We start from the raw sequence: 54392 nt of genomic DNA, 5'->3' as shown, positions 1-54392 counted from the left end.
TTTGATTATAAGAACTCTTTTGATAAATTTTCTATTTTATAAAAAATTATAAAAATAATAATATATCATACATATATAAAAATATATTTAATATACAACGTGTCCCCAACGTGTCGAAAATCTCTATATTTTAGAAATGACGTGTCGGAGTGTCGTGTTGTGTCGTGTCCCATGTCCCGTATCGGTGTCGGTGCTACTTAGGTAATCGCTTTGATCGGAATTCTCGTTGAAGGCATTTAAGTGATCATCACTTAAGTTACTCGGTGAAAACACAACTTTTGACACTCTTAGTGTACTTCTCCAGATGTAAATTTGATATAAATTGAACCACTATAAAATATGCTTGCAATATCTTATTCAGTCTACTAATTTCAATATATATATATGATAGAAGTATTTGCATTAGATATTGTCAAATTGTTCGTGTCGCTCATTAGCCGGTCCACTGGTCACTAGCAACCCTAGAAAATTTATACTATTATCAAACGAATTTTTTGTTTCAAAAACAGAAATTTTGTGTCATTATCGGACACATTTATTTGATCAGAAACTCGTTTAGAAACTAAAATCTAACTAGTTCAAAAACTAAAATCTACTTCTGGTTAGAAATCGATTCGAAAAACAATTCATGACCTTACCTATTCATGTCAAAGAAAAACACGGGACAACACCTTGAAAAATAAGAAACAATGGCATTTTTTAATCAAAATACATTCAGTGGATTGAATAAGAGAAAAGATTATGACTGTCATTAGTGATTAACATCCTATTTTGGACCACAAAAAAAAAAAAAAAAATTACAATCGATTAAAAATTATTGTGAAGTCCACTCCTTCAAGAATTTGTAACCCACACACAATATATTACGTACTCTCACAGTCGCTCAAAGATTGTTATGCTAGCAAAGACCATTGAATAATCAAATAGAGAGTAATCAAATTTGAGCAAAACATTTAAGCAAACATGTTCCGGAAACAGATTCGTGGCAGCAAGTGTAGGACAAGCAACAGGGCTTTCAACTACTTCTGCTCTGCGTAGAACTTATGAAGTGTAACAATGAGTACAGGAATGAACGAATGAATGAATTAATCCAATACGCAATCCTAATATAACCGTGTAAACCCCTAAACAGAAAATACTTAAGGATCAAATCTGCAGAATGGTTCTTTAGCTTGACTTATATATTTGTAAAAATCTGATCTGAGAAGAAAACCTATTGGAACCCTTCTTGCCATCCTCTCTGACGAGCCCTGAGTTCCCACATAGCAGTTACTCTTCTCTGTTCTTCTAATATTCCTTCAGCTCTTTCCCTTGCTTCTTCACAGGTCTCCATCCCAGAACTGCACTTGTCTGCCTCCTTTTGGTATTGAGATGCCATTTTCTTGGCCTCTAACAGCATTATATCGGCACGCTGCTGGTTCTCCAGGGATTGAGCTTCCCTCAGCCTCAGTTCCTCCATTAGCAAGTTCGTGAAGCTCTTTTCCATTTCTTCGGTCACCTCTGGGTCATGCTTTACACAATCTACAACCATTGCATGTAACCAAGGAATTAAATGGCCTTAGCCGATGTTATGCTTTGATTAGCTTAGAATATAGCTCCTGTTACATGAAGGCAGGTCCTAACCAGCATTGTTTTGAAAGAACAAAATCAAATTCATACGACTGATACATATCAGGTAGTTTTGGCTAAGTGATCGCCACATCTAATCATCCTGTTACAGTGCTATATAGCGAATTGTGAGTGATGTCAAAGTTCACAGATCAGAAAGTATAGAGGCCATATTTAATAATTGTAGGCAATGGTGACTTCCTCCACAGTTCTCCCAAAAGAGCAGCTTCTCAGTGACCCTACACCCAATGAGAACTATATAAATGATGCCTAGCAAAGATGCACTTGTCTAGCCTGGTTGGCTATATAATCTCCTGCATTATGCAGTGTTCAAAGTATGAGTTTATGCTTCATAAGTCGCCTAAACTGAGCGAGTCAACGTTTTTAGGCCAAGAAGAAGAAGAAGAAGTACACCAAACATCCAATGTGGCAGAACCATAACATTTCAAATTTAATTTGAAAAAGATTATCCTAATGTTGTACGCAAACTTATCAAGTGTTTTCAGTTCAACTCTGTTGCAGATAAAATTTTAAGACTCTACATGTCAGTCAGTTATCGTGCCTACACTTATCCCATTTTCTTTCTTCTAATAGCTTGCTATGCTTGGTAAGATAATGTGCAGTGAAAAGGTGAGGTAGAGAAATTCACATTTAGTCATGTTCCATACCATCTCACATTCTGCGTCATCCCAAACATAGCATGAAAAAATAGCTCAGCAGTAACGTGTATACAGCTGTGTCATACAACAATTTTTCAAGAATAGCTCAAAAAAAAAATATTTGGCATGTGTAAGCAGCATCCACAGATTCTCGGTGGTTAAGGCCTCTATCATAAAACCTTGATAGTCCAGTCACATCTTCAGCATGGCATGCCTGATCCTTTACATTGTCACAAAATAAGGAAGACCAAGTTTCTAATCAAACAGCAGACCGTACATGTCAGAGGTCAACGCTATGTTGAGGACCATTATCTTGAAAAAAAAATTAGTTACAAAGCAATAGTGAATAAGAATTACTCAAAATCATATTGAACAAAGAACCTAGTTTTTTTGGCAAAATATAGACAACAAGTTAGCAAGGAGAGACAACCCCATAAAACTCAACATGCCACGACTCTTGAAGGGGTAGTGGGTGGGTTATAAGCTCACTCTATAAAAGGAACTCCAACCAAGGAATACAGCTAATTCATCTGTCAGCATGAAGCATACGCAACCCTCCAGTTAGTCACTCCACCAATGACAGACCAGCCAAAAAATTAAGTCAGCAAACTACTTCCAAAGATGGCTAGAATTATCCGAGTGATGAATACTAACCTGTGAAGGTGTTGTTGATCAATTCTGCAACAGAACAGATAAACATAGCACAGGAAGGTCAGATAACATTGTCCAAACAGCTCAAAAGAGAAAAAAAAACAGTCCAACCAATTCGACAATAGACATAAGAATGCAATGGAACTTTCAAAAGTATAAAAATGAAATATGTTTTACTCGCTCTGGGCGAGACAAGAAAGCTGCAGATCACTGGTGCCACGACTTAGAAAACACCCCAATCAGAAAATATAACCAGCACTGTTTGGACCAAGCTATCTTTTAAGCATCTCCATGACTTCACGTAGAGAGGCTAAAAGGCCCCACCTTTATAAAGTTTTGAGGCAATATTGTCACTTGAGTATCACATATACCATCCCTTTCCCCTTTTAATTAGACCTCCACCAGCTATAGAAATCTAAGCTCGATGCACAAAAATCACATGAAAAGCTTGCAAAGGCGTAACCAATCTCCTTTATCCTTCAGTTTCCATGATAAAAATACACAACTTGCTGACATAATAGGCAAAGCTAAACACAATCACGTTCAATCCATTGTAAAGGTAAAATCTTCTAACACCACCACATCGTAAATTGCCAGATCATTTTGGACCCAAAAAAAAAAAAAAAAATTGCTAGATCATTGCTAACACCACCACATCAGCTCCATCCATTACGCGGAACATCAATGAGGTCATCCGAGGTGAGCGATGGATCGACATCGCACAAAAAAAGAAAGCCAGCCAGTGATCAACAGAAACCAAAAGACAACAGGAGGGAACCAACGGAACCGGGGAAGCGAAAAATACCGTCGCCGATAGAGAGGAGCGGCTGAGAAGAGCAATCGCAGCGGCAGGGAGGGCAGGAGACGGAGGAGCCGTGGCGGCGGACGGAGGCCAGGGCCTCGGTCACGTGCCAATGCAGTGGGGGACCGACTATGTAACACAATATGCATACCGCCATCACCGCGATGGCCCACTTCATCGCTCTCTGCTGTCGCCGATTCATATCTCTCTCTCTCTCTCTCTCTCTCTCTCTCTCTCGGGATATATGTGGGGTATGATTTGAGTTGGGGCGGCGGCGGCGGCGGCGTGTGATGAGTGATCGATTGTTCTCAGGAACAGCGAAGAAGAAGGAGGAGGAGAGAGGCGCGTGACGGTGGTTGTTTCCCTCCTAAATGCAAGGACTGTTCCAAAGAGCGAGTCTACTAGCATTGATTGAGGTGCATAATTTATTATTTTTTCTTTTTTTCAATTTTGAATTCAATAAGAGATAAAAATCTATGTATAATTTCTCTTTATTTATTTTCTAATATTTAATAAGAGATAGAAACTACTCGATGACAAATTCTTAAGCTAAAAACTTATTGGTCAAATGTGCCCACGTGGCAAAACTGGGACATATATCGTGCCATATGGCAAATATAGAGGCAAAGCGAGTGAGGTGCCACGTGGCGAGCATCAGAACGGATACTTTCTCAGTTTCGCCTTTATCTATACATGACAAATTGAATACCCAACAATTTTTTTAGAAGTTTAAGTGCTTAGAGATAACAACTATGGAATCGAAGAAACTATATGGCAAGGTTAAATATTGCAGTAATAAGTGTATTTACAGTGCTAAAGCTACTCACATAACACAATCCAGTTTTAAAATTTGATCAATTTGTGCAATGAAGTTCCTTATTTGTTCCGTCCAACTTGAATGATGGAAAATGCAGGTGTTATCATTACATTAATAAAGAGTGCCACGCTGACCAAATCGACATTGTTTTCCTCCTAATTTTAATGAAAATTAGATTAAGGGGTGTTTGTTTGATTAAAAGTGTTCTTCGGGAATTCGTTTTTAGAATTGTCACCCGTTTGGTTCGCCCAAAATAACAAGTCAACCATGAACACTTTTCAATCAACGAAACTATTCATGGATAAAATCAGAAAAGTGAATCCTCAATCTAAAAAGGTGAAAATACTTTCTGAAATTATTTCTCTCGATTTTTTCAATATTTCAATCTTAATATTTTTATATTTTTATATTTTTTTTCCCTCGGCCAGCCGCTAGGCCTCGAGGATGGTTGGGGCTAGTAGCCAGCCACGGGCATGGGCCGCAAAGTCTCGACTTCGAGCTCGCCCAACGAGGTAGAAGAAAAAAGAAAAAGAAAATAAATTTTTAAAAAAATTAAAAAAAAAATTTAAATTTTTTCATAAGTTAAAGTCATGATATTGCAATTATTTTTCAAATAATAACCAAACACCAAAAAACGTTTTAGGTCATGTATTACCAAAGGAAAACGACTGTTTTCCTAGAAAATAATTTCTCGAAAATCATTTTCCTTTTTCATGGAGTTTTCATGAAATAAATGCACCCCAAAAGTAAAAAAAAAAAAAGCCTTAAAATCTAAAAAAAGAAAAGATGTTATGGATCGAACTCAAGGCTACGTTTGGTTGTCCGGATAAAAGTGACGAGTTTTATCCTATGTTTGGTAGCCGTCTATGACAAGATAAAATTGGATATGGAGGAGATATACCGGATAAAAAAACATAGTGTGGAGTAGGATAGATATGAATAGGATTTTTTTTTGTCCAACTATTTTTCAAGAAACCCTACCTCTCCTTTTCCTTCTCCTTCATTCACACGCACGACTCCCTTGAAACACGAACATTGTCACCTACGAGCATCTTCTCTCCCTTGCTCAACGATTGCTTTCGGTCCGCCATCGGACTTCTTCGATTGGGGCAAGCTCCGTCATTGAAGGGTCTTTCCTCCGTAGGTGAGTTGATGGTGCGTGTTACGGCTGGGTCGCGTCATCTTGAGGTTTGTTTTTGTCTGTGATGGTTCGCGGAGAAGGATCGTGCTTGATGATCTCCGCGATCGCTTATGTCTCCTTGCATGTTTTGGGCCAATATCTTGCTTGTTTACTGCGGTTTCAAAATTTTTACATTTTGGAACTGGGTGGAACCTGAAGAAGCTTTTCTGTGTGTGGTTGTTTGATTGATGACACGAGTTGCAATCGGATGGGCATCGTGTTGTGCGTGCCGTTTGCCATTTTGATTCAATCCGTAATGGTCGTAGTGATATTGGATTTGCTCTGTACAGAGTCGATTATCATGACTATAGACATTCATGCAAGTGTGCTCAGAAATTCATTGGCCACGGAACAGCCCGTGGGGCAGTGCAAGATCAGGCCAGCCCTTTTTCTTTAGTTGTTCATGAAACACTCAGGCGAATGTCTTTCTCGTATCAAGTCATACCACATCCAGCTTAGCTCGGGCATCCTTTCTATCGAGCGATAGCAGACTACATTAGGCACTACAACCGGTTTCGGCCTACTATGGCCTCATTAGAAGAGCGGCATCAGCTCCCGATCAATTTGTACACGGGAGGCCGCCTTCAGAACTCTTAAGGGATGTATTCTATCTAATCCTAGAACTCCTAGCAAAAACCGTCATGACACCACTCCCACGGACCCAGTCGACTCTTACCTTATGCATCGCTCATTCACTATGTTAGACACCAACAAGCATCACTTCAAGGTTTACAAGTGTGAAAGGACTTGACGACACCGGTCGTTCAATCCCCGACATCATAAGAGGGACACAAAGCTATCGACTCGTGCCAATATCCCCCATTCATTTCCGCAACGCCCTCGTTGCAGGTTACGTCGCTTCCTTGCGCCTTTTCCTACCATCAACTCCAATGGAGACGTGCGCTCGCCCAAAAGAACTATTTTTCCTCAATATCGGTAGCTTCTTTTTTTCTTTTCTTTTGTTTTGATGGGTGTTCGAGTTTTCTTTGGTCACTCGTGCGGTACAATGTAGCATTTTTGGCCAACTGCCTTTCCCTGGCAGCACCGTTTTATAGTCACCATCGCTTTCAAAGGGTGGTACTTCAGCCAACTCACTAACCTGGCAATTCCTTTCTTTGTCCCCGATAAGCACTTTCTTTTCTCTTTTGTATTGGCTAACCAATGGAGGGTTTTTCCTTGTTCAAAAAAGGTAGAGGACCCATCTTGAGATTTGCTGAATTGATTCGGGTATGTTTCCCATTTCGGTGAGGAACTAGTTTCTTCCTGTGCCCCCATTGGCATCCCAGAAGCAAGTCGAGAGCCGCATAAAGTCTGAGCCTTTTCTTTTTTCTTTTGTTTTAGCTATGGCGATTCACTCTCCGCACTCGTGGGATCGGGTAGACCACAAGTTTCTTCCGATTCACACATTAACTGGAGGGATTCCTGCTCCGATACCATTTGTCACGAGCTTAGAGATTCCTTGGCCGTGAAACAACCCGTGGGGCGCTTGGCGAGTCGTGTAAGACTAGGCCAGCCCTTTTTCTTTAATTGTTCATGGAACACTCAAGCGAATGCCTTTCTCGTATCGAGTCAAACCACGCCCAGCTTAGTTCGGACATTCTTTGCATCGAGTAATAGCAGACTGCATTAGGCACTATAACTGGTTTCGACCTGTCGTGGCTTCATCAGGAGAACAACATCAACTCCCGATCGGTTTGTACACGGAAGGCCAACCCCGTCTTCAGAGCTCCTAAGGGAGGCATCCTATCTAATCCTATAACTTCTAACACAAACCGTCCCGACACCACTCTCATAGACCCAATTGACTCTTACCATTTGCATCGCTCATTCATTATGTTAGACACTATGTTAGACACTAGCAAGCATCACTTAAAGGTTTACAAGTGTGGAAGAACCCGACGACACCAGTCGTTCGATTCCCCGCATCATAAGAGGGACACGAAATTCCCGGCCCGTGTCACAAGGTTCTAGGTTGCGTGGGCCTTCGGAGGAACAGTGTGGTGTGTTCGATGTTTGCTTATTTTCATAATATTGAAGCATGCGAGTATGGAGCCACACTACTAAGTATTCAAGTATCGTTACTTACTGCTTTAAGATGTCAAGTTTTGTACTCTTCGATGCTGAAAATGGTGATCAGAGTTTGCTTCTGTTTCTGTAATTGAGGGTATTATTCAGAGATCTTATTAACAATGCAGATATAGTCGAAGAGCATTCCACCAAACTAGTCCACAAAGAGGAAACAGCAAAATTGGTCCAAACTACAAGAAGATCTGGGTTAGAAGCTAGATAGCTAACTCAATGAAAACATCATCAAATGAGTTTCGAATTATGTGGTTGCATCATTATATCCGACAAACATGATATTTAATTTCTACCAAACAATTGATGGATTAGGATATAAAATATCTGACTTCAAATCTGCAGTTTACCAAATAGTAGATAGGATATGACAATATCCTATGATGTCGTATTTTATCATATCTAATTTTATCCCAACTAGAAATTCGAACGATCAAAAAGTTAAAGAGTGGCATCACCGCCCACCTGTAATTTTTTTTTATTTTCATCACTTCTCCCTATTCTTTTAATTTGTTATCCTTTTTCTATTAATCATTTCACTTTTTCTTTTTTAAATTGTGAAGCTATTTTTTATGGAGAGCCTAGTTGGCACCACAAAAGCCACGTGTACTCCCAAAACAATAAAAACATATGTGCATGGTCAGCATTTTCTATTAAATGTTGGAAAATGGATAAACTATATTCTGCTGATTATCCACAAAAGCAACCTGGACCGCTTGAACCAGGAATTGCCCGAACTGGACCGAACCAATTGGTTCTGGACAGTTTCTCCGATTCCACAAAAGTAAAACCAGTGATTTTCGATCTAGTTGCTGTTCCAATAAGGACGACCGCAGTGAATGTTATCCTTATTTTTTAAATGTAAATCTAACAATCCAACGCAAGCCTCACACATCCTCTTTCGGTCTTTTCATGTTCACCTCACGAGTCACATTCACGCCTCTCTTTCTCTCTCCTCTCTGCCCTCTCCTCTAATCAGCAAACCCTAATCGCCTCTCGCCTCTCAGGCGCTTGACGCTCTTTCCCTCTCGCCCGACACCTCTGAGCTCTCATGCCTCGTGGAAACCCCGGTCGGACGCCTTCTTGCCCGATGCCTCGCGCCTCTCAGGCGCTTGATGCGCTTTCCCTCTCACCCAACGCCTGTCATCCTCATTGCGTCAAAGGCCCTCATGCGAAACCATCTTTGCAATACACTTTCTGGTTCAATTGATCTGGACAGGTTTCTTTGGGGAAAAATGATCTTCAAAATCATGAGAAATAATCTCCATGCAGGTATGTTTACATTCAATGTGTTTGACTCGTTTGAAAAAGAGGAATTATTGTGAATACGCCGGTTCTATTGGACGCTCCAGGAGCCGGACTGGTTCGGTCCTTTTGGTCCAATTCCCGATTCCTAAGTATGACAGGACCGAACCGGAAATCTATCGCTCCTACTGATAGATAGTTGACGAGTTCAAGTGGAGCTCCCTTGCATTCTTCAATACTTATTCATTTTCTTGACTGCATTTCTTGAGACAATATAACGTTGGGATAATAAATTGAAAGTACTAAAATTTATAACCGAAATTGCAAGATGATAAAGTATAGTTGAGAACGCTTTCTCTAATGTCTTCTCTCTTTTTTCAAGTTTAAACTCCATAACAGATTAAATCATTATATAATTTCTCTTTGTTTATTTTATGAAAGTTAAATTCAATAAAATATAGAAACTAACAAATGACAAATCATTAAGGTAAATATTTATTAGTTGAATGTGCCCCACATGGCGAAACTATGCCGTATGTCATGTTATGTGCAAATATTATTGGATTATATAAATATTAAAGCATGCCTTCTTCACTTACCAAAAAAAAAAAAAAATCATGCCTTCTTCTATTAGCTTAAGCTTCCTAGGATTTTACGTAGACCTCTCTGAGATAAATAATCTTTTCTGTGCAATTCCAAATGGAAAGTAAGTCTTCGTATTTTAATGGTGAAATGAAATACTTGAAATTCAACAAACCCCTTATTTTCTTCTTTTTCTTCTTGTGAAAAAATTGAAATGGATGAATTTTTTTCCATGTCAATATCAAGACGGAACATCCTCTTAGTTTCACCTTAAAATCTTTCAAATATAGAGTCAAAGTGAAGTGCCACATGTCAATATCAAGATGGAACATCCTCTTAGTTTCAGCTTTGACAATATATAATCAATTATATCCATAGCATGTTTCTTTAGAAGTTTCGGTGCTTAGAGTGTGTGGAAACCGAAGCCCTAAATCTTAATAACAATTATGTAGTTGACGAGATGATATAGCAAGGGTTAAAATCACATAGATAAGTGTATTGAAAGTTATAAAACTTATCACAGAAATACAATTCAGTATAAAATTATCAATTTGTGTAAGCAAGTCCTTAAATTTATCCAATTTATACGATCAAATATTTTGTTAGCTCCATTAATCTGAGTGAAGACAACACGTACTTCGCACTTGAGGATCATCGACCCCTAGTGATGGTTGCTAGCCCTTGCCGGCGAAGGCAATTCCCCCCAAACCTGCCGAAGAATCCCTTCTTCTTCTTTTTATTTTTGCATTTTTATTTTAATCCTTTTTTTCCTTTTTCTTTAATTTTTTATGCCCTTTTTATTTTATTTTTAATTTTTCAATCTTGTTTTATGTGAAGCCTAGTTGACATTACATCCACGCCACGCATAATATCGAAATTATTACAAATGCTCAGCAATTTTTCGTTAGCCAAATTGAAGAAAACTAATGGAAGGATTCGATCACACCAGTTTGATTTGTTTTAAATCTCAACTGCACGAGTCAAAAGAATTAGGACTAAGTTCAAGTTGCACTTCTATAACAATTCCTTGAACTTCCAATACACTTATTCTCGAGATTATTTTTCTCAAAAAATGAAGTAACGTAGTGGAAAGTATCGAAAAAACACAAGGGAGCTTCACTCGAACTTTGTTAACTACTTGAAAACACTTGATAGATCGCGATTACATTCAAATGGAAGATGTATTGTGCCAATGGATAAATAACTTAATCCGAGAATATACTTATCCTTTGTCCTAAGTCTTCCAAAATAATGTCGAATCAATAAGTTATTTATCCCAAACGGCCTTGCAGACATGTAACCACCAAATCCATCGATGTACTTAATTATCACAGTTCTCCAATGTCAAGAACCACTAAAAAATTACAATCTTTTGTTTGTAGGTGAGGAAAATTGTCCAAACAGTCCTAAACTTCTGAACATTTTCAATTGTGTCAATTTAGTTCCAAATTTTTTAAAGTTTTGTCAGTTTAGTTCTAAACTTTTTTGAAATTTTTTGCTAATTTAGTCCCAAGCATATATTGGCAGAAATGACTACGTTCATAAATTATCAAAAGGTTCATGACTAAATCGGTAAATTGTACTAAATTGGCACAGTTAAAAAGTTCATGACTAAATTGGTAAATGGTCAAAAGATTTAGGACTATAATGACACAATTAAAAGGTTTAGCATTGAATAGGCCGCCGTATGATAGGTTTGTGACTTTTTAGATAATCATCCGGTGAATTCTTCAATTTTGCAAGTCAAGAATCTCATAGCTCGTGCACCCACGTTCATGTCAAGATCCCAAAATCCAAAACTTTCTCCCCAGTCAACTTCCCCCCAAGAAAAACCTCAGCCTCTCCAACGTGTGAACCACCTAGATTTCTAATCTCCTATGGCATATAAGAACTCCCATTTCTCTTGGTTATTTTCAGGTTTCGTTCCATCACATCAAAATCCTAATGGCCTACCTATCTTCATTCTTAGTCCTCTCATGCCTCCTAACACTCCCCCTTCCGACTATACAAGCCTACTACTCAAGCACTCCGCATTACCCTGGCAAGAAGTCGATGAACGTCATCGACTCGTGCTGGCGGTCGAACACTAATTGGGCAGCAGACAGGCGGGCCCTTGCCGATTGCGCCGTCGGGTACGGTAGCTACGCGATCGGGGGGAAGTATGGGTCCATCTACGTGGTCACCAGCCCGCTGGACGACCCCGTGAATCCAAAGCCGGGGACGCTCCGGTGCGGCGCGATCCAAGATAAGCCGCTTTGGATCACCTTTGCCAAGGACATGAGGATCGCTCTCAAGAACGAGCTGATGGTGAACAGCTACAAAACCATTGATGGTAGGGGGGCAAAAGTGGAGATAGCGAACGGGCCGTGCATCACGGTGCAGTACGTGAGCCATGTGATCATACATGGGATCAGCATCCACGATTGCAAGCCCGGGAAACCGGGCCTCGTGAGGGACTCGCTGGCGCACGTCGGCCACCGGCAAGGCTCTGACGGCGATGCCGTCACTATCTTCGCATCTTCGCACATCTGGGTTGATCACTGCTTACTAGCAAGTTGCACCGACGGCCTCGTCGACGTGACCCATGCTTCCACAGCGGTCACTGTCTCGAACAACTATTTCCAGCATCACGATAAGGTATAGGCATCAATTCCAGTACAGTAGGCATGAAACTTCCCAATCTTCATGCAACTAACATGATCAGCCCTCGCTAAATTTGCAATCATATACATAATAACCGCAGGTGATGTTGTTCGGACACAATGACAAGTACACGGCCGATAAGGTTATGAGGGTGACGGTTGTCTTTAACCGCTTCGGTCCGGGTCTAATCGAGAGGATGCCAAGGTAGGAGGCAACTTTCATATAATTTATAAAGATAGATTTGTAGATATAGATAGAATTGCATACAGACATATACATTATGAACAAGACAGATTTATGACATGATTATGAAAAACATTTGATGTTGCAGGGTTAGATTTGGGTATGCCCATGTAGCCAACAACCAGTACGATGAGTGGCGGATGTATGCTATCGGTGGCAGCGCCAATCCCACCATTTTCAGCGAGGGCAACTATTTCCTGGCCTCCAAGAATCCTGTTTCCAAGCAGGTGGGTCTAGGATGACATCTCATTCATCAATTTCCAGTTTTGATCAGGAAAAAATTTCATTCAAATTTCGCATTTGTTTGTTTGCAAAAATTGATAAAAAAAAAATTACCAAAAAAGTTTTAAATCTGTTGCAATTATGCCAATTCAGTCTTGAACTTTATTTTATCCAATTAAGTCCTAAACATTTTTCATTTGTAACAATTCGGTCTATCCGGCCAATTTTGGCCGGCCAATGCTAACGTGATAATTTTTAATTTTTTAAAATTCTCATTTTTTTGTTTATTTTTTTTTCTTTTCTTTCTCTCTTTTTTTCCCATCGCCAATGCTAGAGGAAGAAGGAGAAGAAAAAAAATTAAATACATATAATAATTTTTGGAAATTTGTTATAAATTCCCACATTAGCGCCGGCCTGCCAAAGTTGACCGGATAGACTGAATTGATACAAATGTAAAATGTTTAGGATTCAATTGGTAAAAAAAATTTCAATGCTAAATTGACGCAATTAGAATAGATTTAAAACTTTTTCGGTAATATTTCCTAAAATTGAGCGTCTCCTTCTTAACATTGATTGTACAAGACGATTGGAACTATACTAATTTCATGGGATTCGACATATGATGACACAGGTGACCAAGAGAGAGACCACGAGCGGCAATTGGAAGAGTTGGAAATGGAGGTCGTCGAGAGACGTGTTCGAGAACGGCGCGTACTTCGTGCAATCCGGCTACGGGTCTTGTGCCCCGCTTTACTCCGGAGCTCAGTCCTTCGCGGTGGCCGATGGTTCAAAAGTTCCCGCGCTGACTTCCGATGCTGGCCCTCTCCCGTGCACACTAGGCAAAGCATGTTGAGAGTTTTCTTGACCTAATTTGTGCCTCGTTGTTATGGTCCATTGACATGTGTTTTGGTCCTTGGCTTTGTGTCTCTTTTGGATTCCCAAGTGCCGTCTAAAAGGCTTCTTGGGAGAGATCGATTGTGCAATCAATACTTGATTTTATGCATTGGGGGTTACTAATTGTGATGTGCATTTCTGGCGACGGACCACGTTGATTGTAGAGAGAGGAAATTGTCACGACAAGACTTCCCATGTTCAACTTAGGATGGGACTTACCATGTTCTGATGATGCTTTTTTCATTGGCGAAATAACAGAGAAAGACGATGGAAAGTAGTTGGGTGCTTCCGAAGTGGACACCAACCCGACTTTCATAAACGGGGTTGTTCCTATCGAAACGGACGCTTTATGAACTGGCTGCGAGGATAAGCTGAGTGGTTTATAATCCCGTTTCATGGTTTTTAAGGTTGGTGGCGCTCTGGTCAGAGACTACCTCTCGAACCACCACGAACCGATTATCTGAAAACTCAAAAAGCGAGCACGGTGAGCCCCTCGGGCAGTCCCTGGGGCATTCTCCGACCCTCCAATCAAAGCACAACCTTGATGATGACGAACTTGTAATGCAAGTTCTTAATAACCATAAGCATAAATGACAATAAGCTTGAGCCCGTCTCTATTTTCAGATGCCAAGTCTTGTATTTGATGTCTGAAAACCCTGGTTTGCTTCTGGTTACGGGACACAAGATGGGTGTCTGTCTATTCCCCGGAGTTCGTTGGGTTCCAAACGAGTTTTGTATCCTATTTAATGGGTTAATCCAAAAGAAGAGAAAACTTTAGCGGGTTTGCACATCTTCTTCTTTGATTGGGCCATAATATTGGGTTGCGGCCCACTAATTAATGGGCTCAAACTAAGGATAATTCAATAAATGAATATTGAGCTCCGTTTGTTTTTGTGGAAAACAAATAACTTAAAAGAATTTCTACAAAATTATGGCTTGTTTTGCTTGACATAATTAGTCAGTAAAAAATATTTTCAATATCGATTATAATTTATGTCTAACCATTTTTCTAGAATTAATATATTCTCCATTTGTAAGTGATATAAGCGATCGTTTTTACGAAAATATTTTCTAGATCATTCAATATCCGTGAAACAAACGCACTATCTAATCTAGGTGTTTCTTCTTTTTTGCGTGCAACGATTGGAAAAGGTTCGAAATGGGAGACCGAAAGGCTTTTCACACAACAATAGCAAGAACAATCCGAACATTAACCTTTATGGAAAATCCTTATTTTCATTCTTCATACATGTTTATGTATGAATAATATATCACATATCAAACCCTTTTAAGACCCTATATTTCAACTTTGAGAGATTAGCCAAGTTAATTGAGACTGAAGACTAATCCGCATTTGTAGAAGCACGATCTTATTTCCGAGATTCATTATAGAACACTTTCACTATGCCATCTTGAGAGCTCTATGGACTCAATAATTCCCTTATAGCGGTGGCCACTGGCAAGAGATTGCCGCGATATAGAGGACCCTTCCCGACAACAAATCTGGGCTGGCTTCTAGTAGATCCGGAGTTGGTTAAGGTATTGCTACGGGCCAAGTCATTTGGGTGTTTCTATCCATTTTCTTTCTAGTTTATTTCCTAATTAGGAAACCCACACTCATGTTAATCCTCATAAACTAATTGCGAGTAACCCCAAGCTTTTCACTAAACCAATTAGAGATTACGTTCCTAATCACGCAAGCACAGCAAATACAAAAAGGAAACAAGAGGAACAACACCCTGAAAAGGCATAGGATACGGAGGATCAGGACTTAAAACGTGAATCGCGCGCGTCTTTTGTCGCCGAGGATTCGTCGCAAAACGACACGGTTTTGGACCTGACGTATTACATGTCGCGAGCAAAACGACGTTGATAGGTTGCGGGTCCCATGTCGATGCGACAGGAGGGAGCGTCGCGTGGCGAGGTGACCAAAGTGTCGCGGTTCGGAGAGGAATGAAGTGCACGCCTTTGCGTGCTTTGCTGACACGGGAGCCCTCCGTCGCAAGTTGCAAGAGCCAACCAAATACGACAGGAGTTTTTGCGTCGTTTTCCAGCACTGGAGGTCGCGAAGGGGACTTGGATTCCTTCACCCAAACAAAAGGACAGATTCTCCGGACATAAATCGCATGATTTTGTTAATTGATGTCGCCGTAATTATCCTAACGTACGACCTAAGCTTTAGATTAGATGAATAAGAAACACATAAGACACGTATCTTGAGATTAGGGGTTGGGCATTCGATTTGTATTTTCCATGTCATATCGTCGTGTTGTGTCGGACCAAGTTCTAATTTAAGATATGTTGATAAATCGTGTGATAAACACGGTTATGACATATTTATTGAATAAGTTATTTACCACTTCTAAGTTAAAAACAACACTTTTACGTAGGCACGTGACAGTGGAAATCAATCAAAATGAAAATCAAATCTCCATCCTTTCAATTTAGAATTTTTTTTTTTTGTCAGAGTAATGTTTAATTTGTTTCCACATAAATACAAAAGAGAAATGACGAGCCCTAACTGCAAACCAAAACAAACCACGGACAAGTTCAGAACAAAACAAGTTCCAAATAATCATCAACATAAGATTAGAGATCACATGCTCAAAGATCGGATATGTGATTTCTTCATGCCAAAATCAACGATCGATTACCGAATCGTCTTTAGCATTGAGCACACGAAACAAAAAAAAAAAAAATGACCCCATAAATAGCAGCATGAAAAAATGGTAATTAGTAAATAGGCAGGGGAGAGAGCTATCCCGGATCCGACGGTTAAAGCCGTGCCCATCACCGGATCGCGCGGCCAATATCAGAAGATGAAGGTGACGCCTCCGATCAACGGCCAAGATCAAACCAAGTCCATTTCGTCATGGAATAACGGAGCGAAAGAGGGGTTTGGTCTTTAGTAGGACTAGCACTCAAGGGGGAGAGCCAAAAGCAAAGCACTCCCCATCCTTCACCATGCGCATTGCCATGCAAAGAACAAAAAGCTTTTGCAAATATGTATCTTTTAACTTCAAAAGATACATATTTGGCTCTCCAGCCCAAAAAAAAAAAAAAAAAATTCAAAAGATTTTGGGCCATATTAACGGGAAAAACTACTAAAAAAGTCATAAATCTATTATAATTGTGATAATTTAGTCTTAGTTTTTTTTTTTTCAATTGAGTCCTGAATTTTTTACAATTGTGCCAATCCAGCCCATTTAAATGGCAAGCTCTAACGTGGCAACTTTGTAATAATATTTAATACCTTTTTAGTAATTTTTCTATCTTTTTTTTTATTTTTTTTGAGGTTAGGGCCTATAGGGGGCCAAATAAAAATAATTTGAATTTTAAAGGTATTAAAATATTATTAAAAAAATTTCACGTTATGATGGCCGGCCTAATGAGATGAATTGGCATAATTGCAAAAGGCTTGGCATAATTACAGTAGCTTTAGGACTTTTTTGATAATTTCACCCTTATTAACAAGTGTCCCGAAGTGTTTATTAACCGTTACGTTTCCGCTTCCAATACACTACAACAAAACTTTTGACTTCCAAATCAGACAAAAGGGCTTTTAGAAGAGGATGGATTGAGGATGGGTGTCACGATTACTTCCTTTGGGCAATGCTGCAATTAATCACGTATCGGTTCACAGAATGTCTAATAATTTAAGGCGTGTCTACTCTATCCATCACCGATAAAACAAGATCTAAGTTTGACGTGCTTATCCTAGACCTGTCGACATGTCATAACACAAGAAATCTTTCCAGACGATATAGCGCTAATGCCGAACCTGCAAAGCTGGCGAGAGATTCGCTAATGACATGATATGGATTTGAGACCACCATAGAAGACATGCGCGTCATATGTCACAATAAAAAATAACCAGTTTTGCTCTATAATATCATTATAGTTTCACTTTATATTAGGAGGCCAATTGAATGGAGATCTATACGCTTATATATGTTGTTGCTAGGCCAAATGATACGTTACTATGCCGCCTTTTGCCATTTATCTTTTCTTAGAGGTCGAGCCTTCGGCGAGGGCTCGTCCTTCACGGCCTGGGTGAGGTTGGCAACCCTCCTCGGCCAAAATGAAAAAGAATAATACGGTGGTCATGCCACGTCGACTAGCCAACGTCATATCGGCGATTTCCGGCCAAAATTGGTTGGATGGACTACATTAACAAGTTGCCAAAAAAATTTAGGAACTCATTGATACAATTGAAATATTTAAGACTGAATTAGTACAAGTGCGATATGTTCAGAGCTTTTTTGGTACTTTTCCCTTTAATAACTTAGATATTTTTAGGGGAAAAAATGGCTACATATTAAGTTTTAGATGATTTACCAAAATGAAAATCAAGTCTCCTTCCTTTCAATTTAGGGCATTGCAAGATAAATTTTCTGACCCCATAAATATCACTATGAAAAGATAGTCTGTTTTTTTTTTTTTTTTGGTCGAAACACCATGAAAAGATAGTTAGGGCGCGCATGACAACACTTTTGGAATAGAATTTCTGCTCTAGAAACACTTACGGAGCAGAAATCCGTTTGGTTACATAACTTCATTTTTCTTCTTGTAGAATATTTTTTTTTTAACTCTAGAAGTAGTTTTGAAGCCATTTAAAAAAGTACAAAAAAATTATTTCTTTCAAGAAGTTGATTTTTAGAGCAGACGTGTTGTCATGCGTGCCCTTAGTAATCAGCAAATAGCAGTATGTATATATGGTAGGTGGAAAATTTATGTGTAGTCACTTTTCATGAAATAAAGCTCCACAAAATTCCTGCAGAAATATGGGTGTATCAAGATGCTTTTGCATGCCTACGAGCTTCTTCTTGACTCCTTTTAGAGTCACGAAAACAGGCAGGGGAGAGCTATCCCGGATCGGACGGTTAAAGCCGCACCAGTTACCTGATCGCGCGGCGGATATCAGAAGATGAGAAGGTAACGCCCCCGATCGACGGCTAAGATCGAATTGTGGCCAAGTGCTTTTCATCCTCGGATAAAGCAGCGCCAAAAGATCATGCGCATTGTAATGCAAAAGAAAGGGCCTTCGTGCCGACGTGATCCGTGCGCACATCCAATGGGAATGGAAACGGTGATGCATGGCATTGCCACTTTTGAAGCTTCGACTACTCTGTTATCTTTTAAATTCAAAAGATTAGGGTTTTGTTGATAAACTTATTACATTTACGTCAATTCCGTCCTAAATATTTCAATTGCGCCGATCTAGTCCTAAACCTTTTGAAAATTTGTTGATAGTGTCCAGCAGTAAATTTTGATCTGAAATCACCGGCGTGGCCTTGTGCTGTCCTACGTGACACGACGGGCGCCGACGTGGACAATTTTTTAAAAATATTTTCTTAATTTTTCTTTTTTCCTTTTTTAGTTATCCTTTTTCATTTTTTTTTTCATTTATCAAAATAAAATTGGGCTAAAAATTATCTTAAATCTTGAGGATTTAATAAAGTTCTCATTTGTTATATCATACTTTTCAATTAATGTGCTCATAACTCTCATCATTTCTAACAAAAGTTTCTACTCCGACACATATCGCAACAATGTTTTTTTTTTTTTAAATTAAGGTGGAATAGTGAGTTTGAATTGCGTTTCATTGAAGTGGTCTTCTATCATGGGTTGATTTTTCCTTTTCAATTTGAAAAGTGAAAAAAATTATAACATTAATTTATTCATGTGAAATCTGAATGGTATATGGTGGCCTGGCGTGACTTTTACGAATTGTGATTAAAACTTTTCCTTTTCTCTTTTCATTTCAAGTTGGAAAGTATGTGGCGATATTCTTTTTTCTCATGATAGTTTTCTAGCCAAATAATAATCCCGGCTAATGAACAAGATAAAAGATTTTGATATAACAGAAAACGGGAAAAGTGTTCAAAAAGTCCTAAACCTATTGTATTGGTGCCAATTCAGTCATAAACCTTTTTTTGGGTGCCAATTCAGTCCTAAATATTTTACATTTGTGTCAACTCAGTCCTAAACCTTTTTTTGGTGCCAATTGGGTCTTATACCTTTTGGATTTGTGCCAATTTAGTCCTAAGAATTTTCGCATCTAAAAAAATATTTAACATTGTCCACGTCGGTGTCAGCTGTGCCACATAGGACAATCAATGTCCACATTAGCGATTTCCGATCAAAATTGATCGAATTGACTCAATTGTTACTAGTGCAAAAAATTTAGGACTAAATTGGCACAAATCCAAACGGTTTAGAACTCAATTGGCACCAATAAAAAGTTTAGGATTTAATTGGCATCAATGCAAAAGGTTTAGGATTTAATTAGCATGAAAAAAAAAAAAGATTTAGGACTAAATTGGCAACAATGCAATAGGTTTAAGACTTTTGTGACACTTATCCCAATAGAAAACCTATCCCTCATTTGAACTTTGTCTTTAATCATAACTACATCTTTTCCTTTTGAATTGTGCATATTACTCTTTTCACTTTTGTCATGGCAAGAAAGTCATATTATATCTACTTTACAGTATTTTAATTATACCTTATCATATCTCATCATGTCAATAGGCATGCAATCCTGTTAGTAAAAGAATGGGTGAGTGGGGATATTAGTATCATAGGTGCGAGGTTCAACTCTCATGCTTTGTGGTGATACGTGGTATTTTATGCTAAAGATTTACTACATTCATTTGTAATATGGTTTTTGTATATCACACACAATGTAAAACAAACCTTAAATAATAAAAGATAATTTTTTCGTCATAAATTGTTTGTCATATATGGATAAATAATTTTATTGTCAACTCGATATATCAAGATTGCCAGTATTATAAATGATCACAAGAACAAATTGTATGTGGTTGATTTATTTAAACTTTCTTTTGATGAAAGATAAAAATGTCAAAAGACAATATATGAATTTGCTATTGGTTGGACAAATGATTTGATTTTGTAAAGTAAAACGGGAGTTTGAACGTACGTTTAGAGCGTTCCGTGGCGACATTCTGGTATCAAAGTTAAGAAAAGTGCCTGAGCTGGGCCCGGTGGGCTTTGAGATCGTGACAGGTAGTTTCTCTTTCTCTCTCCCCCGCTCTCTCACGTTAAAAATCCCTCCTTTCTTCGTTCTTCTGTCACCCTTCTCCTCTCTCTGTCTCTCTCGCACTGATCGGTTTCGCAATTCTGGTGAGTGATGCTTCGTCTCTGTCGACGATCCTCTTGAGTTCCTTCTGATGTTTACGGATGATCGTGGGCTCGACAACGGCTGTTTTTGTAGTTTCGGATGCTCTCGATGAGCTTTCTAAGTTTGGCGTTTTTGTTAACTGCTGATTTTTTTTTTTGTTGGTCTCCTCGGCGTGTTAGGGTGATTGAGCTGTTTAGGCTTTGGTTATGCAGCTCATGTTATTTCTCTTTTTGCGTTTTTTTGGGTACGGTTCGATTGCTCGGGACGAGGTTTTTGCGTGGGAATTTGGGTTTTAGCTGTAGCCTCCTTGTGCTGTTTCTTGAGGAGTAATTTGATTATCTCGTTGTTCATTTTCGATGACAAGAAAGGCTTCTACTTTGATAAGTTGATCGCACCGTTTGATTATCTTCTCCATGCATAAGTCTTTTGTTGAAGAGAAACTTCTGCTTGGTTTTGTGTTCATGATGACGTTATCTGCATTCACTTTATTCCGCTTTAGTTGTGATCTTCTTGTTTTCTAATGATACTGTGGGTGAAAACTTCAGAGAAGCATGAGACCAATGTCATTCTCGGCATCAATGTAAATTTTGTGTATGATCATGTTTGAGTGAAGGGTATGCTTCACAGGCATAGTGCACATATTTCTGCAAGAAATCATGCTCATTTGCAGTTTCACTGTTGACTTGGATTGTTGTTTTCTGTATTACCAATGATTTTTCCAACAATGTGTTAAATAACCCTTGATTGCATTCCGCTAGGTCGTCATGAGAACCGATTTCAAGGCAGTTGTATCTTTTCTGGTCATTTCATGGCTATTGTCCTCCTTGGTTTCCTCTGCATCGGTGGATGGGCTACTCAGGATGGGACTTAAGAAGTTCAAACCAGATCCAAACAACAGGGTGGCTTCGAGACTTGAATCCCAGGGTGGTGGGTCTCTTAGGTCGTCCATTAGGCCATATCATCTGAATGGTCGGCGAGGAGATGCTCAGCAACCGGATATAGTTGCTTTGAAGAATTACTTGGATGCTCAGTACTATGGAGAGATTGGTATTGGCACTCCCCCTCAGAAGTTCACCGTGATATTTGACACAGGCAGTGCCAACTTGTGGGTTCCTTCATCGAAATGCTATTTATCGGTGAGGATCTTACTGTTAGCTGGAAATTTTTGGCCATTGGACAAATGAAGCCTGATTGTCATGGTGTTTTTGTCACAGGTGGCTTGTTTTTTCCATTCCAAGTACCAATCCATCCGGTCAAGCACATACAAGAGGAATGGTCTGTCTACATTGCTCAAATGCAGCAATTCTCTTCTCATGCAATTATACTTTTTCCTTTGAACATATAGTTATTGATATCAGCTTTACATAAGCGTCACACCTTTTCTTTTTCGCTAGTCAAGCAAATGAAGTTCCTCCTCAAAATTTCTTTTGTTGGCACTTTGATTCTCCTTATTCAGGTAAACCTGCTTCTATTCAATATGGTACTGGAGCCATTTCTGGTTTCTTCAGCAATGACAACGTCCAAGTCGGCGACTTAGTTGTTAAGGATCAGGTACATTAATGTTTGTTTAGAACTCTTTTGAAACAGTTAATGCTTGTTATAACTTGTTTGAATTGATAGCACAATTGAAGTATCTTTTGCTCAAGAATTTTGATTTTCTAGGAATTTATTGAGGCCACCAGAGAGCCTAGTCTCACATTCATGGTGGCTAAGTTTGATGGGATAGTTGGTCTGGGATTTCAAGAGATCTCAGTTGGAGATGCTGTTCCTCTGTGGTATGGCTAGCCCTCTGCAAATTTGTCCTGCTCTGAAGCTGGTAGTACATCATACTTGGTTAAGATCAGAGGTTGCAAATTTGCAGGTACAATATGATGAAACAAGGGCTTGTTAAGGAACCAGTATTTTCATTTTGGCTCAACAGCAATCCTGAGGAGGAAGAAGGAGGCGAACTTGTGTTTGGTGGGGTGGATCCGAAACACTTCAAGGGCAAGCACATTTACGTTCCCGTGACAAAGAAGGGATATTGGCAGGTTGGTTCCCAAAAATTGCCCTTTAGTGTGCCTCATTATGCATAATCTTTAGTTTTTTTTTTTTTCCTCGTTTAATCCTTGCTATTTTCGTTTACAGTTTGCTATGGGAGATGTTCTTATTGGTGACAAACCAACTGGTACATCCTCTTGAATCTTAATTTGAGTTGGAATGAGGCAGAAGTGTACAATTTATGATAACTTGTTCTTGCTATTCTTGTTCTTGAAAATGACATGCAACCGCATGTAATGGACGGTCATCAAGGTTGTCCATGGAGGTTGCTGACCAGTCATATGTGAGAGAGAGAGAGAGAGAGAGAGAGAGAGAATGAATGTGAACACAAGAGGAATGAGGGAGAGCTGAGCATTAACAGAGGGGGAGGTAGGTCGATGGTGGCAGGAAATGGTGGTTCGCAGTCCAGTTGGTGATGGGGAGGTGGGTCGACGGCAGCCATGGCGGCAGCAGATGCGGGTGGGTGGTGGAGCCTGCAGGCTACGAATTGTGGGGACTTGGACGCTTAGGATTTCTAAAGAGGGGCAACTTGGTCTTTTGGGCTATGCAGTTTTGTCTTAGGGTGGAAGTGATATTATGAAAAGTAGTGGTGGGAAAGTAGTGATGGGGTGAAATGTGAGGATGGTTTTTGATATTTTCCAATGATCATTTTTTTTATGGTGCTTTTTATTTGACTCAAGCATACTGCTGCAGGATACTGTGCTGGTGGATGTGCTGCAATTGCTGATTCTGGGACATCTTTGCTGGCTGGTCCTTCGGTATGTGCCAATGATCATTTCATACTCTCTGGTGATTATTCAAATATATGTAAGATAATGTTCCTGCACAAATGTTTCATATGTAGCTTTACTTGTTTGGTCCTATACGTGGATCTCTAGGAGTTCATTTATGATAGGAAAGTGAGATTTAGGACACTGTAGTTTCTGGACAAACGCACTGTCATGTATCTATGTATGACATCTCTCTCTCTCTCTCTCTCTCTCTCTCTCTCTCTCTCAGACTGTGATTGCTATGATAAATCATGCTATTGGAGCCTCTGGCGTTGCTAGTCAAGAGTGCAAGGCGGTTGTTGCACAGTATGGGCAGAAAATTATGGATTTGCTTTTGGCAGAGGTAATTATTTGTTCTTAACAATTTGAATAATAACATTAAGAAGAAATGACATGTTTTGCAATTCAGCTTTGCAGTGCCACGTATTGTGCAAGATACTCTGTTGTCAATCTTTTTTAAGCAATTGTTTGGCTTTCTACAATGTTCTAATGTTGAGGCCTTTGTATTGCATGTGACAGGCTTCACCAAAGAAGATCTGCTCTCAGGTTGGGCTGTGCACTTTTGACGGGAATCGTGGAGTTAGGTCAGGCTCTAACTCTCAAATCTTTTCTGGCGTTTTTGATTTTCAGAAATGGTGTTGTTAGACCTCTAATGCTTTTCCCATACCGTGTTGCTATTTTCATTGGTTTTACTTTCAAAATGTTACTTGCAGCATGGGTATCGAGAGTGTGGTTGAAAGCGAGGGCAGGTCCTCTGGCGTTATGCGTGATGCAATGTGCTCAGCATGTGAGATGGCAGTTGTTTGGATGCAAAGTCAGCTGCAACAGAATCAGACACAGGAGCATGTCCTGGACTATGTCAATGAGGTAATTTTTTGTTTGGTGTTATACTTTATAATCATTCATTATTTGTCAAACCAAAATTTGTTATGCTTTTCAGCTCTGTGATCGGGTTCCCAGCCCAAATGGAGAATCTGCTGTGGACTGTGAAAAGCTTTCATCCATGCCCATTGTTTCATTCACCATCGGTGACAATGTTTTCGACCTCAGCCCAAATGAGGTGTGACTTCAATCTTCCTACATCTTAAGAATTGGCAATGCACCCCTTTGAGTAAAAACTTGTTTGATAAGATTTCTTTATGTTCCATCGTCTGCTGAGAAAAATCAATTGGATGATGGAAGTTTGCTTTTATTTATCGTCTCCTGAAAAAGGCAACCTGAATCCGAAGATTTTGCTTGTGTAGTTCTCTGAGGTTAACAGATAAGATTGGTTTAAATCATATTATTTACTGCATGCGGATGGCTTGGGGTGTCAGTCAATAACCTGTTCTCCATCTGTTTTATCTCTACAACCAGTACATACTTAAAGTCGGAGAGGGACCTCAAGCTCAGTGCATCAGTGGCTTCACTGGTCTCGATGTTCCCCCACCTCATGGACCTCTCTGGTACTACTTTTAACACTTTCAGGAGTCAAATTTCAACTTTGTTGCTGGAAGCTGCATTTTTTGTCACAAAATTCGATTTTGACTTGTTTGTGGTGATGTTTTTCTACGTTCTTCTCATTCTCGTATCCTCGTGATATAGGATTCTAGGGGATGTCTTCATGCGCCGTTATCACACCGTGTTCGACTTTGGAAATCTCAGAGTTGGTTTCGCAGAGGCAGCATAGAGGATGGTTTGCCTCCTTGTTGTCAATATATATGTTCGGCTACTTCGTTCCGTGTCTGTTGAAAAAAGACAAGTGGGGTTTGGTGGTGAAATTAGAAGCTCTTTCCTCACCTTTTATAATATCATGGACAACCGTTGTAAATGTTTCAGGGGGTTGCTTTCTGGCGTAGAATGTATTGCTCTTGCTCTCTAGCCCTCTTTGATGAGACATCATGAATGTACTTATTTTTGCATGCATCTTAATCTGGTGCAGTCCCACAAGATTTAGTAGAGACAGACTGACAAATTCGAGGGCTTATATGAACCCTAGGTCGGCGCATAAGTTCGGCGAGCGCGAGTATGCACATATTTCTCTTCCGTCTCTACAGTTGATCTAACATGCTAGTGGCTCGTTTACGTCAAAATTGATCAAACCTTAATATATTGCGGACATGAAGTGCCACAGCAAGTGTGGTTGTTTGAACAGAGAATTAGAGAGTGAGCTGAGGAAGATGGCTTTTTTACTTCTCAAATCAACTCCTTGTTTTAGAAATTGAACTTTAAATGGTCAAAACAGCTTGCTTGCAAATTCTTCAATGGCCTCCCCATCACTTGACAATGATTTGCCCAATTTCTCAAGTTCTGAGAAATTCCTTCCTAGCTGGAGAGCCACCTTCAATCTCAATATGTCCCCATCCTCTCTTCTCTCAGCATCTCTTTCACTAAGATTAGACTCTATGTTCTCTTCCACGAGCTTAAAGAAACCAGCATTGTTCCTATACATCTCAAACACCATCCCAACTTGCCCTCCATGTCCTATCGTGTTCACAATGCATGCCAATGCACCACACACCATCCCCATCACACTTGCCCATGAACGGTGAGGAAATCCCACCATTAGAGACCCAAAAGCAGCAAGTATTGTCAACACAGGACCTGAAATCGCCAATACCTTGTTCATTTTCAAGGCCTTTTTGCTCAGTCTTGAATAATCTTCTGAGTCCTTCCTCCTCAACACTCCGACGATGTCTCTCATTCCATCTTCCAACTTTTCGCTCCATCCGTTCCCAGTCTTTTTGCCTCCTAGCCTGATCCCTCCAGCCCGTTGCCGGCTTATTTGTGGCCACCAAACGGCAGGTTCAATCTTCTTTGGGAACTTCTCCAGCATTTTTCCTATTAGAGGGAGCGGGTATGCCTTGTCCAATGCCAAGATTTTCTCCATCGCTTCATCGACGTCCATGATGCTCGGATTGCCAATAGAGAGCCTTGTGCGGACCTGATCCCGGAGTTGCTTGAATAGCCTAGCGGCATTTCTCTGTTCTTCAGCCAGTTGGGATGGTTGGATCACGTTCACCATCACCAGCATCACTGCAGCTGCTAAGTACAGTACTGTTGAGGTGGCTTTGAGCGCCAGGTGTCTCGCTCGATCATTTGATACAGAACTAACGGTGGCCATGCCCACAACAATAGCGGCGGTGAGCATCATCATGTTGACGGAGATCAGGAAGAGAGAGTTCCAGTTATCTCTTTGCTCTCCAATGTTCTTATGCATCCTCACTCTGTCACCAAGAGCATCTACTACTGTATAAAGCTTGGCAAGGACAAGAGGGTCGCAAGTATTCATTGCCACTTCGCATTCACTTGCATTGACCAGTTCCTTGGCAGAGCCTGTGCTCGAGAGACCGGCACCCAAGAGAGGTGTGGCCTCGACTGCAACTCGGTTAATTTTTCGCCTGCATAACTGCGACGGCGAAGCCAATGGATCATATGAAGCTTGAAGGCTCAACATGTTTTTTTGGTTCAAGCAGTGTCTGAATGGGGGGTTACTTGTGAAAAGGTTAGTGACTGAGGAACAGTGTCACATTCAAGAGGTCAGCTCTTTGCATTTGTAGACAAGTGGAAAGGTTGAGAGAGATTGAATTTGCTTGTGGTCTAGTGGTTGGAACTTGGAAATGACTGCTGCTCTATATTTTCAAGTCCATTGGGTTCCTTTCTTTGACTTTCAACACCCAGTAAGAACAAAACCTGGAAAGAGAGAGAGAAAGACCTTGGGACAAATGCTTCCTTTTCATGAGATCTCACGTTGGCACTTTGATTATTGTGGAAGTCTTGTCTTTACATGTATCGTTTATGAATAGCCCACCAGCAAAGAACACACATGTCAAGGTCAATCTTGGAAACATAAACGATATATGACGATAGCAGAACATGGCTATTTTTAATAGATGTATTCATGAAAAACACATGGCAAAGCGACCTGAATACTCATATTAAACCTCAAGAATGTTTTGTCGTATGCTACTCGTCACAACTGCCTGATCCAACTATTCAGGCACAAAGTCCTAGGCATCATCTTATTGTGATTGGTTAACACATCAGAGTATCGAGTGATATACTGACGTGATATTACTATTAACCATCGGACTTACATTACCCAAACACGGTGTCATCACAGATGATTAGTAACATCCCATTCCTTTCACCCAGGAACATCCCATTCCTTGTTCGAAACAATTTTGGAATATTGGCAAGCATGAGCTAATGCCGATGCACGTCCTTGGGCCTGGACATTAATTTAATGGTACAAGAACACGTTCCTTGATTTACATGTTTCACTTATTAGCTGTCTGCCTGCCACTATCACATGCATGACAAACATAACGACCAGTAGCAGGGTATGGAGATACACTAGCTGGACAAACAAAAGATCTATAGATTTATGAAATGTCACTGCCCACTTCACATGGGTGCAGATTTAAAAGATTTATTACTAACATTACATGACTCAAAACACATGGTCAAACCAGTTATCCCTAACTAAATTATGGATACCATTCAAGAATTATTTCATTTTTTGTTCACGAAACATAGATCCCACGTAAAAATAGGAGAAATAGACGCCATCGGTTTGTAATGGTTTGAAGGAGTGCTGATCATGGTACATCTAACCAATTTCCGACGCGAGTCTTCACTATCAAACATTGGTGGTCCTCTCCATTTATGAGCCTTTGGTCAGTGCCATAGACCTTGCCCGTAGATTCAAGAATATACCCCTGAAAAGCAACAAGGAAGATCCACTTAGTCGAAGTTATTCAAAAGCTTTTGATTAAATAGATTGGAGAATACAAACTGAGAGAATGCTAACAATAGAACAGAAAATATTAAAAATCACATACCAGCCACAAGCAATAACACTGGCAAAGATGACGCGGAACTGCAGAGGAACATACTGATGGTTCACCCACCCCACAACCGGCCAAAACTGCAAGTGACCAAAAGTGAAAAGATTAGCAAGTAACCGCTCAATCATGCAACATCCTTTTATTTATTCACATCGGAGTGAAGAGCACACCGTCCAAGCTGCATACTGCACAGAGGGATAATCCTTCTTAATCTTACTTTTCACGTGCATCCACGGTCTTCCTGCATTTCACATTTGCAGTCAAGAAAGAGCAGCAGATAACATCTGGTGTCTAAGAATACTCAGGAAGAAAGAATTAATGCGATTTACCCATTGTAAGGAGTGGGGAGATAAGGTCATTGCTTTGGACAATTGTTTCAAATTGTGACTAATCCCTTTTCTTTTTCTTTTCAATCCACTCCAAATTAAGGTGGAAGAATTCACCCAGCAGAGTAAGGGTTAAGGAAACAGCCATGGAAGATGTGGTACAAGGTGGGAAAATCATATGTTCTGATCATACACTCTATTTCAAGCTTTTGAAATCTCTAATCACTTCAAATTGAAAACAAATTAATTAAGAAGGAAGTGCTCTTGGCTGCATCTTTGATATGATAGTATTACAATAGTCCAAAGGTTTACGCCTTGGAAGGTAGGTTGCAGATAACCTCCCTATGAAGCTCCATAAAGCGTGGATGTTACACAAGCAGATACCATGGCCCACTTACCTTCAATTACTAATCCATAGTAAATCATGAACATCAAATTGTTCCAAGGAGAAGATGTCAACTGTTCCAACACCACCTGTATAATCCAAATGAAACTTTAGCACGCTTTGAGAATTCTCTCTAATTTCTTAAGAGAAATCAAGTGATGAATTGAAACAAGGAAGCTGGCATACAATAAATTTCAGGGTCATATTTTCCTTTATCCCTAGTTTGAGGAAACTTCCTCCAACCATGCCTCTGATTGGTGAATTTATAGTAATAGGCATCACTGTCATGCAAACTTAACTAAGTATATATGGTGGTCATGTTTGTAAGCCACCAATCAGAAGACTAGTTGGAGGAAATGAGCATTGACGGAAACATGGCCCTAAATATCCAGAAACTCCTCAAATGCAAATGACCACTAATTTCCCTAGGACATTAAACATCATCCGTCATCTAATACCCAAAGCAAATATGAAAATAATTCGAAAGCAGAAGTTAATTCAACAACTTGAAAAAGCAGCGGATTTGAGTGCTAGGGATTTAACTCTACTGTGCACATAGAAGGAGAATGACAGGTATACCTTCTTGGCCACTGTTTTTGTATCCTTCCTTCCCTTGAAAATCTTATCAAGTGCTATATGCAGGAAATGCCCAAAGGGACCAAGATAAGCAAATCCAAAAAGCTGCAATTGACAGAACATCAATCTTGAAAAGTTTCATATTAAGAGAAACCATTACATATATAGAAATGTGAGCATTCAACAAAAACGGCTCTTCAAGTAATCTCAGTTTTAGCCCCATGGGACATCTCTTGTAAAAAAGTAGAGTCACGTGACACATTCTGTTCAGTCAGGAATAAAAAAATTTCTAGCCAGCTAAATTTCCAAGAGACTAGTACTGGATATGGTGTTTTGGTAATCTGAAACATTATAAGAATTAATGTTGTGTTGGAAAAATCAACTTCTAAAAGATCGATTGATGGTACTATTTTCTCAGACCAGCAAGAATCAATCTGGAGGTCAATGTTTCCAGGAAGATGAATACTTTATGCTGTTTCTGCTATTAGGATCTCTCGAAGCACCACAGATGGCCCTGTCAGAACAGAAGTTTACACTATTTTTTTTAAATCAATCTGGCAAATTCTTTTTTCTGAGCCACAAAAGACCTCATTTGATACTTACTTGGTTAAAGTCCTTTGACAAAAGGTGAAACTCTTAAAGTTTCCTCTCATCAAAGCCACATTGACCAAAAAGTAGCCTCACTTTGCCTTCCATGCAATCACTGTAACTATTAGAACTGGAGGTTAAGAGGACAGATACGAAACCCACCACTACTATCTTCCCACTTCCTATAAGATTATCACGTTTTAAACGTTATACCATCAACAAAAACTTTTGCTACGAATGAAAGTCTGGGGCTTTAACATTAGAACACAATTCAGGTGATTATAAAGATAAAACATAATTCAGGTTTACCGTACGAGTAAATGTTTCGGTTGGATAGCACATGCGCCAACCTTTCGATTGATCAAAGAGAATAATAATGTCATTCTCAAAGTACTGCTCTATTATTCAAGGTAGCGCAGTTTTATGTAAATTACAAAAAAAAAAAAGGGAAGAACTTTCTTGCCGTTAGAGATCTAAGAACTCTTTTTTATGTCATTTGTGGACTATATGAGATACCGACAGTTCATTGTCATCCATGTACTAAAGCTAAATGCCCTCCACTGTCCTAACATACGAAGAGCTGAAACATATATCTTTAACCCCAGTAAGCAATTTACAAAGCACATTAACAGAGACAGACATATGCGTGTACACATGCATATATCCATTCACATTATACACATAATTGGTATGTCAATTCATGTTAGCCTTAGACCCAAAAAAAAAAAAATCATGTTCGCCTAACAAAATGCTGCAACGCTACTGCATGAACTAAGCGAATTTTAGCTGATACATTTCATGTGAGTATGATCCCACGCAAAGGTGGCTATCCAGCTTAGCCAGTCTTTAATCACAAATATTTCTGAGTCAACGGCTGCTGTCCCATTCAATTCAGTTTAGGACATCTCCAAACTATATTAGCACAAGAGATGCAGTGGCAGCATAATTTTACTAGGCAAGAGGGACACCTAAGCTTGGCTTTGCTCACTTACCCTTGGAAAAACTACTAATACCGTAATAAATAATGCGTGCGGAAGAATTTGACAAAATAACCGATTTGAGAACATAAATTATTAACACATTTCCTTTAACCTTCCACTGATTCAAATACATGAAAGTGTTTCCTATTGATTCCAAGAACGAATATGAATTCTGATTCGTAAATTCATATAAGTTGGACGCATAACTGTTTGCCAATGTGCGGGCGAACAACAATACCATTTTTATGATAAGAGAAGATTAATGAAGTTTACCACTTTGAGAAGAAGCCTTTTAAGCTGAAGCTTCTGTATGCCAGTAAGCTTCTGGGCTGTTATGTCGCTTATTGCTGACAGCACTCCAGCAGTTATTGCCTGTACATAACAATCAGATAGCACCATATCTTAAACATTCATTGCACAAATGAATCATCAAAACTTCGACTTTATTCTCAATAGTCTGAAGTTCCATAAAGCCCCATTTCATCACAACTAATAGCTCAGCAAAATCACAAGTGACTCGCTAATTTCAAAGGAAAAGGACTGAGATTTCCACTGTAATGGATCTCAACCAAGTTTTAAGAAGGCAATCCAACAAATAAAGCAATCTCAAATAAAATGCATTCCAACTTGAAAGGTCAATGAGAACAGTGGGCAAGAGAGAGAGAGAGAGAGAGAGAGAGAGAGGAGGGATGGGTGTTTGACCTTAGTTCTCAAAGGGTGTTGTTGAAGCTGCAACAGGTACTGCTGCAACCCCTTCTTTGCCAGAGAACCCATGATTTATTCGCTCCAGTTTCTTTGAATTCCTCAGAAATTCGAGGACTTCAGCGACTGGGAGTGTCTCTGCGCCTGCTCTGTCTTTTGAGCTCCCTCTCTTTCCCTCTCTCTTCCCTTCCCTCCTTAAAATATCTGGCAATATAAAGAACACGAACGCTTTATGTCACAGTTAGTGGACCCAACACGAAACCAAATCCGAGGCACTGTCTTGATCCTAGTTTTACTGATCTGGCGGATTACCCAAAAAATTTGTGCGATTGAGACCAAACAGCATATACTCGTCCGGGCAAAAATTGATTTGGTCTGAAACGACCTATCTCTGTCTGCACTATTGTCTTCTGTTTGTTTGTGAATGTTTCTCTCAAACGTTGTATGGTGAAAATATTTGACATGGGTTGGAGTTCACGCCTTCCGACCTCGAAAGATTATCCTACATGGTAATGACCGACGCGCAACTTTATTTTAGAGTTCATGTAATCCTTTCATATTGAAAAGATTTTTTGAGTATTCATTTCGTTACGACACCGTAACAAATTATGACAAAAATCTCTGAAGTTTTTTTTTTTTTAACTTATCAGCGAAAAAGCAATTCTCAACTATCTTTGTTTGATTCAGTAAGACTATCATTGGTGAGGCTCAGCCATCACCCATTGTATGTACTGTTTAATTTGTAATGATCGTTTGTTGACCCCCGTTTGAGGACAGAGAGGGTTTTACTAGCCCTAGTCCGTGATTTCTTTGTGTCTATTTTTTTCTTTTCTTTCGATATATCGATGACGCCTCGCATCAATGGTGTACCGACTCTCATTGCAAGTTTTTTCTTTTTTAATCGAAAGGAGATTTTCATTTCACTTGAAAGAAAAGTACATCACTTCAAAATAAAGATGAAAATCAAACAAAGCAAGTAATCCAATCACAAAAAAAAAAAAAAAAACAAGTAAATCTGAAAGATAAATCAATTTGTACAGTCTGCAAAGACTCGCTCATTCCACAAATCACATAGACGGGCCTATCATAATATCAAAACACAATCGGTAGCCGATTATTGAATCTCGTGTTAACATCGGTGATGAGCACACATCGAGATTTCCTTTTCCAGTAGCTACGCTTTTGCCAAAAGATAGTGTGCGCTTAGGTTTGACATTCCCAGCACCATCACTATATAAAGATAACAACAACATCAACAAGTTGAGAGAGCACATAAAACTCATTGTAAATTCCAGATCTATTTTTAAATCAAAATAGAAGAGCATCCAAATATAAATCTAATTTTAGATCAGAAGAGAAGACCTATAAAGGAAATACCAGCTAATTACAAAATCACTTTCGGATAAGACGACCGTTGAAGCAAGAAAGAAGCCGTGCTTGATTATAGTAGCAAGCACCAGAGCCGTAGCGAGTGAGCAAATCCGGAATAGCGAATTCTTTCGAAATGCTCATGCTTCAAACTTTGAGCTCATCGGACAAAACTCTTCATCCGGAAGAAGAAGTCGACGGGTCATCCGCGAAATCAACTAAGAAGTCTTTGAGAAAAAGTTGAGGATATACAAAAATAGGAAAGCGAAAGGAAAATGAGAGAGGAGAAGGGGGGAGGGAACGGGAGAGAAATTGCTGCAGAAAGGAGGGGGCTTGGGCCGCGGTTTGGGGAGGGAGAGAAAACCCTAGGAGGGATTTCAATAGCACAATTGAAAACGTGTATTGTGCAGTAAATCAAAAGAATGGATGACCTATGATCGTAAGTCGATAGAGCAAGAAATGACAGATGATAAAGTTGATTTAACTGTGCATGTCTACTAAATTAATTTATAAGCAAAGCATGGAAGACGAAATTACAGATTACATGGTCAAAATTAAACTTAATGACCCCTTACAAAAAAGAAGAACTCGTATAGGAAAATGTCTTGAGTAGTTTCTACAATGCAATTACTGCCTCGAGTTTTCTATTACAAGTTGGTGGCAGTGGACCCCCTTAGAGCTGCGGATGGAGGCATCTTTGGCGGTTTTTTTTTCATTTTTTTGGGTCGAATCTGTGGTGGTTGGACCTGCCGTCTTTTAGCCATTGGGAGATTCGATTCGGTTGGTACACTTTGTATACAATAATTTTTTTCTCAAAACAACGAAAATGATCTCTGAATTTTAGCCCAACGTGTAATTTGTTTCTGAGATTTAGCCCAATGTGTAACGTCGTTCCTAAACTTTTGAATTATTCAATGTATTCTATGGACTTTTGGTACGTGCGTACATGTTCGATTTAATCCTTGAATTATATGAAAATATTCAATATTGTTTCTAAACTTGAATTCATGGAAGGATAACATTGATCATTTACATATGGTCCGGGTACTAAATTAAACATGTGCCAAAAGTTTCGGGACCACAATGAACAAATTAAGAATTCATCGATCAGATTGCATATTGGGGTAAAATTTAGAGACCACATTGCACATTAAGTCAAAATTCAAGAACTGATTATGCCATTATCTCTGTTTATCACTTTGTGTACACAGTTTCATGTCCACATATGACATCGCTAAAGCTCTTGGCATTGTAATAAATAAGTGAACATAGAAATATATGGTGCTATTGGGCGCATGGAATTGACATAAAATCTCATTTTGACTTTATACTTTAGGGGCAGAGCGCAAAATCTGCAAATTTCATGAACCAACTAAGCTCAGACCTTTGACATGTGTAGTTAGTCTTGACCCAAAGCATTTTGCACGCAATTGATGGGACGTGAACATGTAGATACCAATTCCTGGGTTGGAATCACTTGACGCCTCAATATGGAGTTGGGACATGCCCTTTTGTTTTCCACACATAGCTTTCTCCTTATCTCACTTAGATTTCCTAAAATTGCCGTAGCACGCCCTTGTCGGGGTTCTATTTCCGAGGCCTCTCATTGATTGCTAACATTCACGGGCGATGAAATTTCGACCATTGTTATAGAATTTGAACCGCGGTATCGCCTAATAGTTTATAGTCTTAGAACTGGTGATCGCACACTCAATCTTGACATGCCATTCCGCATAAGAAAAGACTCTGTACACGCTACATAGTAGTCATATATGAGGTTAAGGAACGAGAGACATGGTCAATACGATCGTACCATATGTAGGCAGTCTCATGTGGTTACTTCTCTTTTGGTTTTGATGGACTGAAAGATAGATCGGGAGTTGCCTTTGACAGCCAATCTTTCCACGACCGAGCAACACTTTTGGCTATGCCAATGACCTACAAAACATGGACTCGAACAGGTTCCTAAAAGGCTCAAGAAGAGACGAGGGAAATAACTTCCCAGTATGGTGGAAAGATCTCCTCGTAAGTTCTCTCCGTATTCCCTCTCTTTAGAAAAGAAAAATATTTGGAGGGAACTTAGGGGCCTTTTGCTGGGGAAAAGGTAGACCCCAACCAATCTTCCATTTAAACCCTGATTACGATTTATGCAAAGCAACGCAGGGAATATGCTATCCGATTCCAAAACGACGATCACATACATTTTCTATCCTCAGTAAAATTTTGATTAGGGTATGATATGCCTATGTACACACAATAATATTTTGATAGATTGACTAAGAGCATGATGCTTGAACCTAAATGAAACTCATGATCAAGAAGTGACGGAATTCCTCCGCCGTAGTCATGTTCGTAAGTCGTACGTTGAACCCAATGTCTGAACAGATGCTCGTATTGAAAACTTGAAAAATGTAATTATTAGCCGCATCGACTGGTCAGTCTGGTCAAACCTTGACCCCTTCTCCTCTTCCTCTCCCTTCATCTGATCCGCGTTTGCGCGCCTATATAATCCAGTCTAAGTAATCACAAAGTCCATCAAACACGTCAACCGAACAACACCAGAAAAAAAAACAAAGAAAGCAAGAGAAGAGAAGGAGAAAGCTCCCCTCAAATGGCTTCTCTATCTTCAACTCTCTCACTCCCTTCTTCTGATCCTCGTTCGTCGAAGAAGCGAATAGATGCCGCCATTCGGTTCTCAAGGCCTCAAAAACTACGTTCGTCGATTCTGAACCCAACAAAAATCACTATCGAAACAGCCAACCGACTGGAAACGCTCCATGCGATGTCGGCTGAGGAAAACCAGGCCGGTTGCAAAATGGTGTGTAATGAAGCACTGCATGGGCCATGCAAAAGTAGTGCCTCGGCGTATGCCGGTCATTCTTCTTTTGCAAGGGCTCAACTTCATGCGCTCTTGGCGTCCATATCCGACAGGATAGAGATGCACGACAACATTTGCGAGCAGCGGAACAACTGGAACCACCTCCTCCTCAGCTCCATCAACATGATGACCTTAACCGCCACGACGATCTCCGGGCTTTCCGTGATCGTCTCCGCCTTGGGAGGACCAACAACTTCATCCTCGAGTTCTGCGCTCTTGGCTTTGAAATTGTGTTCTGCCTTGTTGTTCTCTGCGGCGACAGGGATGTCGCTCGTGGTGAACAAGATCCAGCCCTCGCAACTAGCCGAAGAGCAGCGCAACTCCGTGAGATTGTTCAAGCAACTGTACAGTGAGGTCGAGTCGAGGCTCGATGTTCTTGGCGATTCAGTGACAGAGGCTGACGTGCAGGAAATAATGGAGAAGATCTTGGCTCTCGATAAAGCCTACCCTCTTCCCTTGCTCGGATCGATGCTCAACAAATTTCCCGGGAAATTCGAGCCAGCCATTTGGTGGCCTATTTCAAGTGATGAGGATGATAATCAAGCAAAAGAGAGGGATCCTTCCTGCGAGGAAAGAGAAAAGATAGATGATCTTCTGAAAAATGCAATACAGATAAATAATGGGTGGAGTGAGGAGCTGGAAATCGAAATGAGAGCTGTTCTTCAAGTGCTGAAAAGGAAAGACTCCGAGGACTACATAAGGCTAGGGAATCTGGCACTGAACATCAACAAGGCCTTGGCCATCTCGGGGCCTTTGCTAACCGGGATTGCGGCCCTCAGCTCCGTGCTCATGGGGCCCACAGGCGGGCCGTGGGCGGCGCTGGCGGCTGTTGCCAGCGGCGCAATGGCTGGGGCGGTCAACAGTTTCGAGCATGGTTGTCAGGTGGGCATGGTGGTGGAGATGTACAGGAACTGCGCAGGGTTCTTCAGGCTTCTGGAGGAATCAATTGAATCCACGTTGGTGGAGAGAGAGGTGCAAAGAAGAGAAAATGGGGAGATGTTCAGATTGAAGGTGGCTCTCAAGTTGGGAAGGAGCTTGTCGCAGCTCAGAGATTTAGCAAGAAAATCCACTTCCTCGAGAGATTATGGGACCAATGTGGATGAATTTGCGAGCAAGCTTTTCTGAATATCATTCTTAAATTCTTTGATTTTGTTTTTTCCCTCAGGCATATACATGAGAACTTTTCATGTTATTTGTAGCAGCTAATCTCGTGTCATATTACTATCAATTGTTGTAACAAGACCTGAAATACAAATTTAAGTTTGATCTTCCATTGTTATTACAGTTACCTTACACTTGACCTATCAAAATCGGTCCAAAACCATTTAATAACCCATGAGCATTTAAATAAATTATAAATTAATCATAACAAACTTGGTAAATAAGTATAATGGGCCTACAAAATAAAAGCCCAAAATGAGTAATTTATAAATAAATCTATTATGAACCCATTTACAATCCACTTAAGATAACTCATATAAGAGAAATCTAGCCTTTCACTATTAGGTGGACTTAACCCATTTTGTTTTTCTTTCTTCTTTTTATTTCTTTCTTTTTTTTCTTTTTTCCTGTCGAGAATCGGGTCGGGACGCGTATGGGTTTAGCAGTATAATTTTTTTGTATTGCATGGAAGTGTTTTAGCAATATATTTTTTAAATTATAAGAAACAAGTTTTCTTAGATTGTGATAAATGGAAGTATATTAGCCATATGGGTCGGATCAAGTATGGTTGGATATGAGTCGGGGTCTGGTATGGGTCAAAAAATTTGTATTATGAATAAACAAATCATAAATGAGCTAATGAGTCAATTTGAGTAGAACCATTTATGACCCGAGCCACTCGTTTGGCATGTCTACTTATATCCTCCGAGATGCAAGAAATGTATGTTAACTGAGTTAAAGAAAAATCAGCTATGCCTTTATCTGACAAAAATGGTATGATTACATTAGACATGTTTATTTTTATTTTTTAGATTCTGAGTCCATGAACTTTGGCCAACACAATAATTTTCAATTCATTCAATTAGATCCCTAACTATTTTAATCAACCATATTACTTGGAGTTGATAAAATTTGCGGAGATAAACACCAATTAGGTTAAATTAATGTTGGATGGAGAAGTTTAAAGTGCATACCTGCATTCGGACACGTTAAATGTTCACTTGAAACTACGAAAAGAAAAAATACGATTCCTTTCATACATGTAAGACTCATTCTAAAGAGACTTATTTTGTCTTTGCTCAGTCACTCCAAATATACTCCTCCCTTTGCTGAACTCTCTTTATACAGATTGATTTTAGAAATTCACGTAACATTGGACGAAAATTCATAGGCTTATAGCGATATTAACCTTTCTGAATTTAAAAAAGGGATTTTTCAGAGTAAATAGTATTATTATAGTAACTTCTCATGTTAAAAAAAGAATGAAGTGATAAATATGATAGATACGTAATGATGTGTGGTCACACGTTTCTTGTTTGTGTTATAACCCTAGGGCTTGACCATAATTAACCATCTAAAGACAAATCAGCACAGTAATCAGCTACCTAGACACCCTGTCTAAATATGAATTCCCCCGAACAAGAATCGAACCCCCGATCATCGATTCCTACGCCCAAGGCACCAGAACGCGCTTTTACTGAGGAGTTCTGACAAGAGTTGTTCAAAAATGTTGAAAATCGAGTTTTGACAATGCCGTGGATTATGAAATGACCGGCAATAACATTATCGTATTCGGTGACTTGAACCAAAGGGCATATTTGACTGTTGTTGCACAGTACGGAAGTCAACGGCACATATCTTCGGTTGCTTGTACCAAGAACGAGGAACAAATTATAGCAGCGGAAGAACCAAGAGCTAATCATCCGTTGCTGGTTCAATGACTCATGAGACCAATTCAAATTTGAATAAGTCATAATAGTTGCAGTTCATCTGTCAATTTTTCGTGCTCTAATAGAATTTGATTAGGTAAAACCAAATTGCACAGAGCACTTGGCAAACCCCAAATTACCGCATTTTCTAGATGATTATAGACACAAAAAAGGTATTAAACTTTGGTTATATCCTACTACAGAATCGTTCTCTGTTCGGTCATCTTGACCCAACTTCAAAGGCATGACTTGAGGAAGAGGTAAGAGACTCACGCTCATTTCTTTGTGCCGAGCGCTGAGTTCCTGCAATATCAGGTTGACTCACACGGCGCCAATGGTGAAAATTAAACTCGTACGGGTGAACCAGGGAAACCTCATACAAAAACAATTTTTTTTTCCTTTTTTGCTCTGTGCCGTGCCCTAGACAAGTGAAAGAGGCAAAGTTTTGTAGACAAGCAAGTACCTTTAGCCAAGCGACAAAATTGCATTAGAACTGGGGTCAAAATTGCATTTACAAACGCTGTACCTACTATATCAAATAATAGATGTAATAATTAATTTAGAGTACAATCACAAACACAGAAGGTTAGTGATCGTCGAAGCGTCTTTCAGTATCTTCCGGGCACGCCAGTACACAGCCGTTGCAGATTCTGCTGTTCCCATCTGCAAAAGAGTGATATCCTTGTAAGCACACGACTGTCTAAACATACCCAGGATAAATGAAAGTGTCCTTTCATTACATACGACGCCCCACCCACAAGGTGTCAGATATTTTCCTTTCTCTTGGGCACCAAGAGAATAGAACAAACGAACTTACCTGGAGGACATAAGCCCAAGTAGTAAACCACCTATTCAGAATTGTTTAAGGAGAGAAAATTGCACCTATGCTATCTAACCATTTCTAGGACGGTATGGACAGGATAATCATAAAACTTACTTGGTCTGATAAATTAATTACATGCAGGTTGGAGGAAACTCCTTTCAACAATACCTCTGATTGGTTGATTACAAATTACGGATATTACCCACATGCAGACTTAACCAAAATCAAATGTGGATCATGTCCCTGCTCATAACCCACCAATCAGAGGTATGGTTGGTGGTACTTTCCTCAAACTAGGGTCGGAGGAAAACATGACTCTCAATTAGCCGCAGATTAATTTCAATGTACTTTTCGAATGCCTACTAATTTTGACTTCACAGATTAATTTAATCACCAAATGTCTACGATAAGGGTGGCTAACTGAAGATCTCAGTCACATTGCACTTTGGATCAAAGATTTATAGCATGCAAGAAAACCAGGGCAAAGCAAACTTCACCTTGTTCTCCAGAGAATAGTAAGCTCTCCACAAATCTACACTTTGGTCATAAGTTGTGAGAGCAGCTTCATATAACTTCCTAACTCTAGAAAGACAATCTTTAGAACCTGCAAAAGCAAGGTTCATCTCCAGCTCGATGCAAGTCCTGTATAATGCAGCCTCTGGGTGAGGAAGAGCAAGAAATCTGCAATCCACCAAAAAATTAGGGACTTCTAAATGATGGTTGAAACCACGACGCTACACAGGCTGCGTTGTGGATTTATTTTATAAGAGCACATATATAAGAGTAACATAACAATAACATACGTACATACCGTCTGTACATCTCTCTAGCACGTTCAACCCCATCTTTCTGAAGAACAAAATTAACAATCACTGAAGAGAGGGAAAATTCAGATTCTCTCGCACCATTTTTAGCAAGAGCAACAAAAGCGATCTCCACAAGCTTGTCGAAGTATTGGTTTTGATTACTGAAAACCTTGAGAGCCTGTCATAGAAAGTCAAAGAAATTAGGCCAAACCATCAAAACCGTCAATTAGCTCTTTCAAATATATACATATTGCAGAAAAAAAGATAAGAATTATAAATGAGAACAAGCATCTGATGGTGTTAACGTATTAGAGAAAAAATTCACAGGCTTGCTAGCAGCCAGTTCACAACTGGAAAAAGAACCTTCAGATAAGTAACTTAAACTACCATCACACTTCACGACATGCCCCAACTTTTGCGGAAGCAAAGTCCAAGACATCACAATTTCCTGAAATTCTATAACCACAGAAAAGTGCTGAACCAGTCAATTGTCCAAAAAGACCTGAGGTTAAGAAAGAATGAGAAACATGAACAGATATTGAAAGGCAATATCATCTGTGGAAGGACAAACCTTTTTTTTTTTTTAAGGTTTAGTGATACTATTAGGTGAGCAATCATCTAATTGAAACACGGCTTTGCCATACTACTTCAATGAAATATGATAAATACGCAGGGCTCACAGCTTTCAACTTATTCATTAAAACTTACGAGGTCCAGCAGCGTCAACAGATAAAACTAAGTATTACTCAAGTGCAACAGAAATTTGAAGCATCCAATATGAATATGTTTCGGAAGTTATGACGTACCACTAACCACAGTTGCTCGGTTTCTGAAACAGAGGCTTTTGTCAAAACGTTTCTCAGAAGATCAAAAATGGAAACCAGATCAGCCTTTTCCAAGGATGCATAATTCTTTGCGAGACATCTAAGTTCTACTGAGACCCTTAAGAGCAACAACTGCATTGAATCAGACAGTTGTCCGCTGCAAAGCTTTCCTGCCATATCACGGGCTTCATTCAGTCTTCCTAATTGTAAGTACAATGAGACGTGTTTGCAAGCAAGATCTTCATCCAGGCACCTCATTGTTTCAGCCTTTTCATATACCAGTAGAAGTTGTGATATATAGCTATGCATATGTCCAGATGACTGAGATCTCTCAATATTTCCTTCTTTCAGCGCAATGACATCCATAAAAAATTTTGCATACATATTAAACAGCTCAGGGGAAGGCAGAATCTCTAACGCCTCTTCATAGATCTGCATAAACAACAAAGGTAATGCTTAGGCAGTCACACGCACATCCCCTGTTTAGTATCTGTAGGTGCACATGGATCTCAAGCAATCAGTCAAATAGTCACAACAAGAATTTTGCTAATTCAGGACATTCTCAATATCGCAAATAACGTACCTTGACTGCCTTTTGCACCTCAGAATGCAATCTCTCCTCATCTATATCTTGTAGACTCTCAAAGTCAGTTATTTGATGTTTTGCAAGCCAGTCCCAATATTCAGGGTCACTGGAAAAATCTCTTTTCATGTCACCTAGTACCTTCTTTCGCAGTTCTTCTGAATCTGACAAGTTTATTGAGTCCAATATCTCAAACAGTCGTTTTCTAAGACTCATACTTGAGGGAAGCATTTCTACAGCACCACTGTAAATAGTTTGAAGAATAACCAACCCTTGCTTTTGAAACAAATCTACCTCCTTTTCAGCTTCCCCATTTTGACCATCTGATCCATCACCGATATCTCTAACTTCATTAAGAGACATATATAGATCTTGATTCTCATTTCTCCACCGTTTCTCATTATTATCTTCACGACTGTGAATCAAAGTCCCATTATCCTCTCCAAGAGCAATTCTTCGGGCCTTTAACTTATTAAGGTATGTGAGCTCCATTCTCAGATATTCTACCCATAGATCTTCTGACGTAGGACACAATCTTAAACCGCTCTGCATAAGTGCACGAGCAGCTGCAACATTTAGATTATGGTCGAATTCCCAGGCCGCAGCATAAATCCAAACTCCCGGAACCTTTGGGTGGAATCTTATCACCTGAGCAAGGGCCTGCAGCGAAGCCGAGGCTGAATAAAGGACTTCTTTACGCAGTAAATCAATCAACCAGATACAGCTAGACATCATGTAAATGCTTCGGGTCCACACAGCCTAGCAAATAAAGCATACAGTGCACAGTAATATCTTTTTGAAACACTAGAGAAGACAATAAACTTAAAACAGAATATATGGGCTTATTGTTTCAAATAGACCGTTATAGCCTTTTCTGCCCATAAGCAGCAGCTCTGGCTCTCCCAGAAAGCTATTACCATAGATACCCAGATAACGGAAAGCATTTTAACACATATCTTCACTATCAAAAGAACAGTCATCTGAGTTGTTGCATGTTTACAAGCACTAGAAGCATGGGTAGTGATAAGCTTCCCCGTGATTGAGGAGTAAGCTAAGGGATTATAAGCACTTCCAATCATTCAAAGTTCCTAAGAAAGATTCTTCTCCATGATGGATACATTTGAGCGACTTCCACATCCCAATTCCCACTGTATTCCATTTAAACTAGTTTTTGTCTCGCCTTTAGCTTTAGATATGAAAGGCAGACACAATACGTTTTTCTACAACTGAAAAGCATCTTCTTTTTCCAAAACTAGGCTTCTAGCATCTACAATTGCTATAGGAGATTATCCAAGGTCTACAAAATTCGCAATGCCCAAAGTCATCTCCTCTTCTACAGCATGGATTATTTTCCACCAAGCAAGCCAATGGGAACAGAAAAATAATTACAAGAAAAGCACTTCTTCATCCATTCGTCTGTGAAGAACTAAAGACCCAAAGGCAACTCGTCCTCTAATGTGTAATCAAAAGACTGCACCATATAGAAGTACCCACAAATTCTCTCTCTTTTAGTTTGTGAGAAGACGAATTCTCATTACACCTTCCAAGGTGTAGGATTCAGCTATTAAGCATTATTAACAACCTGTGCATGCCCCGCAGCCCAAAGATTTCCACTTGCTCCACATTTGTATCTACTGAATAACTGTCCTTAACTAATAAATTCATTCTTCATTCTCCTCATTCATCAACAAGCCCTAACATAAAACTTACGAGGAATTCAATAAAGTACTTTGTCTCTGAGAAGCCAAACGCCTGAACAAAACTAACAATTTCAAAACTGAAGCTCGAACCTTACTCGCCTTCCCTTAACTTTCAACTTGAAATTGAGGTAAGTTATATGTGAGATAGTTAACCATGCAGACAATTTGAAGACGAGCCTTCAAACAAAAATCCGTACCTTCTTCATCCGACCGTTCTTTCTCACCCTACAGAACTCCAAGTACCGAAACCACAAATCAATATCTCCCTTATACCTCATCACCGCCATCCTATAAATCTCAATGATCCTCGCAACCCCGGCGAAATCGGAAACCGACTTCTTCATCTTCTTCCTCGCCTCCCGCGCGAGTGTGTTCTTCCTGAGCCTCCGGAGCGCGTCCAGCTGGGTCTCGTACTCGATGTAGGCGAGGAAGTCGTCCTTGAGCGGGCTGGGCCTCTTGAGCCTGTACTCGAACTTCCGGCGCTGCTTCACGACCTCCGCGATCTCGCGGCGCGTGAAGAGGCCCCGCCGCTCGAGGTCGTCGAGCTCGTCCACCATGCGCTCGAGCCGGTACTGCACCACGTCCGCCATTTCCGCTGCTCGCCGAGAGCCGACTGTGCCGGTGAGAGATTGAGGTCAAATTAGGATTTCCCGCGGTCCGAGTGAGCGCAGGGGAGCACCGTGGGCGTGGACGGTGGTTGTGTCTAGGGTTTTAGGTTTTGCTTACGCAACTGTGTAAAGGCGCGTAAGAAGAAGCACGTTTCATTTTTAATTTTGCAATTCTTTTCCATATCATGTTATTTTTGGGCTTGGAAAATATCATCATGGGCTTCAAAGCTGGCCCACTAAGTAATAGTTAATGGGCTCAATGGGCTTTTGGTTTGCAAAAGCTAGTTGATTGGCTAGGCATGCCTAGAGATCCCTTTTTATTTTTTGGTCTAAATGCCTAGAGATCCTTTGCTTCAGCTTTATTAGATGGTAACAATTGTTATCGAAATCGTGTATCAGGTTTGAATCAAATTGGTATCCGTCTATTTCGCGAAAAATGAATGATTTGAAAAATATTTTATGAAAATTGATCGCTTGCATTGTCTAAAATAATTAGTCAATCAAAAATATATTTATTGTCGACAATATTTTATATCTAAACATTTTCATAGGTGATGAAAATATTTTTCCTCCATTTGTTTTGGAAGCGATAAAAACTATTATTTTTTAGAAATTTTTTTACACGTTATTTATTTTCTGCGAAACAAACGGAGCCTTTCGATCAGATCGAAGAAGAAATAGTATGAAAACACCACTTAATAACCTAGATGGATCCGGCCATCGAATAGGACTTTCAAAACAACATTGGTCAATGCATGGTGGTAATCAGAAAAAATCTGGGAAAAAGAAAGTTTTTGATCATATCGACCGATTGAAAGTTTGGACATCCTGGATTAGCTTGGCATAGGCACATTTTTTTTTTTTTTACTTGGCAAACAGCTTAAACCAGACATAACATTGTCCACTTAGTAATGTTTACATGTTTACAATTGTTGCTTACATGAAATACTTTTCAATTGGATCATAGATGGTGCATCTAAATATATGAACCAAACAACATTGGATTTGATGTTCTATAAAAATACCCAATTGACGAAATATCCACGTAGTTCCTTTTTCCTTTTCTTTTTTGTTAGAACGAAATATCCATATAGTTATCAGCTAAATAAGAATTCGTTTATTCATAATAAAAGTTTGTACCATCCTTGTTCAATGAATCATTTCTTTAATTTGGATTAATAGCTCCTTAGAAGCATGTTCTATAATAATGAAGCCGAGACACTCCCAATGAAACAACTACAAAAGATGTTTGAAAGAGAAATGTTTAATGAATTTGAGAAGCTTGATCAATGCTTATTATTGGCCAAACTATTACATGATAGAGATTGTGGAAGATCAACGACAGAAGCACGCATAAATTGTTACACCAGGTGAACTTTTTAATTAGAGCAAAACCCAGACTTTATTAAGTAGGAAGAAGCCAAATTGATGGATATCTAAGTTTCCATTGAACTTGTGAGGCAATTTCAAGGCAGTCCACCCCCAATTCCTCCTCCAGCCCCTCCACCATATCCACCTCCTAAACTGCCACCTCCGCCACCACCGCCGAACCCTCCTCCACCGCCGCCTCCGACCCCAGATCCGAACCCACCTCCAGCTCCGGCTCCATAACCATATCCCACGCCTCCACCGAGCTCGCTCCCGCCGCCACCCCCACCACCAAAGCCGCCCCCGCCTCCTCCAATGCCTACCCCGCCGATGCCACCGTAACCGAAGAACGTTTTCTCTTCATTGAGCGACGAACTGTCTTGGCCATTCCCCACGAGCTTCGTACGGGCATTGGCGGTGCATATGAGGGCACCAAATAGGACCACCAAGAGAATGTTCCTAGCAACAAGAAGAGTCATTGTTCTTTGTACCAAACAGAGAATTCTTTTCCTCCTTTTTCTCTGTTTTGTATGTCAAGGTGCTCACGGTGGAGGAATTTATAAAGAGGAAACTGAGAAGGTGACGGTTGAGATGGGCTTTAAAGCCATTCACATTCCTCCATGGATCACCCATTGTCCGTGCTTAGGTATACAGGACACAGTTGAAGTATGGATGGAGACCCAGCTGCTTCCAGAGAAAAAGGAAGACTTTCCATTGTTCACCATCTCGTGACTAGGACTATACATTAAGCCTAGAGATTATGATCATCAATCTAGAAATCATACGCTGGGAATTGGTCGAGTTTTAGGGTTTTCGTCGATTGTTTGGCATCTAATTTTAAAACCGAGTTCGAAGCCGAAATCTTCCCTTTTTGTAGAAGTATATTGGTTTTTGATGGGTGAACCGGATACGTTGCGAAGAGAATGGTAAGTTAGGATTTAAGTTAGGATTCGCCATCACATAGAAGCCTATTAACACAGAAATTAAGCTAATCAACTCTTGTTTTTTAGTGCAATCTGAGAAGGTATCAGCAGGCGCATGAGGTACTATGAAGTATGAACATCCTTTTTATTTATCATTCATGTGAATGTTTTGTCACCCACATGAACTTAAAGGGAAGTCCAGGTCAGAAAATGGTGATGCATAAACTATATACCCCACATAACAAAGTTCTAACATAAGTAAAACAACTTCATTCAGCTATACGACTTAAGATCAGATCAAAGAGTTAGATCCAAAGACACTTCGTCAACTGCTGAGTTCAATGCTAGAGTGGTCATTGATGTGCAATCAACCATCCTCTTCTTAGCTGGATTCTCTTCTCCACCATGATTGCTCTTGCATGCATTCTCAGCCTCAGCATCTTCCAGTGCTCCTTCCTTTACCCCCCTCTCCTGAAAAATCAAATTAAAACCCTCTTTAGAGCCTGCCCGTCAGAGAGGAAAAGAGAGAGAGAGAGACAGAGATTGAGATTTTACTTGGGATTTGCAGCTTTTGAACAGATCCTTGAAGATGATGTAAGAACTTGGACATCCTTTGCCTGCTGATGTTTCAATATTCCATCCCTGCTGGTTCTCATAGCTGAAAATATACAGAAGATGCCAAACGGTTTAGAAAGTGCGCTCAAGAAAATTCTCTCCAGTCATATGTTGCTGAGCACTTGAAAAGTCACGTGTGTCTGGTCATGCTCATGGTTGATTATTATTTTCTGTGGGTCTCTGAAAATTGCGGATCTCCTGGTTGAAAAGTAAGTGATACTCGGAATCAACTATGACACTTCATGATTATATTCTGGCAATAATGTTGTGGTAATCTATATTCATGATTATAGTACTGTTCGCATTCTCATATACCTCATTGAGTTAATCATGAGATCACTACTTTGAGGTCTAATACAATTGAAATTTACGATCCACGGGCAACGTGCGACATAAATTAGAAAAAAAAAAAAAAAAAGGTTAACGAACCCCTTCGTGCACACGGTGATGTTCTGGAGAGTGATCCCGCCGGAGTGATGATATCCCAGATTCTGATAGCTGGTTATGTAGTTATTCATTGTCAGATCGACCTTGTCGCTTTGGTGCCAATAATGTTGGTGGCGGTAAATCGCACCCCAGTGAGGAAGACGATCCACATATGTTGCGCTCCGGCCCCTCTCATTCATGCTTCCTGCCACTTCTGCTTCTGCAAGAAGAAGCTTCCAAAATCACGCAAACAAGTTGTATTCCATCACATGTGGGTTTGGTAGCGTGGGCATAAACAAATGAGCTATTGTAAACAAGTGACTTAAAGATTCTAACTTTTTCGGATTGGAGTCCAATATGAAAAGTAAGATATTTCATAGCGTGCAAATCAAATTGGTAAGACATAAAGAATGTTCGGACATTAAACGTTTTCTTTGACCAACTTCTTCTGAGAGGGGTAATGAGAAGCAGACAGATCTACTTTGGCGAAGAACTTAGCCAGTCAACCCGTGAAACTCGGCATGCGACACATCCAGGAGTCAAATCCAAAGATATTAAAGCGCCTTGAGGAATCTTAAATTTTTAAGAGGAATAACAAAGTTGATCTTAACATTCTGTGGGGCTACAACGTTTTTGGCAATTTTAAATAACCGCCTAAAAAATGCCAATTCTGGAGCTAGCCAATTATAATTTTAGTACACCGTAGCGTCGTTCCTCGTTGAAACTAATAAAAAGGCACCATTTCAGCATCGATCGCAGGGTGTAAGATGACGAACACGAGTAAAATTCTGCGACGGGTAATCCGGTGAGAGAAGACAATGTTTCTTTAGGGCAAACCTACTTGTATCTGCAAGAACATGCATAAAAAGGTTGCAGAGGGGTAGAGATAACCTTGCATGATCTGCTCATGCTTCACGCTTCTGTACATCTGCTCCCAGAAATAGCACCATTAGTACTCAAATCAGCATGAACATCTTAAAAATGGAGTAGAAGTTTCATTTTTCGGGTACAGCTATAAACAAAAAAAACAGTGCAGATTAAGTGAAAGTGCAAACCTGAAGATGGCTCTTCACATGGGTTATAGTAAGTCCCTTCACACCCATCATCTCCAGAACCATCTTCGGCGTCGCTGCTGCAAGAACAGGTCGGAGCGGCAACATTTTGTTCATTCCCACATCATTATTTAATGAACTGGCCGAATTGGCGATGTTAAGTTAGATGGCCTTACTGTCCTCTCCGCCTAGCTGTTCCACCGCATGCATGAAACACTCATGAAGATCCGGGGTCCAACGAAGCCGGGGCCTCCTGGATCGAGCATAAGGCCTGACCCCAGACAGCCGCTGGCTCACCGTTGTCCCCGGGGCCAGTACAGCCGACATCCCGTGGTTTCCCTTCCCATCGCCCCTTGAATCGGGTGATCCCGAGGATGGACCATTGACATTGACGACAGAAGAGGATGGAGAATTAGACCTCTTGAGGGAGCTTCCTTCTCCACCCACCATCTTCCTCCTCTTCACTCCACACTCCTGATGAAACTGAAGACTACTTTACCGCAGCAAGAAGAGAGAATAAATACTCGGTAAGACTCTGTTCAACCCAGTTGTCTTCTTGTGCAGCTTTTGCTCAGTCTTGGGGGGAGTTCAGTTTCAATTCCTTTGGGGTCTTGATTAGAAAAAGGAAAAAAAAAAGCTCCAACCCTCTTCAGAACCTGGGTTTGTTCAAAAATGCCTTCATGATTCAGAGAAGAAAAAAAACACAAACTTTACCTGAAATAAATGGAAAAATAACTTAGAAAAGGACAATGGCAGGTCCATATAATATCAATTCTTTATGAAGACATTCTTCTGGTCGCATTCTGCAGACATTCCGTCTCCAAACTCATCAAGAACACTCAGCACCTGCTTGACTTATAGCAGCAACATCTCACTCAGTAACAAATCTTATGTTTAACTGGACTTAAGAACTCAGATTAAAATCCGAAACCACTTACCGGTTGGCCAGAAAAGGGTTTCGTGATATCACAATATTCTTCATGTCCTCATATTTCTCTCCAACAGGACAAAGAGCTGTACCCGGATTTCCGCTTAAAAGGAGGAGAAAATGTCAAATTTCACAGCAGGAAGTAAGCCCCCCCCCGGTAATAAAACCAAGCGTTTCGACCGAGCAGAAGAAAAACAAGAACCACGTTCTTCGTGTAAGAGGTAAAAAAGCAAACGGAAGACACAGTTTTAAAGTTGGTGAAAGTTGGAAAATAAAAAATGAATTCAATACAGAGATTTTAAAAATTAAAAAAAAAAAGGGAAAAAAGGGATGACGTCAGCAATGCGTATCCCCGAGGAAACACACATATAGTAATAAGAAAAACCTACTGCAAAACAGGGGCTGTCGTCATATATTCCCGAGTGCCCTTTATTCCGGCACGAGAATTAGACTTTTCGCACTTCCACTCGATTAAAAAAAGGACTTAGCACACATTGCACACGTCATAATTATGTCTATACGTAACTATTTTTTTTATTTTCGGTCGAACTATGCAAACTATTTTTACACCGACAAATTTTCCCCAAAGTTCACACATGGGGTTGGCCGAGCGGTTTAATTTTTGGTTCGAATGTGATTTTCTCGTACTTAGAATCACAGTGCATCTTGCACTTGGAGAAGCCTTTAAGGTCGCCCCACCGGTGGAGCCTTACTCGATAAATTAATTGAAAATGTTCGGATGTCTCGTGTTATCAGATAAGTCTCAAAAGCTTAAAGTATGGAAAATAAACATAAGTGTAGTGTATATCATTCGGGGATGGCAGTTCGTGTCCATGGATTACCCTCGTGTCGTGTTGGCATAAGGGTATATTATGGAATAGGTGAATCAGAACACGACACGATTAGTTAGTTTTATCTACCTACAAACACGAGCACGACGAGTTGACACGACATGAACCGTGTAACATGGTTAAGTAACATGTTGACGGACCCGTCATGACATGAAATCAACCTGCCAACATGAACTCGACACAATATATCCTCAATTTTTTGTAAAATATGCTCAAAACCAACAATAATCTATGAACATATGGTTATCAAATCAAATTAAACAACTTGTTCATAGTCAATAGGTCCTGTTGACACCGACCCCGTTAATTCAAACGGGTTATATGGGTCAACTTTCGTGTCGAGGGGTTTGCATTGGCACAATTATCAATCACGTCTCGCTGGTAGACACGCAAAATCAACTCGAACATGATCCCAAACCCCTAATTCCGCTTTGTGCTTTATTCGTGTTACCATGTTATATCGGGAAGTATTTCTCTTAACCGTTATAATACGGCACACAATTACAATAAAATAAAGAGTAGCGAGAAAGAGAAATTGAGATACGAAGGTTAATCCCGATCCACCCTTATTCCGCTAAAATTAACATATTTCATCTCTTTACTACAGCTCTCCATTATAAGAAAATGAGATTATATATAAACTTGGTAGCTATTTATGAGCTCAAATTATTAAAGTTCTCCGATATCCATGGGGCACTGCCCCCTACTACCTCGTCGGGCAGTCGACCTGGACTCCACGGGTTTTCCTATTTTTGAAAAGTATGAACCGCACATCAACACTAGCACCGTGTGTATATGCATATTCCTACATTCTTCCTCGCAAGCTTTAATCAGCTTGACATGTAAAATCACATAACACACAAATATATGTACATATGAAGAAACCATTCTGTTTCGAAAGCAGAAACCATGGGAAAAGAGTTATGACGATCGTGCTTCGCAAGCGCAAATTAACCGCATGAGTCTCGTTCATCGACAAGACGAAACGACTTTCCAGGTGTCGCGTAGGCATGGCGGTTCTTCCCCTCTCGCATCGACGCGTCGACGAAGTCCATGCAGTGGGAAAAAGAAGCCATTAATAAACGAGTGCCGCTGACGGGCGAAGAAGATGAAAGAGCGCATGGAAGCTTCCTGGGTTTAGCCTCTGTTCCTCGCAAAGATCCAAAAATGGCTGAGGCAATCCCGCATGTCTGCATGCGATAGTGACATCTCTAGAGAGAGAGAGAGAGAGAAACGGAAGAAGCGGGGTTTGAGATAGGGGGACGCAGGGGAATATTCTCTGAGAGGGAGGTCTGAAGCGTGGACGTGTGGACTGTGATAGCTCGTGAGAGAGAGAGAGAGAGAGAGAGAGAGAGAGAGAGAGAGTCAGAGAGAGCAACGCGAGGAAAAAGATGGCGAAGTTGACTATATGTGAGAACTCAAAGCAAGGTCTTGGCTGAATAATTCAACGTGAAGACCCTCCTGTTCCACTCGTCTTTCTCGATTCAACAATTTAAAGTTTCATTTTTATTTTTATTTTTATTTTTATTTTTATTTTTATTTTTGCATAACAAGATGAGAAATATACATATTTGGCTTTTCTATGTTTTTGCACCGTAAGTACAAGAAAAAGGCTTTTTGATCTTGATCATTGCCTCAACTTCCAGCCCATTGATTAAGTATCCCACAAAGGGTTTTTTTTTTAGAAAGGAAGTCGCTAGCTTGATAGTCCGACCGTACCGTCATTATTTCTTACCCTACGATTTTCTAATTAATGAGTGTTTTATGCAAAACATGCGATGATGATGTGTGGATTTACGGTCGAAACGACCGACGATTACTAGAAGCATTTCCTTTTTAGAAAATCTATTAGATCATTTAAAAACTAGAAGACCTTAAAGGTTTGGTAACTAAATTGCAATATACGAAAGATATGTAACTGAAATATTTGGAGTGTAACATTATTATCGAGGCCCATCTAGTTACTTATTATATGGTGCATAATAAATTTTGAAATTTTTAGACCCTTTTCTCTATTTTAGATAGGTAAGCTGTTTCTCTCTAATGCCATGTACGTGCTCTCGGTGCACATTAGAACTCTGCACACCGACCTTTTCACGTGTGGGCCCACTGATTTGATGAGTAAGATCATTTGTCCTCGTGCGAATCGGGGCAATGCATAATAATCGGATACTCGCGAGATAGAGGTGGCCGGTTTCACGGAACCGCTGGTTTCGGTTCCGAGCAGGTTCCGGTTCCAGTTCCGGTTCAAAAACATTGGTTCCTAAGCCCAATAGCTCTTTTTTCCGAGCTTTCTCCCTTTTTTTTTTTAAAAAAAAAAAATCGGATTGGAACCGTGGGCCCGGTCAACGGGCCGGTTCCGGACCGGTCAACGGGCCAGTTCCGGGCCCCGGTTCAATATTGGCCATGTCTATCGCGAGGTATATATAACGCTTCAATCCCGAAAGAAACGGTATGGATTTCAGTAAGATCATTTGGCCGCATGCGAATCGGGACAATTCATTAGCAGTCACGCGCTCGCATGGTATATATAATGCTGGTGACGAACCAGAAAAGAGACCGTTATGGAGTTTACTGCCATTTTCTTACAAAGAGAATGAATGCCACATATCTACAATCAAATCAAATCAGGAGCGAATAAAAAAAAAATTCCTTATAACAGAGCGTCCCTATAAGTTTTAAAATGGTTGAGGTTCATGTAACATTTTCAATTTTTTTCAATTAAATCTATCCGACCAATTTTGGCAATAAATTGCTAACATAGACGGCGACCGTCTTACGCGGCACAGATGACACCGACGTAGATAATTTTTAATAATTTTTATTTATCTCTTTTTTTTTCCTTTTTTAATTTTCTTTTTGCCTTTTTTCCTTTTCCCTATTCCGGCCATCAATGAGGCCCAGCAATGGCCAGTGAAGGAAAAAGGGGAAAATGGGAAAGAGAAAAAGGAAAAATAAAAATAAAAAAAGAAAACATAAGAAAAAAAAATGAAATTTTTTTTTTTGAAAAACTATGAAAAAATTATATCAAATTATCCACGTCATCAAACCGTGGCATGGCAGACATCCACATCAGCGATTTCTTGTCAAAATTGGCCGAAGAGACTTAATTGGCAAAACGTTAAATGATTTAGATCTCAATTAAAAAAACATTAGAAAGCTTAGGACTGAATTCACAAAGCGCAATAAGTTCAAGACTTTCTGAACAAATCTTCCCATAAAAAAGAGTGATTATGAGCAAAGGTTTTGTTGGCTCGTTTGTTTCGACGCAAATCCAAGTGAAGGATGAGATTGTCCTGACGATTCTCTATAGTAGGTTTGTCTTGCTTAGATAGCTTATAATTCCCTTCTTCCTTCTTTTGTTGTAATATCAACGTATCAAGAACGTAAAGCATACACCGGGCTCGGCATAAAGAAGACTTCTATAAATGATCTTAGCACCTTGGTTGCTTACGGCCTATTGCGGAGACGATGAGTATGCAAAGGTGACACCAAAACTCAACACAAGACGAAACTTTTCGTCCTTGATCATTGCCTAACCCGAGCCGATTAGCCTGAGGCCCTTCTTCAAGAAAATCTAACGTCACATAATTACTGAAAAGGCCTCAAAGGTTCGGCAAATTAAATCAAAAACTATTCTAAATGATGTGTAACTAGAGTATGTGTATTGCCGAGGCACAATCTAAGGTACTTTTAAGGCAAACATGGACCTGATCCGATATTCAAACTACTCTTTGAGGGGAATTTATTGACTCCCTCTAATTTGATCACGGGTCCGTAACAGTTTCTTTTTCGATTCAC

The 54392-nt window shown here is 39.9% G+C and overlaps 9 protein-coding genes across 11 annotated transcripts; 3 read left to right on the top strand and 6 right to left on the bottom strand.

Moving 5' to 3' along the window:
* Positions 1 to 921: 921 nt before the first annotated feature.
* LOC115742991 lies at positions 922 to 4078 on the bottom strand. The gene is made up of 3 exons (XM_030677563.2): positions 3724 to 4078; positions 2922 to 2945; positions 922 to 1521 (listed from the first exon to the last, which is right to left on the bottom strand). The coding sequence occupies exons 1-3, from the start codon at positions 3920 to 3922 to the stop codon at positions 1214 to 1216; spliced, it is 531 nt and encodes a 176-aa protein (XP_030533423.1). The 5' UTR covers positions 3923 to 4078; the 3' UTR covers positions 922 to 1213.
* Positions 4079 to 11532: 7454 nt separating this feature from the next.
* LOC115742964 (putative pectate lyase 2) lies at positions 11533 to 13760 on the top strand. The gene is made up of 4 exons (XM_030677530.2): positions 11533 to 12260; positions 12367 to 12470; positions 12598 to 12736; positions 13363 to 13760. The coding sequence occupies exons 1-4, from the start codon at positions 11568 to 11570 to the stop codon at positions 13582 to 13584; spliced, it is 1158 nt and encodes a 385-aa protein (XP_030533390.2). The 5' UTR covers positions 11533 to 11567; the 3' UTR covers positions 13585 to 13760.
* A 6903-nt stretch (positions 13761 to 20663) lies between these two features.
* Positions 20664 to 25442, top strand: LOC115742923 (aspartic proteinase-like). Of its 3 annotated transcripts, XM_048285177.1 has the most exons (15): positions 20952 to 21002; positions 21050 to 21152; positions 21531 to 21908; positions 21987 to 22047; positions 22229 to 22323; positions 22435 to 22547; positions 22634 to 22802; positions 22900 to 22939; positions 23506 to 23570; positions 23812 to 23925; positions 24102 to 24166; positions 24296 to 24449; positions 24523 to 24642; positions 24939 to 25027; positions 25167 to 25442. In XM_048285177.1, the coding sequence occupies exons 2-15, from the start codon at positions 21129 to 21131 to the stop codon at positions 25249 to 25251; spliced, it is 1572 nt and encodes a 523-aa protein (XP_048141134.1). In that variant the 5' UTR covers positions 20952 to 21002; positions 21050 to 21128; the 3' UTR covers positions 25252 to 25442. The 3 variants fall into 3 exon arrangements, with proteins under 3 accessions (XP_030533322.1, XP_048141134.1, XP_048141135.1); XM_030677462.2 differs by lacking the exons at positions 20952 to 21002; positions 21050 to 21152 and adding an exon at positions 20664 to 20774; XM_048285178.1 differs by lacking the exons at positions 20952 to 21002; positions 21050 to 21152 and adding an exon at positions 21318 to 21344.
* A 355-nt stretch (positions 25443 to 25797) lies between these two features.
* LOC115742924 (probable F-box protein At4g22030) lies at positions 25798 to 27673 on the bottom strand. Its single transcript, XM_030677464.2, has one exon. It carries the CDS (start codon positions 27016 to 27018, stop codon positions 25798 to 25800), a length of 1221 nt encoding a protein of 406 aa, XP_030533324.1. The 5' UTR covers positions 27019 to 27673.
* Positions 27674 to 27812: 139 nt separating this feature from the next.
* LOC115742925 (peroxisomal membrane protein PMP22-like) lies at positions 27813 to 32368 on the bottom strand. Its single transcript, XM_030677465.2, has 7 exons — positions 31969 to 32368; positions 31540 to 31638; positions 29702 to 29803; positions 29136 to 29211; positions 28582 to 28652; positions 28406 to 28491; positions 27813 to 28282 (listed from the first exon to the last, which is right to left on the bottom strand). The coding sequence occupies exons 1-7, from the start codon at positions 32038 to 32040 to the stop codon at positions 28228 to 28230; spliced, it is 561 nt and encodes a 186-aa protein (XP_030533325.1). The 5' UTR covers positions 32041 to 32368; the 3' UTR covers positions 27813 to 28227.
* A 3750-nt stretch (positions 32369 to 36118) lies between these two features.
* On the top strand, positions 36119 to 37339 carry LOC115742893 (probable F-box protein At4g22030). The gene has a single exon (XM_030677416.1). The coding sequence runs from the start codon at positions 36119 to 36121 to the stop codon at positions 37337 to 37339; it is 1221 nt and encodes a 406-aa protein (XP_030533276.1).
* Positions 37340 to 39544: 2205 nt separating this feature from the next.
* LOC115742987 (U3 small nucleolar RNA-associated protein 6 homolog) lies at positions 39545 to 44569 on the bottom strand. The gene is made up of 6 exons (XM_030677559.2): positions 44018 to 44569; positions 42121 to 42780; positions 41520 to 41969; positions 40719 to 40891; positions 40405 to 40588; positions 39545 to 39747 (listed from the first exon to the last, which is right to left on the bottom strand). Exons 1-6 carry the CDS (start codon positions 44408 to 44410, stop codon positions 39655 to 39657), a joined length of 1953 nt encoding a protein of 650 aa, XP_030533419.1. The 5' UTR covers positions 44411 to 44569; the 3' UTR covers positions 39545 to 39654.
* Positions 44570 to 45894: 1325 nt separating this feature from the next.
* LOC115742892 (glycine-rich protein 5) lies at positions 45895 to 46275 on the bottom strand. The gene has a single exon (XM_030677414.1). The coding sequence runs from the start codon at positions 46273 to 46275 to the stop codon at positions 45895 to 45897; it is 381 nt and encodes a 126-aa protein (XP_030533274.1).
* A 655-nt stretch (positions 46276 to 46930) lies between these two features.
* On the bottom strand, positions 46931 to 49283 carry LOC115742891. Its single transcript, XM_048285408.1, has 6 exons — positions 48989 to 49283; positions 48816 to 48892; positions 48652 to 48688; positions 47764 to 47980; positions 47275 to 47377; positions 46931 to 47190 (listed from the first exon to the last, which is right to left on the bottom strand). Exons 1-6 carry the CDS (start codon positions 49260 to 49262, stop codon positions 47017 to 47019), a joined length of 882 nt encoding a protein of 293 aa, XP_048141365.1. The 5' UTR covers positions 49263 to 49283; the 3' UTR covers positions 46931 to 47016.
* Between the last annotated feature and the right edge of the window lie 5109 nt (positions 49284 to 54392).

Source organism: Rhodamnia argentea, chromosome 9 (genome assembly GCF_020921035.1).
Source record: "Rhodamnia argentea isolate NSW1041297 chromosome 9, ASM2092103v1, whole genome shotgun sequence".
Taxonomy (NCBI): domain Eukaryota; kingdom Viridiplantae; phylum Streptophyta; class Magnoliopsida; order Myrtales; family Myrtaceae; genus Rhodamnia; species Rhodamnia argentea.
Note: the sequence above shows the minus strand (reverse complement) of the source record. Positions and strands in the feature narration are given on the sequence as shown.

Coding starts and splice junctions, on each gene's coding strand:
- LOC115742991 (XM_030677563.2), bottom strand. CDS start 3,922: ATGAATCGGCGACAGCAGAGAGCGATGAAGTGGGCCATCGCGGTGATG. Junction 2,946..3,723: donor GCTCCTCTCTATCGGCGACG/GTATTTTTCGCT, acceptor GTTCTGTTGCAG/AATTGATCAACAACACCTTC. Junction 1,522..2,921: donor GATCAACAACACCTTCACAG/GTTAGTATTCAT, acceptor CAATGGTTGTAG/ATTGTGTAAAGCATGACCCA.
- LOC115742964 (XM_030677530.2), top strand. CDS start 11,568: ATGGCCTACCTATCTTCATTCTTAGTCCTCTCATGCCTCCTAACACTC. Junction 12,471..12,597: donor CTAATCGAGAGGATGCCAAG/GTAGGAGGCAAC, acceptor TTGATGTTGCAG/GGTTAGATTTGGGTATGCCC. Junction 12,737..13,362: donor AGAATCCTGTTTCCAAGCAG/GTGGGTCTAGGA, acceptor ATGATGACACAG/GTGACCAAGAGAGAGACCAC.
- LOC115742923 (XM_048285177.1), top strand. CDS start 21,129: ATGACAAGAAAGGCTTCTACTTTG. Junction 23,571..23,811: donor CTTTGCTGGCTGGTCCTTCG/GTATGTGCCAAT, acceptor TCTCTCTCTCAG/ACTGTGATTGCTATGATAAA. Junction 24,450..24,522: donor TCCTGGACTATGTCAATGAG/GTAATTTTTTGT, acceptor TATGCTTTTCAG/CTCTGTGATCGGGTTCCCAG.
- LOC115742924 (XM_030677464.2), bottom strand. CDS start 27,018: ATGTTGAGCCTTCAAGCTTCATATGATCCATTGGCTTCGCCGTCGCAG.
- LOC115742925 (XM_030677465.2), bottom strand. CDS start 32,040: ATGGGTTCTCTGGCAAAGAAGGGGTTGCAGCAGTACCTGTTGCAGCTT. Junction 28,653..29,135: donor CTATGGATTAGTAATTGAAG/GTAAGTGGGCCA, acceptor TGTGAAATGCAG/GAAGACCGTGGATGCACGTG. Junction 28,283..28,405: donor AGTGTTATTGCTTGTGGCTG/GTATGTGATTTT, acceptor GTTGCTTTTCAG/GGGTATATTCTTGAATCTAC.
- LOC115742893 (XM_030677416.1), top strand. CDS start 36,119: ATGTCGGCTGAGGAAAACCAGGCCGGTTGCAAAATGGTGTGTAATGAA.
- LOC115742987 (XM_030677559.2), bottom strand. CDS start 44,410: ATGGCGGACGTGGTGCAGTACCGGCTCGAGCGCATGGTGGACGAGCTC. Junction 41,970..42,120: donor AGGTGCAAAAGGCAGTCAAG/GTACGTTATTTG, acceptor TTGTTTATGCAG/ATCTATGAAGAGGCGTTAGA. Junction 40,892..41,519: donor CCGAGCAACTGTGGTTAGTG/GTACGTCATAAC, acceptor TTTCTATGACAG/GCTCTCAAGGTTTTCAGTAA.
- LOC115742892 (XM_030677414.1), bottom strand. CDS start 46,275: ATGACTCTTCTTGTTGCTAGGAACATTCTCTTGGTGGTCCTATTTGGT.
- LOC115742891 (XM_048285408.1), bottom strand. CDS start 49,262: ATGGTGGGTGGAGAAGGAAGCTCCCTCAAGAGGTCTAATTCTCCATCC. Junction 48,893..48,988: donor ACAGCTAGGCGGAGAGGACA/GTAAGGCCATCT, acceptor CTGTTCTTGCAG/CAGCGACGCCGAAGATGGTT. Junction 47,378..47,763: donor ATCACCGTGTGCACGAAGGG/GTTCGTTAACCT, acceptor GTATATTTTCAG/CTATGAGAACCAGCAGGGAT.